This window comes from Corvus moneduloides, chromosome 1, assembly GCF_009650955.1.
Source record: "Corvus moneduloides isolate bCorMon1 chromosome 1, bCorMon1.pri, whole genome shotgun sequence".
In the NCBI taxonomy this organism is placed as follows: Eukaryota; Metazoa; Chordata; class Aves; order Passeriformes; family Corvidae; genus Corvus; species Corvus moneduloides.
In genome coordinates this window covers 54,323,844-54,384,791 of record NC_045476.1, presented here as the reverse complement: position 1 = coordinate 54,384,791, position 60,948 = coordinate 54,323,844, and the positions used below count along the sequence as shown (strand labels likewise).

The following is a 60,948-nucleotide window of genomic DNA, read 5'->3' as shown; positions in this document are numbered from 1 at the left end:
AGGCCACTTCATTTACATTTTAAAACCTGGGATTTAGAATAGATATGTAAATTGACCTTTCAATTCACAGGGTAACTCCTCATACTTCGTTTAAAATTTAAATCCTAACCATAAATTTAGGATTTAAGATATAGACTGTGTTCCTGTCCAATGTACACTGAAAGGATCACAAGAATTTGATTTGAGAAAACTGAAATAAACGTTCAATTAAAAAATTAATCAGCACTATTTTTTCTTTCTATGGAAGGTTCAGAAGCTTGTGTTAGTTCTGAATGTCCTTTTCAAATGAGGATTTATCTTTTTGAACTTACATTCATGATTCTCCAACAAAAAAAGAAAAAAGTTGAGAGCATGTCCTTGTGAGAAGGCCTGGTTTCTGCTGCAAGGTCCACAGACTGCCCTCTTCTCAAGAGTGAGATAATTCTGTTTCTGGAAGAAATATCAGCAAATTACTTTTGCTTATGAACACACTAAAAGGACTGTGAGTTCATCTTTTTAACACACAGGATTTTTAGATGAAGAGAAATGTGTATGAAAGCATTGTTCATTTCCTGGTATTTACAGAACCATTATCTTTCACCTCATGACCTCTTCCTCCACTCTTCTTAGTCTTACAAAACCAAAATATAATTCACAAATGATTCTAGTGGACAATACAATTTTGTTTATTTTGTTTAAAAATATATACTGTAAGCTAAAAAAATAATTTTATATATATATATATAGGCAAGAAATAGAAAATGGTACTTTTTGTACCAAGAATAATCACAGGTTATTTGAATGTCCCAGAGTGTCTGTAGATATTTATTGGCAGCAAAACTATCAAGAACAATGATTATCACTCACACTAGACTAATATTTTCTTTACATATCTACAATTGTTCTAGGGCCTTGCCAGAGAATTTAATGGTTGGTGTCCCACACTAATGTGAAGAGTATAATTTGCTACATTCTATTCCTGGGCATGGTGGGAAATACAACCCTTTTGCTCTCTATTTTATTCCTTTCTTTCCACAGGAAATCTTCATATCTATGACACAAACACAACAAAACAGCATAGCTTTATATTCCTATTTGGTACAGCTGTTCATAGCTGAACAAGCTATTAGATAATGACAAAGCAGGATCACTGGATTTAGCTGGGAATACAGCATTGCCATCTGCAGTTCTACACAATTGCCTTTGTTATTTAGTAGGTCACTGTCAGTTGGATCACTTAGTGAGCCCAGAGATACTTAAGGAGTAGAGGTCTTCAGAGACAGCTCAACATGACAAAATTGAGTTGCTCCTTTGGAGCTGCTTAGTGTTTGTTTTCCCCACACCTTAGATTTCCGGAAAGGATTTGTGAAAAACAGATTTTTCATGAAAAAATTACTTAATAAACACTTGACCCCTTTTCCACATTTTCTGTTCTCAGTAGGAAGAAAGATGGCTGATGTCTCCTCCCAAATTCTTCCCTAGACAATTCCACAAAGAACACCCCATAACATGTAGCTCGGTTTTGGCATCCACCCTGCTGCCTGGAGCCTGGCTTGGGGAGTAGCCCTTTACTTACATTTTAAAAGAAACTTCCTTTTCCTTCCCTAAACCTCTGCTTTCCAAAAAAAGCAAGTGAAACTTAAGAAACCAAACCCTTCCCCAACCAAACTGGAGGGCTGGAACTTCTTGGGGGAAATAATTTGCCTTTTCTCTCCAACCCTGACTGTTATTAATTCAGAAATATGTCACTGCACTGTGTCATTAAATGGCATGAAGCCTCTGCAGTGAAACATGAATGGCTTCCAACTTCACTGAAAAACCAGCATTTCTAGTACGAGTGACAGGCTTTCCTTGCCACTGCCCACCATGGAAGGTGTCTGCCCTACTCAGGTGCAGACTCAGCCAAGGGAGCCATTATTCCAGCTGTCATGGGTAGGTGGAATCATAAAGCAACAGACGCACTCACAACTTTTCCATTTGCTCATTTGCTTAAGAAACACCTATGCAGAAGACAGAAGGAAGGTGAGGGGGTTTTCTGCCTACAACTTCAAAGGGAAATGGAACTGGCTGACACAGCTCTTTTCTACACAAAGAAATTAGGAAACCTGGAAACAGAGGGTCATTTAAGGCAAGGACCAGCGGCTGGTATTTTTCCTAGTCTCCTCCCAAAGAGTTGTTAATCTCATCTCACTTTGAAGAAACCCAAGAAAGTATGTGTGCAGGCTCATGGGAAAGCTGTTCTCTCTTGACAGGGTGGGAGGAAAAGAGAAAAGGTCAAGAACAGAGTGTGTTTACCTAAGCCATGTGCTCCAAGCTGTGTGTTGCTGTTGAGTACAGCTGCTTCCACTCTGAGCTGGCATTTTGTGGTTTTGAATACTAGACCACTAAATAAAATATGGGGTTTTAATACCTGGTTTTTTTAAATATATCCAGTGTGGGCTGCTAAAGTAAACAGAATATTGCATGAGAGCACATTTCATTCATATGAGCAGAAGCTTAAAGCAGAAACAGGAGTGCAATTAGCAACCAAAACCAGCAGTCGAAGGCCCTGGAATACAGCAGAACTACAGGCAGATATAAATTTCCTTTTAAAGAAACATACTTGGAGGACCAGTTGCATAATTCTGCAAGCTAAGGAGAACACTGACTCACTGAGTCAATATTTGCTAAATTTACTGGGCCAAACTCAACTCTTGTTCAACACAGAAGAAACTTTCAAAGCAAAGAAAGGGCCTAGGCATGATAGTTAGAGGCAGCAGCCTCTGGTCCCTGGGCCCTTCTCTTCCTGAGACCACGATCGCCGACTACCTTCTCAGGGTGGACTTTCCTTCAGCTTCAAAGATTTTGGGCAGCCTGTCCTTTATACTTGGTATTTGGTAGACGTGTGCCATTAGGAATTGGTGCTTCTTGTAGCTTTTTCCACTCTTTTGAATAGTATTCATAACAGCAAAATACAGAATTGAGTAAAGGAATTACTTCATGTCTTGTTGAAAAAGAAAGTCAACTCATATTTACTAAAGATAAGAAATTAGCATGTGGGAAAAATGGATGGAAGCACAGGCTCGTCTTCAGAAACAGATGTAGGCTGAGTTGCTTCGCTGTTGCAGCCAGGTTAACAAAAGAGGGGAAAAAATGAAAAAAAAGAGTTTTAAAAATTGACTTAACAGGGTTTTAAGCAAGGGAGCATGGCCTGCTGGGATACATGAAAAGCAGATGGTGAGCGAACATAGTGAAGCTGAAAGATTTGCTTTTTGAACTCCTCTGGTATTTCAGCTCTGAGGAGGCAAAAATATATTTCCCTGAGGTTTTAAGTCGATCTGGTGTGTGGCCTCTTGCACCACTGAAAAATCCTGTTCAGGTTTCACAGTCTGCTACGAGCAGGGTCTAAGGTGAAAGTAGAAGCTGTCTGGGAAACCTAAAAAAAATTCTCAGGGAGTTTGCAGTGGGTTTTAATATTTTATATTTTAATATTTGAATGTGTCTTTTTACCTTTAAAGATGTCTATTAATATATTTAAAGGTATCAGTATGCACCTTTTCCTTACCTAGTAGCACAAAAGAGTAGGACAACCTGCTTTCTCACCTTCTGGGGGCTTCACTACCTGCACGAAGGAAGAACAAGCATCTCTGCACTGAAGTGCAGATCACAAGAGAATTTTATATTTTCTCTACAGCTCTTTTTTAAAACTATGTGGGGAAAGGTATAAAATAGGTGTTGGCACCTGAAACAACAGGGAGCTTTGATAAACTGACTCTTTTTTGTCCACCTTTCCTTGATCAGCAATAACAGATAGTGCTCTGTGGATCTAATTCCTCGTTGTCCTGCAAATCAAGGGCAAGTCCACTGAAGCCAGACAACTTGCATGCATGCTAATTCAGTCATGCCCTGATGCTTCTTCTGGTGAACGAATTTACCTATTACTGGGGCAACTACTCCTTCCTCAGCCTCCTTCCTGAGCTACGGGTGCTTTGGGAAAGCTTAATGAAAGTAGAAAAGAAAAGAGGTTAGAAGAAAGGAGAGGGGAAGAAAAATGTCTAAACGTACAGTTTTATTTTAGAATCACAAAACCTCCCTTTTTGGTAGAAATGCACTAAGACAACAGCGGAAGCGCAGTTTCTGGACTGAAGTGCTGTTTTGTGGTACTCCTGAAAGAATCTGGCTTTGTCTTGTCAACCACAAGTGATGGCAGAATGCCAATTTTCTTTTCAACTGGTTGTCATGAGTATTTGCTGATGTTTCTGAATTAATGTTGATCAAAGGAGCTCAAAATGGCTTTAACCTTTTAGATCTACCACTTAACTAAAAATATATTTAATATGTTAAAAAAATTACATTAAAAAATTTGGTCAGCCTGAAACTACTATTCAGCCTGTATTTTCTGTACTTATAATAAGCTACTCAGTAATTGAAAGACTTTTTACTGATATAATCTAAGCAGGGTTCTTTTTAGAACTTATGACTAGTTATAATTAATTGCTCCATAAATAAATTAATCTAAAAGCACCCCACTGTTAAGTTTTTTTGAGAAAATAATAGTCATGTCCCATATCCAGTGAGGTAGAAGAAAACAACCAACAAATGTGGATGTTAATTGTTTCCAGCCCTTGCACTTACAAAGTCTCTTTTCCCTATATACTCTTTTAAAAGCAACAGAGAAGGACTACACAAATTATCAGAGACAGTGTACATAAAGAAGGCTTCCAGAATTTTCTGGAATTTCCACTCAGCAGAATGTAGAAAAAAATTGCAGAAATATAAACAAAAATACAAAAAGAGAAAAAACCCTGTTGAGTTACATCAACAAATCAATCAAAACCAAACACTTTTGACATTTTATCTTCTGTCTCTCTTCCAGTCTTCAAAATAGACACCAGAAGCTGTTTTGGAAAAGTGCAACACACACCTATTTTTCCAGGAACTGTTGAACTCCTGTTTTGTGAGACAATTTAATTAGTTTTGTCCCAGATGAGGATGAAAGAATCTTAAATGATTTTTTGTAGGCTAACCTGAACCCATTAACTTAGATTTGAGGGGTTTGAGCACCAAATAGTATAATGTATTAAATATTTAGATTTTAATACTTTGCTGAAAACAATGTAAACTTAGGTCCCACATGCTGAACTCATCCATGAACAGTTCTGGTTTTAAATCTGGTCTCTGCCTAGAAGTCAGTGCAATCAGAAATAGCTCCTTTTAGAAAATACCCCATAGAATTCAAGTCACTTTTGTTGACCTCATTAGCTTAATCCCCCATTCTTTTCTTATTTACTCAGAAGCCGTCAGCAAGCTCTGGCAATCTGTAGTTGAGAACCACAGGGCTAGACTCAACATCAACTCAGTTAAAACAAACTTCATTCTGTCATGCTCTATAAGCATCACCGAAACACAAATATACACAAATAAACTGTACACAGCAGTATAGTTTCCTAAAAGATTTTCCAAAAACATATTTTGGCCATCTACTCTTCCTCCATTTTGGAGAAAGCACTTGCTCTTAACACCTCCATGCAATTCACAAGAATCAGAGCTCCAGTTAACTCTCGCCACTGTTTTGTTACTGGGTTTTTCATTTTATCCAAGGCTGATTGCAGATCTTGTAAGACATCCCTGTAACCGTCTCCATAATGGGCAGCCCATGTGTAGAGAAAGTCATATGCAGGTTTCCACATCATCTGAAAACAAAGGGAAAAAATGAGGTTTAGTGTCAGAAATTTAATTATTGAGAGGAGAAAAGAAAAAAGCTAAATAGTTGAAAAGTCATAGAAAAGAAAAGCGAAAATAAGTGTTTAATCACTAGGCATGCTGCAACGCTTTATCAAAAAAGGCATATTGATATAAAAACTGCAGTAATCTTATTTACATTATGTCTATGAAACTCTCAAATTCTCAGAGAGGTAAATAATAGATAAATTCTTCATTCAGATGATTATCACCAAGTCAAAATATATCCTTGTCTGAAAATATAAGTCAAAGAACAAGGGTGGAAAGAAAACACTTTTCCCCTTGATCATCTTTTGCAGTGCATACACCCAGAAACAGTTTCCCTATTTGGTTGTGCTTTTGATGGTTACTGCCCCATTAATCAACATCCTACTGCCCCTCTACTTAGCCTGGAAATTTTAAACATGCTTTTTACCTTTTAGAAATATTTTCTGACAACAGCAGCAGGAACTTAATCTGCCTACTCTCTTAAAAGACAATAAAAAGTGTTTCTAGAAAGGCATCAGTAACAACAGAAGGATTAGGGAGAATCTCCAACCTTTATTGGATACAGGGGGCAACATAGTGATGAAGGATGAGGGAAAAGTTGAGGCTCTTAACGTCTTCCTTGCCTCAGGCTTTAATACCCAGACCAGATATTCTCTGGGTATCCATTCTGCTGAGCTGGAATACAAGGATGGAGAGCAGAATGAAACCCCCTTGATTAATTTAGATTGGATATTAGGAAAAAATTCTCCACTGAAATGTAGGTCAGGCATTGGAACAAGCTGCCCAGGGAAGTTGGTTGAGTTGCCACCCCTGAAGGTATTTAAAAGACGTGTAGGTGTGGTACTTAGGGACATAGTGCAGTGGTGGACTCGGTAGTACTGGGTTCAAGGTTGATCTAGATAATCTGACTAGCTGATCTTAGAGGTCTTTTGCAACCTTAATGATTCTATGATTCTATAAAATCTGTTTAAGAAAAAAGCGGGGGGGGGGGGGGGAAGCACCCAAACACTCTAAAACCACCAAGTCAAAAACTTTTATAATAATTTTTTTTAATTAGGACATACAACTTAAAAATTTTCCTGCAAGAAACAAAGGAAATAAAAAGATAGGTTACCAGTGCTTTTTTGTTTTTCAAACTGCAATTTATTTGCCAAACAAGTAGAGCAGATCCTTAGCAGGTGTAATTCGTCATTGCTCTAATGACATTAATTAAGTTATAGCAGCATGATTCAGATACCAAGCTGGACTTACATCTTTCAATGTGCTGAGTAAATTTGCTCAGTTAACAAACAAAATAATTATTTTCCCAGCTGCTGCTTTTCCAAATGTTACTTGGGCAATCAAAATTCTAGTTTCTCTCTCCTCATTGGCAATAAAGATTTTGCAATCAGCAATTGAGTTAACAGTTGCAGGGATGATACACAAATCTGCAAAGAAACCCATGACTCTCCTAAAAGGTTTTGTCATTTACTGTTTTAACAGGAACATACTTATGCATAGTAATAAGTGTATATGGACTGATGACTGCACATGTTTATATAGATACACAAAAGTGATGAGGAAGTTGAGGTTTTTTAGCATCTTTTCCTCGTTTTTGAAAAAACAGTTTTTATGGTTCTGAAGGATAATTCTGAAGGAAATTGGTTATTTCCTCAATATAATTTTATTAACTTACAAACAGTACACAACATAAAGCTTTACTTCCTTGACTTAAGCTTTATTAACTTGCTTCCTGGAGGAACTGAGTAGGAGGAGAATTTCTTTACTCATAGTCCTGAGCTTTTGTCCATATTTTTGGGCTACGATCTTTCAGCTTACCCAAGACTGATTCTGTCATAGTTTCTATAAACATTTACCTCGACTTCTGCTGCCATGCCCAAATGGAAAAAAACATTAAACTTACACTAAACTTACTCAGCATGTCTCACAGTCTGATTAGTCTAGTTTCTACTTTGAGTTTAAGCCACAGAAAAGTGCCTATGCTTTCAGTGAAGTTTCTCATTTCAGGTCTACAGGAGGGAAAGGTATTGTCATTTACCCAAATGAATGGTGCCCACTTTGTCCTTTAAGCAAGTCTATCTTAAGTCATAACCATAACGTTACAGAAGGAGAAAAGTACAGTAGTGGTAGGTGGGAAGAAGAAGATTGACGAATTCTTTCGGGTGTTTTTAGAGATGATAAGCTGAATGTAATTTTTTAATTTACTGCTGTAAATATTAGATATTACAATATATTTTAATGAACTAAAGCAGGTCACCACTGTTGTATTTATGCTGAGACCAGAAAGTTTCTGTATTCCTATTTTTAGCTTGTTTGCCAAAGTAGCCAACAAGAAAAGCTGGTATTTCCTACAAGAGAAGCTGGTTTCCTGAAATTCTGTCACTGGTTATGCTTTTTCTGGGTCTCTTTCTTCCTTCTCTTGCATTCTTGTTAGACAAAGTTATTTAAAGGATTAGGGTATAGTCTGCTGTCTTCACTAGAATGTCAAAAGACAACGAATACGAAAAGATGCTATGCTTTGACTTATGTTGAAGGTCAGTCTGATATTGTAATAAGACAGTTGGCTGAAATATCCTTAAATACAAACCTTGGTTTCCACTAATCTATCACAACTGTTTGTTTTGGGGTTTTTTTTAATCTAAGAGAAAAGAAAAGAAAGAAGAAAAAGAAGAATGTGGGGATCAAAATCTTCACAAATTGGTCACCACTGGTGCATAATTAACTCAGCAATAATCTACACACTCGTCACATTAAACTAATACTGCAAACGCAGCAGTGGTTCTAAGGAAGATTCTTCTCCACATCCACATACTCTAATGCAATGGGTGAACTGAATTGCATTCAACATTCCTGAATTGTATCAAAGCAGAATTTCAGGAAAAATATTAAATCACTGCAGCATCCTGGTCAAGTTTCATCTCAGCTGTGTGAATGAGTTTTCCCTCTGTTCCCACTTTCTCTGCTGAGTACACAATAATGATACCTACATCCACTGCAAAATGATTTGGAATTTACTCATGAAAAATGCTTCATAATCTATACAACAACTGTATGTACCCTCAAGTTGCCCGTGATCATTTGCAAGATTTCTCCCACCAAGAAAACTATGAAGTTTAAAAGCAGAAACATTTTTCAACCAATCAATTCTCCTGATGGTGGAACAGTCCTTGGTGGGGAATGAACTAGTTAATATTTTCATATAATCCTCAATAACTAGTCAAAACTTTTTATCCTTCCCCAGCTTTGCTGGGTTTCGGATTTTAAGGCAAACAACTACTATCAGTAGGAAATTTTAAGTTTAAAAAGGTTGGAAGAAAGCATTGGTATTTACTAGAAAGTACTGAAATTTAAGGTTAGATTCACAGGACATTGAGGGTACTCAGTGATCACATGAGACACCAGTGCTAGAAACCTTGTACTTTGAACTCACATCCGTGTGGACAAGCACAATTAAAAAGCTCACCCCAAACCAATAAATCTTCCATGGATCCAATTTAATCCTTGAGAAATGACACAGAAATATAGAAAAATTCTGATCTTTGCTTGTTGAATGTTCTCTGAAAAAATAGGAGTTTGACTGCACTGTGTTTTGGCAGCAGACACTGTCACAAAAGGCAGAGAATTTTGTGGGTGGTTTGCCATAAAAATAATGCAAAAAACTCTTGAAAACAAATTAGTAGGGTGTATGACATGGAAGATAAGCTTCATGTAAAATCAAAACCCATTTAAAGCAAAGTAAATGTTTGTTTATAAATTTTCTGAATATAAAAAAATAAATAGGTATGATGCTGGAAAAACAGTTATAAAATTGTTTTATTTCTGCTGCCTATTAGCAAAGGGGAAACATTTCGAAATCACATGGAGACCAGCAGAGTTCTACATTGTTCAGGTCTATAATTCCTTCTGTAGAAAGCTGGACATTTATCAGCCAAACACAGAATCTTAGTAAATAGAACAAAAGTGTAGGAAATGACACAAGCCACTGCCTAAGAGTAAAAAAGAAAAAAAAAAAAAAGAGAGTAGACATGGGATTGGAAAGGCTGATAATTTTATGAGAAAAAATTGGAGGAAGGTGCATCCAGACTTAAGTACCCAAAAACAACTAAAAAAAAAAATACACGAAATAGCTCAAAGAGAAAAACTAGATCTGAGAAGGAGGCTGTGTTTGCAAACAATTATGGAGATAATTTTGTTGAAAAGTACAGAAGCACATGAGTAAACTTGGGGAATTTTGATCAAATATTGATTGGGGAGGGAAGGCAGAGCATTCAAAAGGAGTAAGAGGTAATGGTTCATGATTAGAGCAGAAATATCTTGATAGTTATCACCAAGCAGATAAAAACAAGATGACAGATTCACTGAATTCAGACAGTGGAAAGTAGAATATGTTTGGCAAGGAATAAGAGGAATCAGCTACAGGGAAACAAAAAAGAAAGAAAAAATTATCCAAGTAGTTGTGAACCTGTGAATGGGAAATAACAATTCCTTTGGCACGAAGAGGTCAGAGAGAGTGAATGCAGTCCGGATCATGTACATTACCTGCAATAATCAGGGGATGATGGTATAGGCAGAGGGAGAGCCAAGCCTGAATGTAAGCTCTCAAGTCAGAAAGATCATTCAGCAACGCTCATAAAAAAGGGAAGGAATGGACCTACTGCATGCTTTGATGTTAGAAGAGAGAAGGCCAGGAAGTAACGTGGTTGCCCAGGCAAAGGTATGCCAGGGGCAGAGGCTGACCCTAAGCTCAGCAGTGTGGACAAGAGTCTTGTGGCATACCTGACATTGCATGGGTGCCATGAGTACCTCTGGTCACCTCAAATGTCACTAGAGATTAGTGACGTAGGCACATAAATTGCTCCTTAGATGTGTATGCACTAAAACACCTCTGAGAGGATAAATTGACTTTTATACAGAACTCAAACTTCTGTATAAGAAAAATGCTGTACAAAGGAAAAAATTCATGATCTACCTGAAAAAATATAAACTTAAAGCACAGATTTGCCGCATTCATACAACAGAAGTAGAATTGGTGTCAGAGCTTCCAACCTCTTCTCATGCTACTTAAGCTAAATGACAACAGCTATTTCACCGGCATAGAAAAGTATTAATGACAGAAGTCAGCTTCCTTTTTGCGGAAAGAGCCAAAGCTGTATGGAGTGTGATCAGAAGTGGCTCCTGCAAGGACCACTGTGTCTGAAATGACAGCAGAGGTGTGAGTAAGGTTAACAAGTGGACAGGACAATAAAAAAATTTGAATGTGGCCCTGAAGCTCAAGACAGGGACCAAGACCTTCACTGGAAAGTGCAAAAGAAAAGAAGAATGAAAAACAAGGAAGAAGGAAGGTCCCTGGCTGTGTTCGTGCAGAGCAGCAAATAAATGTGCATGCACTGCTACACCAGGCCCTTACCTCCAGAGCTACTGCTCCATTTTTCCCTTGGTGAGGCACTTCATAAGCCTCTATTTGCTGCTTTGTGAGTCGGGCTAGCTTCTCTGCAAGCTCCCGCCAGCTTTTGCCAAGCTTGACAGCTGAAGTCAAGATGATGGTGTCCTGGGTAAGACGTGCCACTAATCCCTGGCAATCTATTTTCAAAAGTGCCTGCAACAATGATTTTCATTAGTGATCCTTCACCAGTAATTACAAACAGAACATTTTCATTTAATTTTATAACACTATTCTGCATTTCTATGCAAACAGGAAGATATTTTGTTACTTTTTTGTTCTTACAAATATGTACTTTTTTCCTACAAAATGGTGTTGCCAACAGTTTCAGAGGAAAGCTGCCCACAAGCTTAAGAAAAAAATGAAGCTGGCGTTCAGTTGGTTCAGCATTCCAGTGACAAATGGATCCTGCCAAGCTTACAGACCCTGAAAGAAAAACATACTTCTCCAACAAAAATATTTGAGACAAAAAAAAGTTTAACTTCTTAGAAGTATGACATGAAACTTGAAAATTAAGTTAGAGCACTATTATACTAAGGTGTGGTCCTTCATCTAGGGCTTTATTTGGAAAATCATTGATCACATTGGCCAGCACCTTTTGATTTACTCCTCCCACCAAACTCATAATTTGCTGACCACTAAGGAGAAATTCAAACATAAAACCTTTCCTCCTCCTCACCAAATAAGCATTTAATAACACTCAAAATGGTTGAAGGAGTAAAACCTTGACATGCAGATACATTGCATCCTCCTTTCTTTATTTGTTTGGATAAGAGCTAATGGGTAAAACAAATGTTGGGGTTTTTTCTTCTCCTCAAATTAACACCAAAATATTACACTGAAACTGTTGAGGTTTTCAGGGAAAGATCAAGATCAAAATACAGAATTTTTACTTGTTTTCTAAATACTGATTTTTTTGTGAAATATCAAGCATTTCTGCAGAAATCAGACATATGTGTAATTTAATTTTAAAGTATAAACCATAAAAAACCCTCATAGCAAACAGAACTTTGGTAGACACACTAGGGAGAAGCTGACTACAGCGCACTGTACAAAATTCCCCTAAACTGGAGAGACAGTAATTCAGTATGCAATTTGCTGTGATAAGCAAGAACCCTATAAAACACAAAAAATGGAGATTTCTTAAAAGAAGTAACTTAAAATTCTACCCCAAAATTACATGGATGACATCTAGATTTATGTCTAGCTCTACAAAGACGAGGACCTGTTTTGGCACTTCCTAGCAAAAATATATAAATCTCACAAAACAGGACATTGAGCAACTTGGTCTAGTGAAAGTTGTCCTGCCCATGACAGGATGGTTGGAATTAGATGATTTTTAAGGTCCCTTCCAACCCAAGCCATTCTATGCTTCTATAAGCTTAATCAAATTATGCTCCACATTTTGCCTGTTTTGTAATGAACTCTGTTTCACTGTATTCATTTGAAAGTTTAGATAATTTTCACCTTTAGGCCCCCCACTCCTTTTTGTACAGAGACATGACAGACTTTGCAATACCTCATACAGGCTCAGTTTATTCCACATAGTTTGATGTACTCTTAAGAATTGCAAGTGGCGACTGCTACCAAAATTTTCTGAATCCTGCTGAAGTTTCTGTCAGCACTTCAAAGGGGGTAGACTAGTGATGAGGAGTAAACTCAGCTGAGGTTTACAGTTCAGGGTAATAAAAAGGCTTTAGATGAATAGCTACAATGTGAGTTTTTAAACATCCATTTTTGTAATACTTTATTTTCATATCAGAAATTTAATTATCTTTTGTTCCTTAATAGATTGGTCAACTTTTCTGTCAGAGACAAGGAGAGTATTAAGGGACCATTAATTTCAAATTAATTTGCACACAAATCAGTAAGCGAATTAGGATTGTTAACAGTGCAACTTATTACCTGGAAGTAATTAAAATAAACTTTTGATTCACATTTGGCAGTATTTAGTCACATGGAAGTTGTCCAATGGCTTACAAATGAGGCCCATGAAAATGGATACTGAAATACTTGCAATATCCTCCTTAGGCCAATACAACATTGACTATGAAGTTGTAAGGTGTGGATAAAAAATCTTGCCTTCAACATTTGGATCAAGATGTGTCTTTTAAACATATGAAGCTAAGCTAGACATGAAACTTAGCATAGACAAATATCTATATCTATAGAGATATATAGATATATATAGATATATCTATGTATGTATAGTGGAGTTCCCACAGTATAGTAATGTTACTTAATACTTCACAACAGGAATGTGAATTTCCCAGGGAAGCAATTTACCAAGACAAAAGACAAAACTATTTCAATCATGGATATTTAAAAACAAAAAAAGTTATCTTAGTCAACCTACTAAATGAACACAGTTTCTGGAGCATTAACAGAAGACTATTCAGAATTAATTGATCAAAGTATTATTCTTCATGAGAGTTTGGATGTATTTTCCACCTATCGGTGTCTACAACTTTTAGTAATATGTTCAGGTTTGTAAAGATCCTGCAGGGATGCAGAATCAGATTTTCTTGTTCCTACATTACAACTGAGTAGTTTCTTGGCAATACATTCCCAATAAGCCGGTTAGTTCATTCAATACTTACAACAATGAGTTCATAAAGAAATAGTCTTTTTTTTTTGTTAGCATGGCAGTCTTGCTTCATCTTCTTCACAATATGTGCAACTCTTTCTGATTCTTTATCAGCATGTGCCTCATTAAAGTCATCCAAAGACATATGTGAGTATCCCAACACCTCAGCTAAAGCTCTCCAGTCATAAACACTCTCTGATACCGTAGACAGAACTACTGAGTAGATATAAGTCAATTTTTTGAATGGCAAGGCAATTTGTTCAACAAGATTCCTGGTAGTTAGCTCACTATCAGCAGTGTCCATAGCTTGTTCTTTGGAAATCACTTTTATGTTTTTGCAATGTACAAGACCAATCTTTCTTCTGAGAACTCCCACGTACCACTCTTTCATTTTGGTTTGTCCAATGGCTTTAACTTTATCTTCACCAAGAAGTGCTATTGTGTCCCCTTTAAAATATTCCAGCAAATAGTCAATCTTATTTTGACGTAACACGGTTTTCAAAGCCACTCCATAAGTATTGACACTCAAAGTTTTGTCTTGAAACTTTGGATATTTTATTGTTGGTATCAAAAGCCATGGTGCAGACTTGATTTCTTTGCGGTTTTGTAGGCGCTTTGGCCTATTAATAATTCCACTTAATTTTGGAGCTGGATCGGGAGTCGTAACATGGAACTGTGTTACTTGGCTACTTTTTAAGATTTTAATCTGAACAAGGAAAACAAAGAAATGCATCTCCCTACATCCAAGCATGGAAAACAGGAATTGCTGGCGGACCATTTCACCAGTTTTCAACTCCTCCTTTTTAATATTTTTGCTTTGATCTTCCATTTTTACTTCAAAATCTGGATCACAGGATATCAAAGAAATGTTTAGATCTTGGGGTTTTTCAAGCAGAAATGTGTGCTTTCCCCACAGCTGAAACACCACAGGAGGCATACCTTTCCCCCTTTTTTTTATATCACAAATAGTGAGTTTTGTTGGAATGTAGTTATGACCAAAGACTGTAAAAACTGCAGTAAAAGATGGATGAATATATTTGGGACCATAAATTCCAACTGAGACTGTTCTATGAACATAGTCCCACACATTAGTTGCTGGGGGCTGGATTTTGCTTGCTTGTATGGCAATCACTGCATACATCACATGACTTAGGTCAGTTAGCTTCACTTGTATGGTATCTTGATAAATATAGCAATTCTCCAACTTCTTAAAAGGTCCTTCTTTGTTGAGACTAAAAAAACACACAATATCACTCATAACTTGGCTGAGTGGATCATTCTTCACTTTAGCTGCAACTTTCACTTCTAGGAAAATGGCTTCACTTGTGTTGAGGTTGCTCAGTGTAAGTTCTATTAGAGGACTTACTGTGCTGGACAGATCATTGTTGCATGACATTGGAGGGTTAAGGATAGCCTTTAAACCAACTTCTTGGAATTCTCCTGGTAATACATGACCCACAGGGACATGAATGTTGATATCTGAGTCAGGCAGCTGCACTGAACCCCCTTCATGATTCAGTTTACAAACTACATGAATGTCTGTAGCTTGCGTTTGCGCCCATCCAGGACTGTGGCTCATGGCTTCTAAATCTAGGCAGGACCGGGTGAGCTGTCGGTGACTCAACCAAGCCACCTTGTAGGCTTCGCGGTCGTTCTGAAGCCATGTTATATCACAAGCTGTAGTTTTTTGAGGTGCTGTCTTGTGAGGATTAAATCTTTGGTTATCAACTATATCCAGGAAGTCAGAGATGCTTTTGGATCGTCCAGATCTTCTTGCTGAAGTCTTTCTTAGGAGACAGTCAATATCTAGCTCATCACCTGAGGAATCCAAAGAGTCCCTATTGCTAGAAAGTTTAGAGAACAAATAAGGTTTTTCCTTTAAGATAGAAAGACGTTTATTATTTTCATTTCTATTGGAAGCAGCTATGTCATGTACAAAAGGGTTGGATCCTGACAGTTCATTCCAGAAAGGATTTGTCTTGGAAACAGCTTGAGCATGTTTGAATACACCAGACCAGTCAATATCCAAATCCAGTTTACTTTCATTGACATCTGTTTAAAAGAAAAAAAGAAGTATTTCCTAAAGCACAGAGGCTTGAGACATTCCATTCATTTCCAACTGATAGTCTGTTAAATTAAGAGCTGACTAAATTTTCCTCCTGAAATGCACATAGATAATTTCTATATTTCTCCTTCACGTTTTTAAACAGTATCAATGTTGATTTAATTAAGAATATTTCTTAATAGAAAGAGTGCTAACAAATTAGTGCTGAATAACAAAATAATATTGAAGGATGTAAAGCATCTTTTTTGAGGTGTTGAACATTATCAACTCTTATGAGTATTAATTGGCATTGAGTATGATAAAGTTCCATAAGGTTCAAACCATCATATTCCAGTAATCTTTGGCCTCTTACAAAATGCCATGGATTTCTTTCCTTTGTGTCTGTCTCTTTGCAAAGACTAAACAACTACAGTTTCATTTTTCAAACACTGCAGACTGTACAGATAAGTGCATTATTCAATATTCCTTTTCATGCTAGTGCATGTGCATTTAATTGATAACAGCACTCCTACAATTTATCTCCATGTGTGTGGAATTTGTTATACTAGCTTTCCATTAAAAAAAAAAAATTGATATAATTTATGAGACCTTGTACAACTTGAAGTTTGGAGAGAAATGTTTGTGTGACTACTAATTTTTTGAGATTGCATTTAAATAGACAAATATGGGTGTATAAGTGATATTTACATATCTTTTCTAATACAAATACTCATTATTAGCAGTAATATCTATTTTTTTGGAAGAAGAGAATTCCTTACATTTTATATTAACAATTGTTCAGAGAAGCTGGTTTATAGTTGGTTGAGACTCACCCTTCTTGCAATGGAATATCCGCAACTTTTTATGCTAAGGGTTTCCATTACTTCATTTTGCCATTATTTTTTCTATATATAGAGGCTATACCATCCCTTCTTTATACATTCTTGCAGAGTTTAAATTTTAGAAGGAAAAGTCATAATTTCTAATTTTTTCACCATATCTATAGCTCACATTATTACACTTTCCACAGTACTCTCCATTTCCAAGGTTATTCTACATTGCTCAATTGCAAGCATTACAGTGCATACAGCCACAAAAAGAAAAAAAAAAACTTTTAAATGTTAGTACTTCTCTTTTTGTTTCCTTTTTCAATTTGTGATAAAAAGCCGAAACTATGAAGTCTTTCCACTGTTCCAGAAAATTCCCGGTTTGGAAGAATCAAGGTGGAATTTACCTGTTTGCCAGCTGCCTATCTACATTGCCTTGACAAGAGCTTTCCAGGTGGGCTGCCAGGGGAATTGAACCCAGGGGCAGCCTCCTTTTCTTCAAGCTCCTTGTCTTGACCAGGGTCACCAGAGGAGGCGAGGCTATTCCAGCCCCCAATAAAAAGTTCTTTTGTCTCTGCCCATAGGCCAAAAAACTTTCCTTGCACTGTGATGCTATTACAATCAGAGCATTATTGCATATTAAAATATAAACTAATTAAGCCCAAAATAAACATAAGGGGTTTGTTTGGGTTTTTCCCCCATACTAAAGGGCATGTTTCTACAGGAAAAATACGAGCAGAAAACTCTGTCAGAGCCTGAGTCACTAGGACAGATGCTTTCTCATGCCAAGGTAACAGCACAATTACTAGAGCGCAGCATGTCAGCAAAGAAATAATTCCTGCTCCACAACTTACACAGCGTCAGGCTTGCTGTTACATCTGTTACTGGACAAGAAGCTAAGAGAATGCCTACATTGTGGAGGGCAAAGTTTTCTCAGCATTGGGGTTAAAATAGCAAGGAGATTAAATAAACTTTGCCAAGACTCCAGTTTTTAAATTGGGCTAACTTCAAAATTACCCTGCCTTCATGCTTCTTAAAACCCTAAATTAATCTAGTTTGGCTAAGAAGTCCCTCTTCTCTTCCCCAGTCTTGACCCCCAGTAAACTTACTCTAAGTAGCATTTTTTGATGTAAAGTTAAAGATTTCAACTCTTCCTCCCAATCTGCCTGATCCAGAGTTTTGCAGAAATAAAGACTTTAGTTTGAGAGCCTTAGTACAGAAAATAGCAGAAGAGTCATACTGTAGCTGTCTGAAGGTGTCCGGTCATCCATGTCAATCAAAGTCCCCTCCGACCGGCTTCGTGGAATCTCTCCACTGCTTAGGGAATCTGTTCCACTACTGGAAGAATTTTCCTCCTAGAAGACAGTTAAGCATATAAAACATCAGCAAGTATGCAATTTGAAAAAGGGGAAACTGTTGAAGAGTTATTGAGCTTTGTTCCTGTATTGTGACGTGAAAAAATAAATATGAAGATATAGATTATGACTAAATTTATTAACTCTGCCCAAGAGCATCACAGTCCTGAGTGAGTCTTACTATCTAATGTCCATCAAACCCAGCAGATGCTACAGCCGCAGTATAATGTGGTACCCCAGCCCATAGTGAAGTCCAATAACTCACAAAATTAAGTGTCTTGTAATTGGAACTGAGCCAATTATACAATAACTTCCACTCAGATGTCTTGAATAAAATGTTTGTTTAAAAAATAGACACCATAATTCCTGTTTTCAGGTTAGTTTGAGTAGAATCATTAAAGGGGAAGATCTAGACCCGTTACTTTCCATGCCAATTAATATAAAGTATTTTCTTGCCATTCTGCCTTATTATTCTTACGTTCCTCCCTGAAAGATGATCAGGTCAGATTTCCTTTTAGTCTGTCCAAGAATGACTTAAAGTACCCTTCCTTAGTGAGCACACCAGCACAGCAACAGCCCAAGAGAGGATATTCAGATCTCTTTTTCCTTGTTCCGGCTACAAGAAATTGTTTCATTTTGGTGCAGTCCCTTAGAGGCAGGCAACAGAAGGATGAGCCTCTCAAGGTAACTTGACTAATGCTGAAGAAAGTGGGAGCTGTTGTGTCTCCTAAAGAAAGAGGAATTACAGAAGTTTCAAGCAAGCATTTGGTATCCTACATGCTGAGATTACTGTATCCCAGGAACAGAAGCTAGAGGAAATAAAATAAAAGAGATTTTTTGTGGAGGGAAGCTCTTCAAGTTAGTGCTATAAACCAAGACATCACCTAGTGACTTTCCCAGAATCCTCTCACAGATCCTATATGTAGTGAGATATAAATGCTGATGACCATTAAGATATCTGGGGAAAAAATGAGACAAATGAGACAAACAAACAAGGAAGGGAGAAGAAGAGAGAAGGAAAAAATCCAGAAGATTTTTGGATCCATACATGGGATACAAAAGTCAGCTTTGTTCAGAAGTCTGAAATACTGCAGCCTGCTACTTCTGCAGTGAACACTGCAGCCTAAGGAGGCCTCATTTTATCACTTTTAAAATAAAAAAAAAAAAAAGAGAGAGAGAAAAAGAAGAAGGATTTGGCCTGGTTTTGCTGCAGCTGTAAGAAAAATGAGTTTTCAGTTCCAGTTCTCTCCAGTTCCACTTGAGTTATGGGAAAGGACACATACCTTATATCCAAGCATTACTGCACAGAAAGCAGAAGCCAGCTGTCTGTTTTCACTGAACAATGCCATGGTTTAAGATACCTTTTTTTTCACTACACATGTAAATTGATAGTTTTTGCTCTTCCCACAAAAGGTACCTTCAGCTAATGGCAGTCTGTTCAGGCGCCGTTTTGTACACAAGCAGGGTGCAAGACTGAGGTCGGGCAAAGCTCAACAGTCACCCAGCACCTCAGAGGGCTGTATGGATTTTCAGATTCCTTTGTTACGAGAAATCTCTTTTATTTGGCCTTTGGAGTCCTGATTTTAGCTAGTAGGTAAAGCTAGCCTCCAACATCAATACATTCTGGCCTCTGCTACTAGCACCCCACCAGAACAAAACTGGAAACTAAAATGCCTCCTTAATCCCAACACCATTAATTCCAAGATATGACATTCCACATCTATATAAAGATATCACTGTTGCTGCTGCCTCTGATAAGCAATGGTATATTTGATAATGTATACAGACTCCTTCAAAAGAAATAAATTTTGGTTTGCTACTGCATCTCAAGATGTTGAAAAACTGAATGCATTTTATAAACATGCAAGATTTTAATCTCTGGCTTCTACATATACACTATGGAGGTTTAATCACACAAGCATAAGGTATCCATAGTCTAAAATCTCAATAAATGTACAAAAAGTAAGTCTTCTTTTTACAATACCAGTGTACTTGTTGCCAGCACTAATCTCTGTCTGACAATTTACTGATAATTCACAAATGAATTTAAGAACAGTTCTTTAAATAGTTAAAACACCTACAATTATTTCAGTAGCCACACAAAGTGGGAGGTAGTAAATAAGGATGAAGAAAGGGCACGAGAGTGCATATGTACAGGGGCTAAAATAGGAAACCCATGGAGAAGGGAGAAGAAGAGAGGAAGAAAGAAAAACAATCTCTTTACGCAGGGGGATTATATTGACAGAGACATGACAACAAAATTGCTTGTGGAAGTTTTTGAAACACTAAGGACTTCTGCAAATAGAATAAACCATTTCCTAAAAGTTCCCTCTGGGAATTCCTCAAAATGTTCATCACTAGCCTGGCATAGAGATAGAAAAGTCAGATACTGAAAAGGAAAACCACTTTCAAATACAATCCTCCGCCCCCATGAAAGCATTTCTTGGTATGACAGCATGATGAGGGATCCCTTGTGACTGGGGCACATCTTCAGGCCAGCTAAAAAGAGGATGAGAGAAGGGGAGATATATAAACATTCCTGAGCAAAAGATGACCACATTTGGCCAGCATGTCAAGGGATGTGGGAAATGCTGGGGACAAGCTGTACACACACCACTGCGTACTGGGCGATGCGCCTCTTGCACAGGGTTACATGAGCTGACACCACAGTTGGGTCCCACCTCTTCTCTGTTCCAGCCTGAGTGCTGGGAAGGCCTAAAGCCCCAGCTCCTTTCAATGAGCCTAAGAAAATAAGAAAAACAAATGCCTATCCTTTTCCATTGATACATTCTGTGATAAAATATCCCAAACTTAACTGTTGATAGGACAGACCTATTAACTTGGAACTTACCTGAACAAATTCTGAAGCACAATCATTCACAAGAGAAGTGAGATCGATGCATGTGGGATATACAGCCATACTGATCAACACTGAAAAGCAAAGGTATAAAAACCTTTTGCTGCAAAAAAAGGGAACTATGTGTAGGAAGAACCAGAGACCAAGCTTTTCATTTGCTGTAGTCACTGAATAAGAAAGATATAAACTGACAAGTGTTTAATGGTGAAAGGAATTATTTGACTGATGGCATGTCAGCTCACAGTGGGAAGTCAGGAGGGAATGAGGAAGTGAAGAGGTTGGAAAGAGATCAGCTGTGGAGGTGACCAGTGAGTGAACCTGAGTGAGTGCTGAGAGATGTGGCATTTTTTGTATGAGGGCAAGCAACAGTTAACCAGGTGCACTCTGCTGGGGATTGCTTGACCCATAAAAGCACGTAACCCAGGAACCGGAGCACTGCTAGCAGGCACATTGCAGCACTGTTACAGAGGAAGAAAAATGCACTAGATGCTCTAGAGGAAGAAGAAAGTCTTGGGTAGAAAGTTCAGTTTCACAGAAGTCAGGGGACAGATTTGCTGCAGACAGCATTTTTGCTGCATATAATGCCTCCAGAAATTTCTTCCAGGTCTTTCAAAATTCAAGTGCACCTTTTTTTTTTTTTTCCCAATCTCACTAACAAAAAAAACATATCCTGCTCTGTCTAAAACAGTGGTAATAAAGAAAATAAAAAAAGCCCAAAGGCAAATGCTTTGCCACTGCCTTTGCCTTCAAAAATAAGAGAGAACACATTCCTTTGTGGTTTTTAAGTATCAATATCCCAGAGCAAAACACTAGCAATTTATATTTCATTCTACCTTAATCCTTCTTCAAAAGCAGGTTTTGTTAAGAACAGAGCTCTCCTGCGGCCATGTCTCCCCATGGACTTCTACATGTTCCCCACACAGTGCTACCCTTATTCAAAAAGATTCATGGCCTTTGTAATCAGAGGATGAAGTTTATGCATTAGCAGTGAGAGAACAAGCAACAGAAACAGGTGAGTGTGATGTGGCTCATTCCTTGGGGTCATTTTTGGGTGACACAGGGGAAAATGACTTTCTAGTTATATAGGTTGAGTTGTTAGACTTTCAAGTTTCTTTCTGAAAAAGGAAAATTGTAAATGTAGCAGAATGTTAAATAATATGTTCCTCATCTAACCAAATACTGAGTCTACTGAATTCTTGAAATTCTATTATATAGAGAGAAGAAAAAGGATTCTAAAGAGACAGCAATACACAGAAGAGGGAATGTTTCAGAAGGACTGCACATCACCAACAAACCTAAAACACTGCCCATTCTCAGCAGACTAACATATTTTTAAGCATTAGCTACAGTAATAGATCATATTTTAACTGTCTCTTGGTTCTTGTGGCTTAGAACAGCTTTATGCAGCTCAGAGTTCAGTGAGAGGCACTTGGACCCAAGTTACTAATCTTTGATTACAGAGCTGAACTGTGGTGCTTTAGCCACTGGCAGCACAGCAAATGGAACATTCTGCTGAAGTGAGGAAGCCTTCAACATATTTTAGTCTGGTGCATGCAAGGCATTCAAGGAAATCCATCTGTATCTCACTTTGTACAGAGACAAGATCGACTTTTAAAGTTCAGCAGCAACATTGATGATTTAGTATGACTCAATACCTTGCCATTTTGACTATAATTATAAAAAGGAATTTTCAATAGATTTATCTACTGGTTTACTCTATTGTCAAATAGTTGCCAAGTTTGGTACCTACTTTTTCAATGTTGTGAAAATGTATCACCCTGTGGGAACTGCAGAGCCGTTCACACTGAACCCAGGGCTTAGACTTTCTGCAGACCCAACATAGGTCTGCATGGCTGCTTGGAACTGACACAATCACTGCTCGTAATACTTCACCCAAGCCAGTGCTTAAGGGTGGAGCTGGTACTCTCAGCACAACAAAAATGGGAATTGAATTGGGTCATCCTCTCAGTAGATTTCCACCATTTTGCAGGTGGGTTTTTATAGCCTCTGCTCAGCTCTGCACAACCCAGAACTTACTTTACAGCCTGTTTGGGGAACACTGTGCAAGCAAAAATAGCTATACCATAAACACTCCCTCCACAAGGCAAGTATCCTTCCCTCCATTACACACATCTATGCTTCTAAAACTGCTTGTTATAAGCATAAGTAGTAGAGCATTTATTTTCAATTATAAACTTTACATTTGGGAATATTGCTTTCCAGAAACCTCAAGGATGTGTAGTTAAGTTTTGATGTTGTCTTTTGGGTTTTAGCTACCACTCTGAAATACTCAGTGGTTTTCCTTTGGCCTCAGGAAAAAAGAAACATTGCCTTCTACTTACTTTACCAAGTAACTTCTTCGAGAACAGGAAATGGGAAATAAAGATATCACTAACAAATTAATTAATGGATCCAACTTTGCACTATGAAATTGCAATATTTCTTCTTTTTGATGAACAGAAAAAGCTTTGCAAGTTTATCAGCCTAATTCTTCTGTGGATTTATGTCCTTACACCAGTTAAAAACAATAGTTAAAAATCTCACTGGATTCTCACTTAGTGTGTATACTTGTACATACTTTGGAAGCACAGTTCGTTTCTTCACTTTTGGAGGTTCTGTGAAAGCACTTTTGGTTCCTTCACAGAGATTAGAATACTACAAGTATTGCAGTATTGTACTTCTGACTGAAGCCAACAGCTATTCCTTCAAAGAGGATATTGAAAGTACTCTGTAAGGAGCACCTTTAATTTAGAAGTTTCATTACAAAGTAAAATTTTCGTTTCTAGGTGCTGCAAGTGTTTCAGTGTCACCATAATTAATGCATGCAACACTTCAGAGCAAGGCAAAACTTGTAGATACCATGTTCTGCATGTGAACTGGAGCCCTGCTGTTTTTCCTTAGGTACTTTTAATGTTTTCTAGGATGATACAGAAACCTCAGCTATCAACATTTTTAATCAGCCTAGAGAAGTGGGAAGTACCAGGATGATCAAAATCTCTGTTAGCTATTTATATCCCCATGAACTATAGCTGTGATCACAGGTTTTTAAGTACATGACACCTCCAAAGTGGTCTATATATTATTTCATTACCCTGATTTCTTCTTTTTCCACTAAGTTAGACTTTTTCTCACATCCAGGCTGCATGAAGGAATTACATTGGGTCTTTAACTGAGCAGCTTGCCTGTCGATGGCAAGTGGAGCTAAAGGCTGAGACATCTGCCCACTAGCTTGGCTTAGAGAGCACTCCTGACTTTGCATAGCATTCATTATGTCCTTCCCTGGGAAAGGCTCATGTCTGAATATGTTAATGCCACAAGTCAGCTTTGAGCAGGATAGATATGAGCTGTGGTCTTTGACGGCAGGAAGCAGTGGTGGGGGACAGAAGTAGTGGTGGCATAAACAGAAATCCTTTGAATGCCTCAGAGTCACTGGGGCATGACCAAAAGGAGAAAAAAAAAAAAAAAAAAAAAGGCTTCCTCTGTCCCTAAGACTTGATTCTGGCAACATTCCTCTAGCTTTTCCAGTTATATATAGAAAATAGCACATCTACTATCCACCCAGAAAACAAGCAAAGGATCCATTTTCCAGACAATCAAACCCAGGTCAAGTAGTGAAGTAGTTCTTCAGTTCTTCCATAGAAACTGGCAAGCAGGCACTTCTGAGTTACATGTGTCATAGATATAATTTTAAATTTAAGGGCTGAGCACAGGCAGGGAAGAAATCCCTCTTGACTTTCAACATTCAAATGTCTCATCTGGCCCAGTGATGTGATAAAAAAATCCTGCAAGGGCTGCACTCTCTTCACAGAATCAGGGTAAAGCAGAATACATCAAGGAAACCACCCACAGAGAAAGACCAGTGTTTTAGCTGCTTACAGCTCTAAAAGCTCTTGAAATTATTATTATAATTAATATTAACAGCAGATTTTGAGAACCTGAATCACCTGGATTTGTTGCAAATATGTAGGATGATTTTTCTGTTATTTCAGGCCAAGAATGATATGACAAAGTGATGTGGCTGACACTATGTCGGGATCCAGTCTTGAACATCCAGCTATGGAACTAAATTGCCTGTCAGTGTGCTGCCTGGATAGCAACATTTTATTTTGGACAGGTGTAGATTAAAGATGCATGAGCAAAATACGCAATGAGAACCTTGAAGGAAATTGAACCTGATATCCAGGCATATGAAAGGTGCCTTTAGGCTTCCGGTGTTGTGCTTTCAGCAAATTGAGGTTAGTGCCCAGAGAAGGATACAGGGGGACACTACAATGTGCTGTGGCTTTGATGAGATAAGGTAAGGTCTATCTTTCCATAAGCATGACAGAATTCTGCCTCAACACAAAGGAAAAACGTGTCAGAAAACCTGTACTGTCAGGTGGACCTTTTGGTTTGGTGTTGGTTAACTTGGAGGGGGGACAAAAACTCCCAACAACATACCAACCAAAAAATGAATTAACACAGTTAACACACATGGGGAATATGCTTTGGAAGGTTTAAACTACCTCAGGCAAGCTTTCAAAATGTTTAAACTAGCAAAAAAGGTACCCCAGTTTCGTAGGACAAGAACGGCATGGTGAAGAGGGGGGAAACATGACAATCACTTGTTCCATTTCTCCTGGGAAGTATAAAGGGACATCAATACTGAGACGGCAGAAACAATGGAAAATGGATGACAAATGATCAGATCAACATGGAAAAAAATTAATAAAAGAGGCAACTACCTGTTTGGGAAAATAATTAGATTAAATATAGTAGAAGAAAGTAAAGCCATTTGGCAAGGATTCCTCCGGTTGTAATTAGAGGTTAGTTCAGAGAGTTAATAACTGCAAGCATAACCGTTCTTCAGTGCACCCACAAATTACATTTTGCTCTACTTGACTGACCACATAACAGACACAGGGAACATGTACCAGCACAAATAGTATGTTTGATAGATTGCAATAATATCCACAAGGAAAGACTGTTACCTATTTTTTGTGTATTGACCTGTTTTGACTGAAGGACTCGTTCAATAATCCTTGACACTTTAGGAACATGGTAAAAGGAGCATCAGAAAGGGAGTCTTAATCACAGAGACAACATCCAAAATATACTGCAGAAAGCGAACTTTTCCTTTGCTGCTTTTTATGGCAACTACAGTTCCCAAAGTTTGGTTGGATCTTTCCTCCAGAAGTGAGACATCATTGCCTTTAAAGCATTTGTGCCTGTGTTGTTAATAATAGCCTGAGCTGTCCTTTAAGCTACACCTGCCAATATTATAAAGTTATTTTTGACAATGTAATTTTGAAGGGAAGAAGGGAGGAGAGTTCATAAAAATGCATTTTGTTCTCTAAAAGCCAAAAACAGCACCTCTTATTATACTGCAAACTCTCCCTTTACATAACAATCACACATGCTCTTGACAAGGAAAGGCCCATTATTTCTATCAAATGGGATACATGTTTAAATGGACAGTTTCTCTACTAATGAAGGACATTTGAACCTCTGAACTGTACTCTTAACTACTACTTTTTAATAGTACTTTTAACTGAATTCTTTCACTGAAGTAATATGACTGGCAGATAGACTCTAAAATGGTAAAGATCCAGCAACAAAAATTAAGTCAGAGGAAGATAAACTGCCATTCAGTATCAGGTTCCATTTAATAGTCCAACTCCAATTACGGAAGACTGCACATTTCAGAGGAAAAAGGAAAAAGTTCTACCTATGAAAATGAAGACTGCTAATTTCAGTATTGTTGGTAGTCTTAGAACCAAAATGGCAGTGATTATACCTTAAAAAAAAAAAAATTAAATACTGTGTACATTATCACTGTGGATCTTCTTCTAAAGGAACAATCAAGTCTGAGAAGATTTGAGGCAACAAGTTCCCAATAAATTGCATGCCCTTATGTGTCTAAATTTAGTTTTTAAATCTAGCTGCTTTGCAGGCTCATTCATTGATCTGTCTATTCCTACGTGTTTAGAGGAGGGCATCTATAATTTTGGCTGTTAATGTTTGGTACAACAAGCAGAATAAGATGTTCAATCTCATCCACTTTTATACAGCAGTTACAATCATTCTTCAACAATTTTCTTTTTTCAGAATTGAAAGCAAGAAGTGTAAGAGATAACTTTTCCAGGTCTCTTCTTCCTCCAGTCCCTATATTCTTTAACCACCTTCATTCTCTCCACTGCACCACAGTATCCAACTGTCTTTTCAGCAGCAGTTGTCCTTCTGGTGATGTACACCATCAGCCTAGATGCAGCATTCAGTGGAAAGCCAGTTTTCCCATCCAGGAAAACCACACTATTATATTGTGATGGATAGTATTACCTACTGGAAGCATCTTAAGGCTGTGTATTCTCTTGTCCTGGCTCCCTGAACAACTCAGACATAGAAGCCATTCCTGAGGTTCTCACCAGACAGTTGGCTGATCTCCAAAATCGATCAGCGAAATGCTTGTACAACAAATTGGAGAAGCTCCCCAAGTGAGCCCAGGCATTCCTGTGCTGACTTTTATCTCACATTGTCTCTATTCCCCGCAAAAGCAACCGCAGAGCTCCAACTTGCTTTTCCTAACATCCCTGCCCGTCAGGCTGCTACCGACACCCTAGTTTCTCACTGGCTCCTGCTCTTCCTTCTGAGCCAACATCACTGAGGGCAAAATTTGATGAAGCAGCTGAGAGAGCTGTAATTGTTCAGAAATAGTATGACCTGGCACTATACACCAATGGGTGCCTAATGATGCAAGAAATCTATCTCACACAGCTCTATAACATCTTTCCATACCATTTGCCATGAAGAAATCTTAATGTTAATAATAACTTAATCCTATTTCTTTGCATTTAGTATGGCAGTGGTACAAAGAGAAAGAAGGCATAAAGCTGTTGCTTCCTTCTTTCTTATTTCCTTCCCTACCTCTATTACCATGCCCTAAGCCCTAGGGTATATCACCATGTCCTGCAGCCATAGGGAGGAGAAGATACAGCAGGTAGGAATTGTGCAGCAAGACTGATCTAATTAATTGTTTTACAAACTCTTTTATAGACTTTTTTCTTCATAGTCTAATTGGACAAGGATCAGCCACGCCTTGGGGGTGATTGGCTAATATCCTAAAACATCCATTGTCAAAATATTTTCCTACTATACTATAAGCAAGACTTCTCAAGGCAGCAGGTGTTTGGTTATTTACATAACTCTGCTACCTCTTCTGTGAGAGAGAAAAGTCTCTCACGGACTTAGAAAATAGCAAGAAAATCCTTGCTGGCAGCATTTTTGTATCCACATACCTCCACACAGGTTCACTGGCTATGACACTGTGCTAGAGATTTTGAGGAAATGAGCATAGGATAGAAAGTAAGGATGTCAGTGGCCCAAGCTCTGTAATAGAGAAGACTCTCCACTCCAGTCACACGTCAAAGGGAAAAAAAAAAACAAACTAACCCCTAAATTATCATAAATTTCATCTTTTTACATACCAGAATTAGTTAATTTAGTTGCAGAAAATTTATTTTTTGTCCCAAAAATTCTGGCTGACATCCTGAAATAAAAACAATGGCTTAAGAGATGCAGTCACAAATTGCTTAGAAAGTTGGACCGAAAGCAAACTTATCAAATTCCCAAAGATTGCCTCTAAGACACTCCTGCAGAAAATCTCCAGGAAAATGATTCAGAAATACTGTTGATTATACTCCATCAATTCAAAATATTTGCCCAGACTTTTATTTCAATGTTTCCTTTTCAGAAAGCTTTACTATTTTTCACCACAGTTGAAGTTATTGCCTTTCCAACAGAAGTGAAGGGCTGTAGATCAGTAACTTAGATAGAATCACAGCATTTCTGTATGTTATGTCCAGCTTCTCCCTTGGTCTCTCCCTGTCCCCTTCCCCCCCTTCCAAAAAAAAACCCAAAACCAAAATCCAAACCCTAAACCAAAACAAATCCACAACTCCAATCACTCTTGCACTCTTCCAAGAACTTTTAAAAGCAGAAAATTAATTTTCACCAATAAAACTGGTGAAAGAACTGGCAAATCTTAAGCTTTGTGACAATCCTAGTGTCAATACTTTGTTTTACCTCACTCCTCTCAGACACTGAGCATGTTCACCTTCTAATTTTATATAGACTAAGCAAGTTCAATATTTTATAATACTAAGTCTTTGAAAAAGCTGAAGTTACATGGTCTCGCTGGCTTCCTACACAAAAAAAAAAAAACCCTGGGTGTCATCAATCATCTAAACCCACCTCTGTAGGCACATGATGCTCCACTCACTAGAAAGAATAATCATCTGGTATACAAAGTGAAAATGCTCTTTAGACTATTGTCAGACTACAGAAATTACAGAAAAGTGATTTGAGACCACTCTGATGTTTAAACATCATGCAAAACCACATTAATTTCACAATTACTACTTGGAAATGAAATTTTCATGTGATGTATAGAGTTGAGGTTTTCTCTGACAGCCTGTCTTTCAGGAGGGGAAGGTAATCTCTCCCTGCTGGAGGAAACTACCAACAGTGTCCCATACAATGGCTACAGCAGATTGAAAGCAACAGACATCCATCTCAAATATCACTAAACAGCCCAGGGCAAAAGTCCCTACAGGTACCTGCACAGGCCATTTCTTTTGGGATCAATGCCTCTGGGAAGCTCGAGTTTTTCTAGCTGGCCTGTTTCAGTCTGATCAGTAAGAGCAGAGCAGTCTTTTCTTTAGACAGAAATGTATCAAATACAAGGTTACAAGTGAAATAAACTAAAACACAGACCTTACTTACAACAGCTTTCTAATGCTTTGATTTCCCTAATTAGGAACCTGGAGGCACCTGCCATGTGTTAGCTCAGAGAATTCAGCCTATTCAGCAACACCTTCCAAATGCCAGCCCTAAAGAAGAACTTTTCCTGGTCTCACCTTCATAAGTTTACTGTCCTTGCTCCATTTGTACCACAACGTGGGAGGAAGAATTCACAGCCATTCCAAAAGGTCACTGACTTTGATGATCAAAGCATTCCCTTACCCATCTCACCTCCTCGGCAGCAAGTCTTGAGTTTTACACCTTTAACTAGCTCCTACACTTCAAGATAATAAGGTTCAAAATACGTGTTTTGTTATGTGAAATCCTGCAGAACCATATATGCAAAATTCCACAGTTTAGTTTTTCCTAACCAAATCTGTTATTTTGGGTTGGATTTTTTTTTTTTTTTTACTATAGAGATCAACATATACAATACGTTTACAGTGCAGTTTAGGTCAATCAGCTCACTCTTACCATTGCACATATATCCTTGCCATCACTATCAGGGGTTCCTTGATTAAAGTGTACAAGTGTCATGATGTCCTAAATACCATAAACATCCTCTTAACATTTAGCTTACAAATAGCAAATCAAGCACACACCTTGATGTGCACCTTGATGCATGACACCAAGTAACTTTGCTTCAAGCATTTTTCCTTGGCTGTAATGAGACAGGAGACTCCTGTTATTTGTTTTATCTCTATCCTACAGACACATGTAATCCTGATTGTGCAATTTATTGAACGTGTTTTTCAGCATCCCTTTAATGGAAATTATTCATCTATATTTCAGTTCACTGCTGATGACAAGCAGATATTTGCAGAGCATAAGATTCTCCAACAAAGTGTTGTCTAGTACAAAAAGGGAAAGAAAAGCATGAAGTATGTGAATTGATACTCAAATATATTCTGCTTCCAAAACTTCATCTAAACTTTAATTTGGCAGGTGCTCTTGGAGGTGCATGATCCAAATATTGACCAGCACTAAGTTAGTTGAGGTCAGCTCCTGACAGACCACAGCCCAAGGTTATATTTGTATAGGTTCCTTCTTTGGTAAAAAATAGAAATATGTACAACTTTGCTCAAAACTTGCATTATTATGATCTAAATACCTTCTATGATGTGGTGTTTTTCTGTTAGCTGTTGTACAGCTATGTCACATCCACCAGAAGTGAAGAGTATCACACAGGTGGTCATCAACAAGAACATAAGAAAATATTTGTCTAACATGGTACAAGTTCTAGTCTTCAGAACCTCAGGAGATTTCACTCAACTTCACACCAAGAAGAAATGATGTTATGCCCCAGCAGTCTTGATAAATGGCACTAAGCAAATTTGCTCTGTTGTGAAAACTGGTTCAGATAATTTTATTTTACAGTACAAATTAATCTCAAATTGCTGATTTTAGCAATATATTACAATGGCAGGTCAATGTCTATCATCATCATTCAGTATGCTGAATCACTAGCATCCACACAAGTAATTTCATTTTAAAGTTCTTTAGAGATTAGCATTTAAAAAAACTTGAGGCTTAACCTCTAATCCACAAGTGAACTTTTTGCCTACAGGGAAACAGAGTGAGCTTTTGCTCCACTTTCTCCATATTAGGAGAGACTTGATTTGCCACCTAGGAAACTCTTAGGTTTTTCAGCCTCCCAGACCTATTTGTGCCAAGACACAGTTTTTGGCACCACAAGCATAAAAACCTGGAAAGTCCTACAGTTGATAGTTTCAGAATCGCTAAATTTGATTTATTCATAGATTTCAAAGCAAAAAACCCAAGAAAAGCAATCATCTTCCCTCTTCCTGTGAAGAATCAAGGCCATAGAACTTTACCTAGCTGTTATTGTGACAAGTTGTGTGATTGTAACACTTTTTATTGAATTGAAATGTTAAAAAAAAAATCCAATTCTATGCCTCAGAGCTTCTGTTTATATTCTGTTGTGGCCCAAATCAGGGTTTTCTTTTACTTTTTCATTGATATTCTGGTAGAACTAGAATAAATAGCATCCCTATGCAAAGCTTTGTGCAAATACATAAAAAGCAGATCCTCATAACAACAAACTGTTTAATGCACAAGATAAGGAAGGGTAGGGATGGGGGAAAATGGAGATAGACGAGTTTACATATCATAAAATCATATAATAGTTGGGTTGGAAGCTTACCTTTGAAGGTAACCTTTGACAGTTTACTAGTCCAAACCAAGATGGGAAGACTAGACCACAAAGAAAGTGATAACCATATTCCAGTGCCTTCCACCCCTACTGTAAGAATTGTGTAAACATGCGCTAACCTCTTAAAAATCCAGCTCCAAACAACTTGTCCCAGACTACTTAGAAAATCAGTGAATGGGAATAGGACTTGAAAGTGCCGTGGGAAGAGAACTGTCACCCAGACCAAAGGGATGAAAATAATCACATAAATATGACAAGAGCCCTTCTCTGTACCCGGGCGCTCACACCCTGAAAAGGCAATTAACTAGAGAGCAAGGCAGGTATTCTTAACACCTCCTGGCAGCCTTTCACTCTGCTATGTTTGTCTTCCCTTTCCAGCTATGACCAGAAACAGATAAAACTGAACTGTAGCTATGTATTACAGGTAGCAGAAAATTACTGATACACACACACACACACCCCTTTCTCTCTCCCATGTTTTCCTTTATCTGGTAAAACTATTTAATAGCAGCCAAACTTAGAATTCTGATACCATTTATTATTGAAAAAAAATTTGCTGTGATGGAAAATGCCACTTATATTAAGTTCAGACTTCCAAAATATTGTCCTTTTGTTTCTGCTACCATTTATTACATGAGATGAGGAAAGGTCTAGAGAACTTCTTACTTATCTGGGGAGCACGTGAGTAGTGCACACAATACCTTTTGCTGTGTGTTTTGTGACTACAGTACAATCATTGCTGGTTAAAATACACCAGAGAATTCCAAGGTGCAAAGGGCTCTCCTACATATTTTCCTGATTAGTTGCACTTTTCTGCTCTGCCATATTAATATCCACTGCTCAGTGCAAGCAAGAAAAGAAAAGAAAAGAAAAGAAAAGAAAAGAAAAGAAAAGAAAAGAAAAGAAAAGAAAAGAATCCCTGAGCAGAACAATCTGTCATTACTCATGTTTGAGACATTATAATTTCACACAGAGCAACAGGTAGCAATTAGTGCTACAGGAATTAGGGCAGTACTACGAATAAATTTATACTTCTTGTCTCTCTGCAGTGTTCCACCCCTCCCACCTTTACAGAGATCCTATTAAGGCTAGTGGATCAGGATGAATCCAAGAAGGTTATCATCACATGACAGCCTTTTCTTCAGGGCAAAGAGAAGGTATTACGTGAGATCATGTATGAATATAAACAAACCACTTCAAAGTCTTGTCAGCTGTCTCTCCCCCAAGTTATTTCAGGCAATGCCATTTCCTTTTAATTACGCAGCTTAGCGCATGTAGAAAAACAGTTTATTCTCTATGTAAATACATATCCAAACTTTAGTCCCATTTAGGATCATAGGACAGAAATTAGGCTGTAGGATTTGCCACTTATGGGTCACAAGCTTTGCATTGACTTGTGAAACTTTTGGGGTTTTTTACAGACACCGGCTCAGGTGAGAACTTGAACAATTCCTTGTCAAGTTGTTACATGAACGTTTTGTGATACAGCTTATTCAGCCAGGGGAAAGGAGCTGCTTCCTTTGACATGATCACAGAATGAATGGCACAATGGACAAGCAAGGCTGTTGGCAATTAGTAGGTAAAGATGAAACCTCAAATAATATCATTATATCTAACTAGAGGTCAGTGCAAATTAAAGTATAAACCAATATGCTTTAGAATCAATTTAAATACTTGTGAACCCCCATTTAATGCAGGGAAATGTTAAATGCCTCCATGGAGAAAGAGAGAAAGAGATTAAAGAATTAGCTCAGAGCAAGCCTGGAATAGAAGAAGGGTCAAATCTCCCAAGTCTTCAAAGTATTAGAAAAGAGATGAGATCATATGGCACTGTGCTTGAGGCTAAGCCTGGTCTTGGGGATGCCATCTGACTGGCTGGCTGGCTGGCTGCTCCAGAAAACAGCAGTCCTGCATCTCCTTTGCATCAACCCTGGTTCTTCTTTGGTCTCACCAGGAGCTGGTCCAGGCACAATGACTCAGTGTTCTCCTGCACTGGCCTGCAGGAAGCAATGGCTAGGTATGAACAAGGGGACTACCCCATTCTGCAGCAGCAATTACCGAGCTTGAATGGAGTGCAAGAAGTTACCCAAAGTAAAGTGGCAGCTCTCCCTCTCACAGGTGTGAAGCAAAGAACACAAAGATTTGTAAGTACTCTGAGTATCCAGTGAAGGCAGACTTTCTCTAATAATTCAAAAAGATCCTTTCCCCATAGAGAGAGCTGAAGAAACTGGCAAAATAGTCTACTCTTTACATTTTGGACTCAAATAATTGTCATCTAGTCTTTTGTAAATATATACCCCAAACATAACATCTCAATTATTCTCTTCTGGGCTGTGGGATTCCAGAGAATTTAAGCCTGCAGAGTCACCCACGGAGCAAGGGAAAGAGAGCATACAATATAGCTTTCAGCTAAATAATCAGCCATCTTCTCCTTGATCAGGCTGGCTTACAAGGTGAAGTTCAGCTGCACAAGAAAAGGACTCCTTCTCTTACAGTAATTAATCAGTATATGCCTCCTATAAAATTCCAGGTACATCCAAACCTAAATTCTTTTTCTCATCACCAAAATGACACCGAACCAGAGCCCAAAACATCCCTTGCAACAAGCTATAAAATTTTTTTGGTTTTCTGATGTTTTCAGTGGTTCAAAGCCCTGCTTCAGCTTCACCACTGCTCCTTGGTAGGGATGTACTGCAGTACCTCCACATATTGAAGTACACAATAGGCTCTTTGAGGAAATTCTGGAGGGTGGAAAGGGAAAGCCAGTGGAAAGTGATATGACTGTGTTTGCTCACAAACCAAAATTACTGAGATTATTAACACTAGAGCAAACTATGAAGAGCTATGGAAAAGCCTAATAAATGAGACAGTGTGAGATTAGGTTTGCTGTAGATAAGAAGAGGTGCTCTCAAAGGAACAATTTCAAATTACTCACACATTGATTTCTAAACTAGTTTAGAAATTTATTAGGAAAAGTTTGAGCATGACCTTCAGCAGTTTAAAAAGGATGTGCAGAAATGCAAATGGAATATTCGTCTGTACTGAGAAGCAGATGAAAATATGGTAAAATATTGCAGAGCTAATTGAAGTACATGCTTTCCATTAGTATAGGATGTCACATTTACACTGCAATTCAGTTTTTGAAAAAAACCACCTATTTTTTCCTGAAATTACAGAGTTGAAGGAGATGAACTGAAAACAATTCCAGAAAGAGGGCAAGAGATGAGAGGAAAAGGCTTTCATAGAAGTTAACATCTGGTGATAGCAGCAGTGTATGGGACATCAAGAAAGGGATGATGTTCAAGTAGCTTTATCTTTCCAAATCATGTTTCATTTCCCATTGTGGGATCTGTGAGGTAAATTACAATTCTATGCAGTAGGAGAAGTGATAGAAGAGCCTATAGTTCCAGACAGAACTATGCTTATTGTTTTAGAAATTTTGCTACAAGTATGGACCATGTTTGTGGTGTAGAAATATGATGAACTACAGCTGCCACTACTGCAGAGCTCAGCTCTTCAGACAAGAGGACATCCTTTAGAGATCATCAGATTAGACTGACTAATTGGCTGTTCTGTCCAAAAAAATCCAGTCTTTGACTTTTACAGCAATGTGATTTATTTTCCTGGACCGTATGGGTTTTTGGTGTTTGTTCCACATATTTTGTATTCATACTTTAAGGGTGGACTTCCCTACAGGGACTTGTGCCAAAGTTTGCAGTAGCATGAACACATGTAGTTTCTCAAGGAGTTTGAGTTTATCTATTTTGAAAAATAGAGAGGAATGGCATCCAACTTCAGAGACAGTGAGCATCAAAGGTTTTTTTTTTCCTTGGGTACCATTCATAGAAATCTCTCACAGATAGTCCACCAAACACAAATATTCCTGGTCCACAGGGGGAAATAGCTATGATAAAGACTTAAAATAAGTTGAATAACAAAGTGTACAATTGAACCCAATTAGCCATTCTCATAATAACAGGAGAAAGGGAAGAGAGCAGCAGAATGTAAACCAAATATTTAAATGCTAAATAAACCTTCTATTACAACTTATTGCTGTGTCAAGTCCGAGAAAAGGCAAAAAAGTTGATGAAGGGTGTACAACACAGGTATTATGGGGAGCAGCTGTGGGGTTGTTTAGGCTTGAGAAAAGGAGGCTCAAGGGGGACCTTATTTCTCTCTACAGCTACCTGAGAGGAGGTTGATGTGAGGTGGGGGCTTGTCTATTTTCCCAGATAACAAGCAATAAGACAAAAGGAAATGGCCTCAAGTTGTGCCAGGGGAGGTTTAGATTGGATATTATGAAAAAATTCTTCACGAAAAGAGTTGTCAAGCCTTGGAACAGGCTATCCAGAGAAGTGGTGGAGCCACCATCCCTGGAGGTATTTAAAAGATATGTAGGTGTGGCTCTCAGGAACACGGTTTAGTGGCAGACATGGCAGTGCTGGTTTAATGGTCAGACTTTATGTTCGCAGGGGTCTTTTCCAACCCAAGCAATTCTTTGATTCTATGGCTCTATGTAATTAGCCTGTTGAGCACACTCCCACAGGATATTGTTGTGTACTATGTCGTTTAGTGAATACAAATGTAAGTATTCCTTGTTTTTAATGTACCCAAGGCAAACACCATCCTCTGGCTTCTCACATGTCAATAACCAGCTTGAACTTGTGCTGTTAATCCCGTTGTGTATGTCCCACCCAACACAGACACTGTGCAACTGTTTTCAGTGTATAAGTTCAGTGTTGGAGCCTTTTATATTAACAACTGTCAAGTACATGATTTTGGGCCAGGGAAAGCGCTGCCAGTGTGGCAATTTGTGCCTCCCAAGACCTACCCAGTATGAATGATTCCCTCACTACTTCTCTCTCTAGATCAGTTACTCAGGAGGATACCTATTTCCCTTTCAATAAAGCCAGGCAAAAACTATTCCCAAGCTGTTAAAATTTTGATCATTCTTCTTAAAAAAATAAATCCATATGGAAAAAAGAGGTATTAGCTGAGTGGTAATAACAGGTGGGAAAAGAACAAGAACTGCTGCTTTTTTTGTCTTTCACTTAAATCTTTCTATTTTTAAACAGACCGGCTAGCTCTGCTTGTTATTTTTTAGCCATAAAGGGAGTTGGTTCAAGGTATGTTAGCATGATAGGTCTTGCCTCCATTTAGGCTGGAGGTATTACCTTTCAAGGATTCTTTTAATAGAGAATGAATATTTCAGTGTTCAGAAGTGTATGTGCTCTTTAAACTCTCTTTTTCTGACTCCTTATGGCCGCCTTGTTCGTAGGGAGGATTGTTAGGAGGTGTTCACCATTCTGAGCCCCAACTGACAAAGCCGGAGGCCAACTCAACAGCTACATGTGTGGAGTGTTTTAGTTCATACAGTGCTTCAATAAAACCAAACCAACCAATCAACCAGCAAAAAAAACCAAACCGCACAGAGGTGCGTGCGCGCACACGCACACACACAGAGATCTACAGCAGCTCATCTCGCAGAAGTAAGACAGAGAAGGAGAGCTTAAGACTGACTGATTAAAAATTTTAAGAGGTTCACCATTATTTATGCTCTCAGCAAAGGCAATCACCAGCACTTAGCAAGTGCCTTTCTCCACACATCCCAAATCACCCTAGGGTACGATATCATGCAATTCAAAATGTACATAAGTTCTGCACCTTCTCCAGTAGCACTTGGAACTAGCAATGGCCAAAGATAGTATTGGACTGATGCAATAGTACTAGGCAAAAAACTGCTCTGACATTTCAGATCCTCCAATGTATTTTAAACATAATCAGCAAAAGATACTTTAAGAAAAAGCAAACTCACCATTCTGGAAACTAGGAGGTTTTCCCTAGATCCAAACTATGGTTTTGTTCAAGACATCAGTATTGTTGAAGGAGAACTTATTCCTGCTCTGGCTTTGAAACACTCTGGCGTGCTCAGGGTTCAGGTAGGTGCTGGAGCACACCTGGCAAGCCTCCCTCTTCAGAGTGCTGAGCAATGCCTGCTGGAATGTGCAGTCTAGCAGGAACCTGGCACCGCTTGTTCAAACAGACAGGCGTGAGCCATGGGACTACATTACCCATAATTGCCTTCAGCTGGTTTATGATTACACCTGAAACCAGTAGAGGTGGTGTGGGAGTTTCATCTTAGGGGGAGAGAGATACGAAGAGGAGGAGGAAGAAGCATGTGCTCCTTGTGTGCCACTGGAACAGACTTAGGATTTTCTACTTACATACACCATGTTGCAGATATATTGAATTGTTGGGAGGGTTTCAAAATGTGGCCTTCTGGTTAAGGTCAAGTTAGAAATAATTAGATTTACTGGCAGTGAATACAGTGACTGAAATTGCTTGAACCAGTATGACCGGTTTAGGCATCTCTGTGTATGTGAGAGAATCAGACAGCTGGGTATAAGGAAGCAAGTGAAGGAGGGGTGGCCGTGGCCTTGGATATTTACAGTGGAGGGAATACAGGGACATTGGGGAGGGTGAGGAGGAAAATGTTCCTTTTTAACCTCATGTCCTTTAGGAAATAGCAAATTTTCCGATATGTTATATTGCAGGTGGGTTTTTCAGAGATTTAAGAATTTTGTAGAATAAAGTTTAGAAGGACAAAGGTTACAGGCACAGAGAGATAAGAAAAATGTGCCAGGAATGTCACAGGGACTTGGAGAAGGGATGATTTGCCTATCCTGTTTTTATTTGCTACCTGTGGGTTTATGACACTTAGAATTCACAGCTGAAACCCCCATTTCATGGAAAGAGGTTTCACAGGCTTTCTAAGCCAGCATCCAAAAAGCTGAAGTATAAATCAGACAGGATAAAAATATGGAGAAAGGCAGAATTCAGGATGTTTATTAATGACATAGTGTGGGCAATTTCCACCAAATAAACCATCTGCCAAAATAGGTGGTTCTGTTTGATCTGACAGCAAAGTTGGGTGAATCTCAGCAAGTAGTTTCATACTGAAAAAAATGAAGTTGAAATTACCAACTATTTCAACTAAATGGTCAATCCATTACAGCACCATTCAGAGAAATGAACACTTTCCCGCCCATCCAATCCAGAAAACAGCCTTTCCTACCTCACCATATGTGAAAAAGATGAAAAAAAGATGACCCATCTCCAAATGATTTGAACAACCAGAGAGATTGTTGAGAGAGCTTTATCCTGCTGTCAGAAGCAGGATGTTAGAGTAATACAGCATAGCTATTCACTCTGTGCTAAAACTACCAGTTACAGAAAAATTAGGTGATTTCTTCTACCACTGCTTCTCTAAAAACATAGTTTGGAAAATCAAGATCTGGAAATAGAAAATGTAGGACAGCTAAGCCCTGTCAGACACCAGGAAGAGAAGGGAAAAAATTCCAGCGACATTTAGTGGCTTACCCAGAGCTATTAAGAAAGCAAGTATTTCATTTATGTTATACTTCATTTTCTGGGTTTTTTGAGTTTTCTTGAGGTAGGTATTGTCTATCATGTGTGTCTAATACTAATGACAATGACAACCCAAACCAGTTGAAACTTACTGTCATACTTCTATAATCAAATAATAAATTAAGATCTTGGTATCCTAAACTCTAAATTTCAATCCCTTTTCTGTTATCTCAGACTACTCCTTAAAATTTCTGTTTAGGTAAGATACCTTTCCCAGGCTTCATTTCTCTGAATGGACCATTACCTCATAAAAGAAATGTTGGTTAAAAGTAGACGTACTTTCAGGGCCAGATGTTTTTAATAATCCATTCTTCTTAATAAAAGAATAATTAAAAAATGTTCGTGGTATTTTTACCTTAAGTTTAGGCTGATGATTTTTAACATCCCTTTTTATAGGGATGAATCAAAACTCAATTAAAATAATATCCCTCTTAGCTGTTTCTCAGGTAGAAAATGAGTTTAGAACCCATAAAGCTGCAGCTGGGACCCCGATGACTCACCTAAAGCCTCCACGGGATTTGAGTTGATCTCTGGGTCTCATAAAACACTAGAAACATAAAATGATTTGGGCTGACTTCTTGCACTAGATCAGGTTGCTCAAAGTCCCATCCAACCTTTCTTTGAACACTTCCAGGGATGAGGCATCCACAACTTCTCTGGGCAACTTGTTCCAGCGCCTCACCACTCTCTGAGAAAGGAATTTCTTCCTAATATCTAATCTAAACTTACTCTCTTTCAGTCTAAAGCCATTTTCTCTTATCCTATTCCTACATGCTCCTTTAAAAAGTCCCTCTCCAGCTTTCTTGTAGCTAGGTACTGGAAAGCTCCTCACTACAAAAGGGCCCAAGTATTAACATAGTCTATCTGGGTTTTCCCTACAAGGGTGACCAGTTATTAGATCCCACATATTTATTAAAGTCTGCCACTTCTGTCTTGTTGCATAATAAAGTTTACCTTGAAGGCAGCTAAACCAGATATTTAAAAGACAGCACTGCCTAATCTGTTACCACTCCAGAAACAGTTCTGACAAGTCAGCTTTCATTTCCAGTCTCCTCAGAAATCCGGACTCTTGCAACAGCTTTTTTTTTGAACATCATTTGATGAGACACTGCAGTTTTCTGCAGTTTGACTCATTTTCAGAGCAAAGTCTTCCAGAAAGAGATTTAGACTCTTAGGCCTTAGGAATGCTAAATAATATGTGGACAGTTAATAAGCACTTTCATGGGTTTAATTAACTGGACTGGTTGTACACGCATGCTGTGGACACAGACAAAATGAATAGCAAATGCTGACAGGCTCACTTGGCAATATATTTTTTACCTTTTTTTTTTTGTTTGTTTGGTTTTTTGGGGGGGTTTTTTGGTGGGTTTTTTTTTGTTTGTTTGTCTGCTGAGCTTTATCCACTTCCCAGATATACTTCTGTCATTGAAATCAGTGGAATTTAGGGAGAATCTTTTGGAAGAGGGACAATGAGCATAATTTCCAGATGGAAAATTTGGAAGCTGGGAGCACGTGTATATGGTAAGCCCTGGATGAAATCCAGACACGGTGGGTCAGTCCACCTGAGCCCAAAAAAATTTAGCAATAGCAGTAGAGCTGGTCTCCAGCAACTGCCAACTCCAGGGCACAAGCAACACCACAGGATAATTAACTTCGCTTTAGAAGTGGGTGAACGCCACCAAGCCACATCCTTTACCTTTTGCAACGTTATTGGTGGTGATGGCGGCAGGATCCTGGAAAGTTTGGGAGTGTAAACAATCACATGCTGGCTTGGAGTAACATAACAGGCATGGAAAGTGGCAGCCATGTCTTTGCTTCTTGTCTGATTACAGTATGTGCTTTCCCCTTCACTGATTTTGAACATTATTGCTTGTTTCCTTAAATAACTACATATTTTGATGGCTAAACCTAGCAACGACTGTGGGGTCAAAGGGCACACTATGGTTCTGTGTGTAAACACATTTTATTTTCTTGCAACAGATGGAGTAGTTGGGGCAGAAAGTTGCATATACTATTGGACCTGCATCCATTTGCTGCAGTTCTCATCAGAAGAAAGGAAAACACCAAGGCCTCACTGTACATCACATATTGTTATATATTGTTCTCATCCCATTTGTTATAGTTGCTCCTCAAGCTCATGAGCAAGCAAATACAAACCCCTTGCCCATCCAGCCATTAGAAGAGGGGCACCATTAACTGTAGGCTACGTGACAGTTACCTATATAATTATTTCCAACACAAATTAGCTGTGGTCACTACACTATGATTTAGGAATGCATCTGGGAGAGGAGACAAACGTTCAATGTCAGAACATTCTGGATAGAAAGAATCCATGCAGATGTGTCAAATATATTATTCTTCCCCTGCCCCTTCCCACCACTGGTAGAAAAACTTCCATGGCAGAAAATATTCAGGCCAAAAATATTTACACATGAGGTAGAGGCTTGGACATTCCTCCCAATAAAATAACAATTAATAACCAAGAGAAATGTGGGGTTGAAAATTGGTCTTCTGACAGGTCTATGCTAGAAAATGTTTAATAATATAGTAATGCTGGCAAAAGTGGTTCTGGTTGTTTTTATTGATTCCAGGCCTTTGAGTACGTTCTATACCAGCAAAAGCACTTCTGCCATTTCTGTATCACATTAGGGCTCTTGCCAGTATCAAACACTGCCAAAAATCACATTCTTAAGAGATATGACTTACACTAACACACGTATCTAAAACAAAGCAGGCTTTACAAACTCTAATGAATACTCCACCCAGGCCGGCAAACCCACTTTTCCTGATAAATAGTGAACCAAAGCAATCAGAAAGATTTTACCTGGCTTCTGAAGGGCAGGATACAGTCCTGGAAAATGTTACACATGAGAAAAACAGCTCTCAAAGTGTGTTGTATTCTCAGCAGGCTGTCTCCTAGACTTTAGTCGAGGTGAAGATTTGGTTTAAAAACAACTGTGACATCACACTTTAAGGAACACATAGAACTTGTGGCAAGAGTACCACAGTATGGGAAGCTGCAGCAGAAGCACAAGTTTGTACAGAAACTGCTGAAGGCAGAAGCAGATCAAAAGGAAACAACACTGTCCAGCAGTGACATTTGTAAGGAAGATGCTACAGTGAGCAGCAAAAGCTATCTGTACTGACTAGATGTGTGCACTCTGAAAACAAAAAATTGAATCATTCTCCATAGAAAACTGGAACAAGAACTGAAATGTGGTTTTGGTTTTTGTGGGGGGTTTAGGTTTTGTTTCTTTGATTGTTTGAGGGTTTTTTGGCAGGGGGTGGGGATGGGCATTGTTTGTTAGGTTTGGTTTGTTTTTTAAAAAAAGAGATCCCAGAAAGTCCTACAGAAAATAGAATTGTTTTGGTTTTAATATATCAACAACTCAAGGAAAATCATTGCTTTCCTCTAGTATTTATCTTAATGAAGGAATCAGTATACCATGTCTTAATGCTGATGGAACATGAAATTATATTAAAAAGAGAATTTTTTTTATAATGAAAACTTTAAAGAGGATCATTCAACCAAAACATTAATATGATAAATTAGCTGGCAAACTGGACTGAAGGATATCACAGCAGGAACATTCCTGAATGGTGAGCATATGGTTGCCAAAAGGGACTTGGAGGAAGAGCTCTGAAAGTGGTAGAGAAAGATCTCTTTCTCTCTTGGAATAGCAAGTGGGTTGGAACTTGTGCCCTAGGGAAAGATTCAAAAGATATCTTTTGTACCGTGAAAACGTTTGTTTCCTCTCTGTTAACTAAAGCTGTTTAGTTTGGTTAGTTGCTATATTACTTTATGCAAAGTGTGTTCATTAAACACACAATATATTTTTTTGTTTATGCCATTTTCATTCTGTCACTAGCAAACTTCTCTCTCCCCCAACCAAATCTGCTGCACTCTGCAAGGAAGGTTCACTTCATCCATTCCCACAGAGAAAAGGTACAAGAAGACCTCAAAAGAAGGAAAACAAGTTTGGCTTGAGCTTACAATCCTACCACTTCAGTCAGTAAGACATGGGCAAAGACCCCCATGGCCCAAGCAGAAACCAGTCCTTGAAGTGGTGCCTCCAGATACGAAGCAGAAGCAGCAGTAGAGAGCAGGGCCACATGGCACTTCCTCCTGTAGCGTTAGATTGGGCAAAAGAATAACATCTTTCAGGTTGGGAAAACCCTATTTTGATCCTAGTTCCTCATTAAATCCCACTTCACTTATAATATATGTCACCAAGGAAAATATTCCATGTGACAGTAAAAAAAAATCTGCAGGCAAAAGAATGGGGTTAGGGCCAAAAAGTTCATGTCGTAAACAGCAGTGAGGCAAGAAAAATACTGTTCCACCTCAGATGTCTTTGTATCATATTTCTAGAAATTATTAGCACACTGTACTCAGCCACACTCGAGTAGAATATAACTGATTACTAGAGAAGGAGAAAATAAGATTTCTCTTGTTACTTTTTAGCCTGCTGTCCTCAGGAAACAGGGTCTACATGATCATGCCATGTCTATATAAGACTCTAATTGATCCTCACCACTAGTTTGTGAATTCATGAGCCAGTTCAGCCTAATGCAGGCACAGAAATCTCAGAACACTAAGTTTCATGAAAAGGCTCATCCAAGTGAAAAAGAAAGCTGAGGATATCCATGTGGAGGATAGGTTACTATATTATTAGACCTCAGAGAACCACAGAAAATTACAAATGAAAGAGGGACTAATATCAAAGTACAAAATTCAGAGAAGGTTTCCTTTCATAACAGGAAAAAATCCAGTTCAAAAAAGAAATTCATAAGAAATTTGAATCCTAAAGCTGCCCTTGCTCATAGGAACACACAGACATCAAGAGTCAGAATCTGATCTCATTGTAGATCCCAAGCAGCTCTGCTGAATTAAGTAGTAGGTGGCTAGCTTTGACCCTATATGTTGTCAACATCGACCTGTTTTTCAGCAATGAGTATGTTAAGAACTTGAAAATCTGGCCATGGGTGCCTCACTCTGGGAGTCAGGAGATACCAGACACTCTTGAAAGACAAGCCTTTGTTTAGGTGCCTGTATGGAAAGCAGCTGCTTCTGAAAAACAGATATAAGACATCAGGTTAAGACCTGAAAAACGCATTGTAGCACCATTAAAAGCTTAAAACTGATTTTCTTCATGTTAGATAGGGATTGAAAACTGGCATAAATAATAAGAGTTTCATATTCTTTATGCCATTTAAAACTGAAAGTAAGTACTTGCTAGCTTGGGTTTCTCCTTTTTGTTTCAGCTTGATAAAAAGGCAGTTTCAGAAAGGCTCAAAGACATTAAATTTTTTGTCTTATACCTTCTAGCCAACTTGAATAATTATTTGCTAAATATCTATCAATTACATCATAATTATAACCTTTACCTGTAAACCAGGTATTTATCACTTTAAACAGATTTTACATCCACTAATATAGGATCTAATAAGCTCTGAAAACCTAAACCCAACAAATCCATTGTTTTCATCATTGTAAAGTGAGAGTTAATTTTTGGGTTTTATTTCTCCATTTGAGAACATTTTCTCAGTTTAATAGAAAACATTTCTCCTAAGTTTAATGATGCTTTAGCCTGTATTAATAACAAACCCAAATGTGACTGTTTTTATGAACTGTGGTCTAAAGAGCAGAGAAATAAGAAGTTAGGCGTGAAATTGTGAGTGGAGCTAAAAGCCAGTTTCCTGCGCCTTCTCACTATTACCTGGCCTCCTTAATTCAACAGCATGGTGCTGCTCCCTGTGACATGTCCTTGAAACGTGGGCTATCAGAATAAGCCAGATGACTGCACATATCTGCAAAAACTGAAACAATACTCCTAAGGTTACAACATTTTTGACCTATCATATCCGGTACTTTATGTCTAATACCGTAACCATTCATTAGTCATATTTACTCTGTGGTATGGTAGATAAAGAAGTTTAAAGGTTACATTTTCAATGTTGCATACAACTAGAAGTAGGAGTCAGGCTTCCAATAATGCCTGCAGTATAAATAACAATCTATCTTTACAACTATCATAGAATTGTATGAGATACCTGGATTGATCACGTTTTATTCATCAATTACTTACACACCATTTTTGAAGATTAAAAAAAGTACTGGTTTGGTTACATTTTCCTCAGATAATTTGACCATATTTTTTTTTATAGTGACCCTAATCAGTTAAGTTCTACTATGATTTTTTCACATATTTGCAATACAGGATTGTGCATCTGAGCTCTTTTTGTGTATTCATTTCCTGGGAAAAAGCACTCTGTTTCTCACCATCAGGTACATCAAGCAAAACAAAAATTTTATAACAATGCAAAGAAAAAAACCCCACCACTGACAAAGAAACTGTTCAGCTATGTATTCACTCGGGTGTTCAATCAGGTTTCTGAGCCAGCAAAACATCAGTTTTTCTTCTTGTTGCTGATGCATATTTAACTATGTATTTTGGTGGTTTGTTCTTTAGGAATAATATTATCATACTTACACTGCATATGTATATGTTTTTTTCTGAGCCAGAATCTGAACTCTGGAGTATATATCTCTCAGCTCCACAAGCAATCAGTGCTACACCATCCTGATAATTCTGTCTCATCTTTTACTAACTGAAACACAATTTTCCAAAATCTCTACAAACACCCACTTGACCTGAAAAGGCTATTTCTGTAACTGAAACTTTTCTTCTATAACAAGGAATTTCTCATGCACTATAAGTACATCACAATTACTCCTAACTCAGTGACCCCCATTCCTTTCAGAATTGTCATCCTTGCAACTTAAAAGCAGCACCTGGCTTTAATTCCCAAGTGACCTCACAAGGCTAATCTGAGAGTAAAGGCCCAGAGACGGTCTTTAATGTTGCCTCCCAAAAGGGAAGATCATTTCTGATTCCCTTAGGAGTAATAGGGCTGGAACCCAAGATCATTTCAGCTGAAAGTCACTCTGAGACCTGGCCAGATCTGGGCAGAGCTGCTGTTACCTCTGGGCCCATGGTACTTAAAAGCAAACCTCTTATTCAGTAATACATCCAGGTGCCTCTGATCAGCATAATGACTGTAATTAATGCCTACACCACCAGAGCAGTGTGTGCTGGTCCTGCAGCCCTCCACCCACGGCTGACACCCGCAGCCATTTCCTGCAGCACACGAGGTGGCAGCCACTGAGCACTCCCTGCCTGTACTGACACTTTTTGCACTGAGGTTGCTAATATGGGAGTAATAGTAACGCAAGAAGACAATATTCTGACTTCGTCTTCCAGTAGTATCATATTTCTCTTTGTTTCTCTTCTCAGGCTTTCAAAAGTTCTGACTAAAAATGATCTTCCATCTTAGAGAAAACCTGCAAGGTGCAATAAATAGTAGGATTTAAGTACAGTGTATGCTGAGAATGCAGTTATTAAAAAGGTGATAATACCAGATCTGCTAGTAATCAGGACAACTCTGCTGAAGTGAAGGGAATAATTCCAGTTTGCATCTTCTGAGGATCTGATCCCTATCAAAGTTAGTTAAACATGGAACATCACTCCAGTACACTAGGTGCCTGTTAACTGAAAGATGTGGAAATAGGAGCATATTTGGTTTAGAGGTCCTTATGGGACCTGTTCTGGAAGGCAGGTCCCTGCAAATCACTGAATATTTTCAGCACTGACTAGCTCAAGGGAGTGCTCACTCAAAAATCTTGCAAGGTTTGTTTCTCTTGCCTTCATTTTGAATGCAATGATTTATCTTTGTTGACACCTACAGGAGCAGATAAGATCAAATAATGAACTGCTTTAAACTTCTTTAAGTGACATGGGTGGTTTCAGTAAACATTTTCCATCAAAATAATATAACCAATGGTTAACCTAGCATCTTCCAGTGTCACACACAATTCTTTTTGGTTTTTAAATCCAGTGCAGTGAGGAAGCTGTGATTATTCAGAGGCAATGAAATTGCAGTTCTGCTGATTGTGGTGTTAATGGCGACAACTTTGAGGACCACTTTTGAGTTTCGATCAGCAGTGATGCTGCCTTGTGGCTGGAAGTTCAGGTACGGACGGGGAGTAAAAAGGACAGTTAACCTATCTGAAAATGGTAACAAAAAATAACAGTTGCATTTCAGTAAATGCAAGTACCAAAGTTAATCAGTCTAAGACGATTTGGGGTAAATGGATCACAGAGGATCCATGAGAATTCCCTTTGCATGCATTTCTTGCTGAAGGTGAACTTCAATGACATACATAAATTGGACAGTGATGCTGCCATACTTCAGCAAAACATCCAGGCTACAGTAATGCAGATGCAAAAACATAAAAGAAATGCTCATAAATACTTGCACATATAAAACCCTACATTTTTGCTTTTATATTGCTAGCTACTCTTTTCACTTGGTTAGTTTACTGGCATTTTGGACTTAATTTACTGGCATTTTAGACTTCATTTCTAAATATAAAAATATGTTTTTTGAATAGGGGATCATTTTCTCACTTTATTAACAGTGGACAAATTTAATCATAGCAAAATTGCCTTCAAATATTAATCTTTTAAATATGAGGGAAAAGAGCAACTAACAAATCTGAAAAGGTTCAGAAACTAGTCTTCCTGATGAGTGTCTTGAAATGGATTCTTCAACATCTGCAAGCTGTAAGTCATAATTTTTTTCCCCTCATAAACATGTAAAATCATATACAAGTTCAGTCATGATTGTTAAATTGTGGATCAAAGACACAGTTCATTATAATGAAGAGAGTATTTAAATACGCCCACAAAGAGCACTCATTACCAGTGCCACCAGGCCCGTTGTTACTGCCTTTGCTGCTTTTGAACACAGACACTGTTGCTGTTTGGTTGAACAAATATACACATTTCTGATCTGACATTAACAATCTTGTGAGTTTACACTGTCTTGCAACAGGTACGACCTGTCAAGCCTCACACAGTGAGAGGTCGAGGCTCGTGTGTGAATCCGGGCTCCTGTTCCTCGGTAGCCTGGGCCACATCTCCTGCACTGGCCACACACTAGCTTCGCTCTGGTTGCTTTACTGATGTTTATTTGCTGACCAGCTGGATGTACAGCATTTGGTTGTAGAATAGTGGAGCGTGCTGGACCGCCTCATGTGACATGACTTCTTCCAGGACTCATTTCTCTGGTCAAAACAGTGCTGCGTCATACCAGTCCCTTCAACCCAGGTCTCAGTCTCACTTCCCCCTTTCCATTATCCAGAATCTTCCACATGGACTGAAGCAGACAAATCGTGACAGGAAAAATACTAATAAAGTTATAAAATCTGCCAATCACAGCTGCATTTAAAGCCATTCATCCAAAGCACTTTCTGCATGCATGTTTCTATTAAGTTTATATGAATGACCAGATCTTCTATAATTGGTGCCTCTTCTGTTCAAAGTTTGACCGAATGTTGGACATTGGGAAATGTATTCATGAGCCAAGGAAAAATGCCATAAAGTACTTTGATGAATTCAAGTGTCTAGTTTTGTCAGCCACACTTTCCTTGGAACTTTCCTCTGCCTTGGAATCTCAGGCACTTTCAAAAATTCCTAACTGGACAACTTTTTGGTGGATTTGCCCTTGAGAAATCATTCCTGCCAAAATGTCTGTGGCAGTTCAGAAATTACACCCTTCACAGATTTTTATCCTTGTCTTCTTTGCCAAAGATTCTGTAGCTGGAGCTCTTCTAGCATACCATATCAAGTGAGTGTTCCTCATTGCATACATAATCTGAAATTGTACTTTGAAAAACCTCTTACTGCAGGCCTGTTCTGCCATTTGAATTACAAGGTGCTAAGCTTTGCTTGATATCTTACTTCTAGATTTCAGGAGTGGAAAGAAATAAGATTTGTCTTCTTTTTCTGCAACTTGCACTGGAAAGATCTACCCTCTTTGGAATTTTTCCATATAACTAAGTATGAAAGAAGGTGATTTTTAAAACTCACAACACTTTGCAATCAGTTCAAACAATTATTTTAAATTCTTTCTTTGCATGCGTCCAAGTTTTCTTATTGTGACTTGTTCTAGTCAGCTCAGAAATTAAAACCAGTTCTCCTCCACACATATGCTATCCTTTCAGTCAAATTCCAAATTCCTTTTAACTTTGTCATGACTGTTCTTTTTTTTTTATTTGGCCTGCAAAATAACATCTTGTTTGTGTAATTTGAATTAAATTTTATAGTTTGCTAAACCTCTACAGAGTTGTCACATACAATAGTAGTATTATTACAGTCTGAAACTATGCCAAATTCCAAGCACGGGCATTGCAATGAGCAAACAGAGCTCTTGCCATCTCCATTTTGCTACCTATGTTGCTAAGCTCTCGATAATATTGGAATCCTTACAGAAGTTTCCATGACGTGTGTTGAGTCTCAGTGCTGAATAAAATATTGGAACTTTATCACTACAACTTCTCTACACTGAGTAATCTCGAGGCCTCCATATGAACTTTTTGTCATTATCCATGTGTGCGCCGATAAAGTCACTTGTTTTTTCTTGGGGATGTTTGCGCTGTCATTCAGCATAACTGGATATCATTTACCAGAAACCATTGCAAGATCTTAATATCTGTGATTTCTGCTGTCTAATTTTGAGTAACTGGAACTGAACATTTGTTTTGACCCTTTTCCAGTTGTAAAGTACCAGGATCACATCTGCTTGCAAACAGCTGTTGAAACAAGTTGTACTCAGCTTCTGAGAGACAGGCATGTCTTCAGGTTATTCGCTACAGAGACCTTGTGATGAAAATCTTTCTCTTACAAGATTAATACAATTTAGAATTTTGCTATGATTTGCCTTTTTCATTCTTTCTCATCTGAATAACGAAAACTTATCAAGTCACTGGTATTCCTTGTGGTTGTTTGAAAAGTAAGAGCTGTGATGCCCCAAACTATTTTCTGATTAGGGAACCCTTGTTATGTAAATGTATTCAATCAGAATTTATTGTCAGTTAAAAGCTGCATGACCACAGAAATGGAGCACATGGTCACAGACTTTGAAATAAAACCCCTGAAAATATTGAAATTACAGCGAGCAGAGAAAAAATTTCATTTTCCTGAGCTGCATGGAAGGAAAGGTTTTTAGTGATCTCTGATGAAATGATCCAACTATTTTCCTGGGATCAAGTACTATTTTTATTTGTTTCAGGTACTGATAAGTACAGGCTATTACTATACCAAGAAAAGAAGGTTCACATTTTGTTAGAAATATAATTCTGTTTTTTAATTAAAGCATTTAAAATATATTAAAATTTTAATATATTTCATTTTATCTTCAGGAAAACATATTTTCTCATTATTTTGTTCAGTCTCTACTTAGTACATGTCTTAAAATATATAGGCCTGCTGACAAACAAAACTGTCTAGCTGTACTTGGATTTATTTGTTAACTCTTGTTTATAGAGTAATCTGAAATTCAGCAGAATGAAGAAGGGAGAGTCAGAAAGTAGGCTCGTACTTGAGGAAAAAAAAAACCAATTAAAAACATTTCCAATAAACCTTTTTTTTTCTTAAAAAAAAAAGTTATTTGAACTTCATAAAAATTCTTCCATTTAAAAACATTTCCAATAGAAGTAATTAAGCAGACATTTTGACTAAAAATGTTGACCTCTTCTCCTATTCAAGAATCATCCTAAAATCACAAGAGATTTTGGGAAAGTGAAGCAGATTTTTCAATCATAGTCTAACCTCACCACAAGCTCCACTCTTAGGAAGTTCCTCATACGAAGTTCCCAAGTGACATTGGCCAAACTTTCACTGAGTACCAGCCTGGCTGTAAATGCCACTTCTTGTTGGATTTTTGAAAACCAGGAAACCATGAAAAGAGGTATGTCTAGTAAAAAAACAAAAAAAAAGCCCCTTACTGTTTATTTACTTTTGGACACATCCTGCCGAGTGCTTCAGATTCGTTTTCATGACAAGGAGCAATATTACCATAAGTGAAATATGTCTTTATGGCTCTAAACAGTGAAACACTGATGAATCAGAGAGATAGAAGTGACATAAAAGTATGCTGCCAAACCATCATTTCAACAGATTTTTGTTTGTTTGTTTGTTTAATACTTTGTTAGAGATAAAACACGATTTCATGTATTAGAAGACTAAGATGAAGGTGTCCATAAAATAAACAGAAATGAACTACACTTTCTTCATTCCATCACCAAGAACCCAGTGGTTCTATAAAGTAAAAAAGCCAGGTTGAAATAGAAAATCTGGTTACATTCATGAAGTATGAAAGGTATATTTTTCTCCATGGCCCTTTCATTCTCCTTCTGATTTTTTTAGTGTCCTTTCTTCAGTCAATATCATGAAGACCAGCAGTAGTCCACTTATAAATAATAAAATCTTTACATTGTTCTATGAATTCTGAAGTTAGTAGAGGTTTACGTTTTGAGTATTTAGATGTTACTGTCACGTTTATTAATAAATAAAATTCTCACTTCAACATGAGTAACAACTTTATGTATACCTTAATAACATTCTTAATATTATTAATTTTTTCATTACTACTTTTTCTATGAAGACTTTATTCCAATTAGTCATTGGTCAGTAAATTCACAGTGGTACTGATAATCTTATTATTAATTTACCCTTTGAGGCATAAAGGTTTTTAGTTATATATTTACCTTGAAAATTCACATTTAATTGATGTGTGCATTTACATGCTTTTCTGATGTCAGATATTTAAGCAAAAAAAAAGTGTTTAAATTCAACTTCTACAGTAACACACTATTTTAAAACGTGGACTCTCTTCCATAACAGATATCACATGGAAAGTTGAACAAAAAACGTGATGAAGTGGGTTTTATCCACACCAACTTACGTTCAGATGATTTGAATCAAGAGATTATTGAATGTGATCTGTATATAAACTTTTGAAATCAGAGTGAACAGACAATTTGAAAACAATAATACTCTAACATCTTTCACAAACATTTCCACTGACAAAACACCCATGAGTCATATTTTTAAAGCTTTGCAATAAAAAAGCTGCTATAACAGGGCTCTATTCCACACGCACACACAGAAATGGTTGGAAACTCACATTAGTTTGATAGTGGAATAATTCTATTCCAGAACATGTTCTTTTGCCAAGTTCCCTTTTTTTAATTTTTTTTTTTTCCTTTGGAAACAGCAGAGCTTTACCCATGAAATACAAGGCTGGAAACACAGTGTACTCAATCATCAGAAAAGCATGTACATTTTCACAGAGCCTCCTTGTAACAGGATAATGCAATTAGAAATAAAAGTATATTTTGCTTTTATTTATATTTCAGTCAGTGAATTTATATTTTAAATCAAAATTTTATGCTTGTCATTGTATGTAGAATATATACTCTTGAAGAAGAAAACAGAAGTAAAAGAGAAGTTTATAAAGCATATTCTAACAAACTTAGAATTTCCAAAACCTTATGAAGTTTTGATTTTGTTTACATAAAATAAAAACATAATCAATCTATCTCTGGCTTACATATTCCAAGGTAATTGTAGACACAAGATTAAGCAAGCAAATGTAAATTAGGCATGTTTGTGCCTTCCAGAGTTTGTTCCTGGATCAGATCTTTTTAAGAGTGCAGCACAGAGATGCTGCATGCTACAATTGCTTGCAGGTGATGACCTTCAGAGCACCCGGCAATCCTGGCACCCTGCCACCTTTGATAAACCCTGTAATTTGCTACACAGGTCTGTACTACTGAGGTTCTATCAGAAACAGTGCCAACAGACAAGAAAGAGTCCAGAAAGTGAGGAAAGTATTCTACCAAAATATGTGCCTGGCGTTTCTGCAAGAAGCCTCCACAGAGCTGTAAGATAGGCCTGGGGCAGGTCCATCCAAGTGTAATCTCTTTCAGAGAAATTATGTGGAATGTTTTATCTGGGAGGGCAAAACAGATACCTCAACAGTTCATTCTAACTTTACGACCCATGAAAAATGAAGGATCCCATAAACTTCAGAAAAGAATTTGAGACAAAGATATGGCCAAGACTATGAAGAAAATTTATAGAGCCAAGACTGGTTTAATATACTACAGCAACAGAGAGCAGGCCAGGGATGGTTTGTAGCACTGTGCTAACACAGCTGAAGTGTTTGAGAGAAAGGACTGAAAGAATTTTTAATGGAATGAAAGATGTAAAAAGGCTTCTTAGGGCCATGTGAGAACTGAGTGACATGCATCAAGCAAAGACTTGTTACAGATTTCTCTTGATAACACAATTTTCATGCAATGATTAATAATAAGGCAGCCTTTATTTTTTTTTTTTCCTATTTTTTTTCTTTCCTATTTAAAAAGACCCGAGAACCCATTTTAAATCCTGTTGGGCTGCAGAGGACCATACACAACAAACACTTGAAGGCTGATTTTTTTGCTCCACTACTGTGTTGAACATAATTTATCACTCTCTCCCATACATATCATTCCTTACCAAACAGGGTGAAGACAGTAGGCACATGGAAAGGTTTTCGTGGAAGTGACAACATTGCCATGGGCAAAGAGGTGGGGTCCAGAGGCTTGTGGCTGAAGTAACCACACCAGTTTCGGGAGCCAAGGATGACAAGAGCTGAGGCCCCATTGCCACGGTACCCTCTTCCCATTAAATGGAAATTATCCATGGGTTTTGTTAATGCTGTTGCCCAAGTGAGGTGTTGCTAAATGTCTTTAAGTCAGCAGAGTTTATGCATCCTTTTGCTTCTCTTTCAGTCATTGTCTTTGATGTTCAGACTGCACATGTTGTCTTAAGGGAGAAAGAAAACCTTTCTTCTTGTTCCAGGACAGCTCTTCTGTGTTTTCTTTTCATAATACTGACTGAAGATAAAACTCACAGGTTCACACTTGATCACTGCCAGATACACTTCAAAAAGCTGCAAGTGTCTTTTGAGAAAGCCTACAAATACTTGGGGGCTACCTGTTTCAGTTCTGCATCTGCTGTCTTGTGTAATAATAATTATACTCCAGAAGAAACCCACAGAGAAGGGGAAGAGAGTGAGGACACTTTTGGGGTTTCCTGAAATGTTCCTCACTGGGGGACTTTTAACAGGACCTTAAGGGAATTTGAGACCCATTGAATCCCACGGGTCATCAAGATCTGGAAAGAAAGTGCCTCCTGGAACAGAGGTAAAAATTCTTTGAAATCATGTAACTGTGAAACAAAACCAACTTAGCCGCAGTATTTCCTAACTTCCCAGCCCTTGATTTTGGAAAACAAGTTTTCAATGGAGCAGAGAATGGCAGAGCAGTGAGCACACAAACCACCTCTCTGTGGTCTTAATTAGGTGGAGGCAACATAGATTTAATAAGGTATTTCCCAGGCCTCTCTGCCATGTGAATTGTAGCACCTTTTCCTTGTGCTAATGACCCTTGAAAGGAAATTATCTTTTCAGGCTACAAGTAAATGCTCAGGAAAATAGTTAAGGTGGCCTTAATGCATGTTTGATTCTTGGTTATTTTGTTTATCTCCACCACTCTGAGTTGAATAGACCTTTCTAGCGCAGTGCAGGACAAGTGATTGTTATCAATCTTCAAGTTTCTCATGGAAAATCAGCACTCTTAGCACAAAAATATGACTTGTGTATGTATTTCAGCAGTCAGTAGGGATGGCTATTGTCCATCAGTAGTCTACAGACACAGCTCTGAAATCCGTGTTTTGAAATAGTTGTGAAATTAAACAGAACTGCAAAGCTTTGCAGTGTCTCTCATCATTAATGGCAGTAAAAAAAAAAAAGGTGGTTTTTTTTTAAATTTAAAAATAAATGTTATATTGTGCTTTGTGGGGACAGTTTGTCACTTAGAAATTTAGATGGTAGCAAGTTAGTTGTACAATTAAAATGTTCTATTTTCAGTATGATTAACCCTTGGAAACTTTCCCACTTACAGGAAAATTATTCCATTTCTAGTGTTCTTTTGCAGTTTTTCATCCTGCTATCTCCTTTTTTTCCAGAGGTCTCAGTGCCAAAAAAAGTTATAGTTGCCAGCTGGAGTTGCTAAAGGTTTTGAAGGCAGATCTCTCATTGAAGTATAACATTACTGTTTTGCATGAGGATGACTCTGTGTTGCTCTCTTTACTGTTTAGAATCAGACAATGGATAAAAGTAAACTTACTATAAGCCCACTTTGACTAAGATTCTTACTTTCTTTTTCAAGACCTCATCAAAGGAAGTAATATACAAAAGCGGTTTTCAAAAAGAAATTAAATTCCAGGTTACTTTTGTCATTGGAGTGCAAAACAATGCAGAGTGGCTTCACCTTGGAGAGAAGCTTTTCCTTCTCAGGCTCCCCAGCATACAAAGGAAGAGCAGCCATTCCCAGTCACCTGTCTGGCTACTCAGCCTGTAACATGGGGTAAGAGGAAAAGTGCATTATAATCATGAGAATACATATTAGTAATAGTTTATAGTCGTGGTATCTGTCAATGCAATGTACAATTCACAGTCTGTCCCTCCAAAACACAGACAGGACACAAAATGAAAGTGAAAGAGGACCCAGTCATTTTTATACTGCAGTACACGTTGTCTCCTGTGTAATTTTTAACCCTAGAAATAATAAAAACCAAGACACTACAGATTCTCTGCATATTAAGCTTTGTGCTTTGACATATGATCAGGATATCGGCATCTCATACAAAAAGTGGACTGAACTTCTGAATAGTTCATAAGATTACTCTAAAAATTCTTATAGTTTTTTGTCTAAGCTTTTGCATTTGAAAAACATTGAATTCAGCATTGGTATTTACTGTTTCCCATGTTAAATTCGAATTTAAGAAAGGAAAAATGCAAAGTCAGTTTTTCTTTGTTGGTAACAGAGTTAAACCCAAACAATATGAAAAACAGTGTGTCTAAGACCTGAGGAAGCTTGGGGACGGGGATGTTTTGCAAAATTGAACTTTAATCAAGTGACATGTCCAGTAAAGGGTTAGAAAAAACCTGGGTAGAGATTTCTTAGTAAATTTGGAGAAAAATGTGCAATGCAAATACATGAGTGACAACCTGCAATAAAGAATGCTTGAACAGTGATTGTACCCTACAGCACGCATTTATTTGGCAGAATGAAAAGCACTCATACATTTCTAAGGACCAGCATGTAGGTGAACAGTCCTGCAACACACTACGTGCTTTCAATTCTCAACCAAAGTAGTGGGAAATGAATGCAGGTTCAAACCTTTATACATCTAACATCTTTTTTTTCTGAAGGATATGAATCCTTTCTTTTTCTCCTTTTCCCTAAAGGGATCTCAGTAATGTCTTCTAGCAGTATAACACCTAGCATTTTATACATTGTATGAAGGGCACTAGCCTGGAATCTGAGACCTTACTTTGCTCCAGATTTCCAATATGACCTTGAAGAAGTCAGATCCTTTTTTAATTTTTTTTTTTTTTTTTAGAAAATAAAACCTTTTGAATTCCAGACCTTATTCTCACTTCTGTACCTTCAGTACTGTTTTTTGGCACATAAAGTAAAAAGGCTTTTCCATCTTACAGATCATAACAAAAAAGTAAATTTAAAAAATTAATGCAGTCAGATACTGAAGGGCTTTTTTAATAAGGATGTTAATGAAGCATTATAGATGTAGTCTGCATATTTGTTCTTTCTGGGAAAAAATGGTGAAATCATACAAACTATAATTACAGACTTGTCAGTCTCTGTCTTTGAAAGCAAGACACTGCCAGTAAATGAAGATACTTAGAATTTAATATATGATAACCACTAAAAAACTAGGCTACTTTTAATTGTCATGACAAGCCTCTTTAATCAGAACATTTTGAGAGATCTAAAATACAATATAGGTCATTGTAAATGGAAGACTGAGAATATGCATGCAGACATAAAAGAGTTCATACAGCTCCCTGTTATCACGATCCCAACAGAACAAAGTATTTTCTGCCAGACAGGCTATGAAAAACAGACATTTCGCGTGTGTGCAACTGGAATTGATTTTCCTCTGGAATTAATACATATATGGAAAAGTAAAAGTTATTCACAGACTTTTACATACTTACATGTGAATATAGAAAAGTGCACATAGGTATGGGTATCCAATTTATACAGATTGAGAATAGCTGAGAAAAAATCCCAAAAAACAGTATTTAAAAATGACAGGAAAATTAAAAACATATAATTTCACAGTTCTGGGAAAATGAGCTATGGCTTATTATTTTGAGGGCTTGAGTTTGACACTAATCACTCTGTAATAGAAATAACATCTATTCTCTGTGCAGTTCTCTGTGTCTTGGAATATTGCCTAGGACAAAATAATTATGGAATCCACAGTTTGTGGCAGCCTTTTCTCATTTTTATGTAGCATAAATTTAGCATGCATTCAGAGCTTACATAGTGAAAGAACAGGACCATACACATGCACAAACATATGACATATGTATGTATGTAATATTAGGCAAGTGGAAGTTTTGCTGCAATTGATCCCCCATTTCATAGCTGTGATCCGTAATGCAGATTGCTTATTGCCCTAAAACTCCATGCTGAATGATAAAATAAGGAATCCCTGAAGGGTAAAATTAAGGCAACACAACATGCATTCTCTTACATATTAACACAGCACTTCAACACCTCACCAGCATCATAAGAGAAAATAAAATCCTGCTGTACCTCTCAGATTGTCAGCCCTTTAACTCTGGGCAGTGGTTTTAAGTCTCTGATACAGCAAACTCTGATGCATCTTTTTAACAGACAGGATTTATGTGTTTCATAAGTCTGGTTTCATAAACTGCAACATGTAATGGCAAGCACAAATTTATTGAACAGGCAGGGGTGAGAAATAAGAACATCTAGAAAAATCAACAGAATAAAACCAGTAGTATAATGATCTATTATGATATGAACATTCAGATCATATCAGCTCCATGATCAGTCACTAGAGTTTAAAATACATACTCATGAATGAAGAATAATATCCCTTTACTCTGAAGTATATCTCCAATTAGGAAAACAAAATGGTATCTTTATTTAGACTGTAAGGAATATTTCTTCCGGTGTAGAAAAGAGAACTTCCTCTAATGTGTTTGGATGTAGAAAATAAATATCTAAAAATCTTGCTTAAATTAGAACTCTTGTATGATTTTTCCAGGGGTGCTTTCATTTGTAAACTACTACGGAAGGATACAAAGTAGTAGGGCAGCAAAATGAATCAAGAAAAGACATCATGACAATTTCTTTGGGAACATGGGAATACTAAAGCTATAGGAGATGCAGAGAGAATAGAATCTATAGTGAGATGAAGAATGTAAAAGGTATTTCAGGTGTTTCTCAATGGGAAAAATGAGAGGTAGAAGGATGAAAGCTACCAAAATACAGAGAAACTTGGGCTAGGCAGAAGCCACCTCAGAGTCAACTTTTCTAGATATTTGACATCTTGTTTCATATTTGATGCTTTTGTCACTGTCTCATATTTTCCATTAATTATAATTTTAGTTTGTGTCAGACTGTGCCTTTTTCATCTGTTGACTCAAAGGAGATATCTGTTTATCTCTGATTTCAACCTTTCTAACCTTTCAGCCTCTCTAACCAGAAGAAATATGCTAATTATATGAAACTTGAAATATTGAAAAGGTCACAAAAACCTACAGAAGAGTGAGATGTAAATTATACATCTTGGGACAAATGCATATGCACGTCAATCTATCTGTATTCACTCCGGTGCCAAGCTTATTTTAGCCTTCTTCAGGCATGCACTTTACAGACTTCCGCATCATTCTTCAGCTCAGTTCTACAGCTCTTTTCTGGTCATTGCTACTTGCAGCTTCCTTTACACCAGCTGGACTTTTCAGCCTTTTTCTAGGCTATGCAATAGGGAAGGAACCACAGCATAAAGATGCTGGAGAGGATGTGAAACCTAGAAAGGTTCCCCTGCAAGTGGGTCAACAGAAAAGACGCGCCCATGCTGTGCTCTGTGGGAAAGTAGGGATGGAGATGAGGGTTCCATCCTGGTCTACCACCCAGGATGTGAGGCTTGGCAGGCCTGCCGTGTAAGTGCCGAGAGCTCCCTCTTCTTGGCTCCTGGATCAGTTTAAGTCAGATGGGGAGTGCCACCTGCTGGGTGACCTTCTGAAACGGAATCATGGGCTTAAGATCAAGATAATCGTAACAGGAATTTATATGAGCAAAACCTCAGCAAGGGCCTAAAATTAAAGAATTGACTAATCGGACTCAGTGAGAAGGAAAAATTGGTCTTAAGTAGCTTCCCTTCAGTTTCATGACCAGCTTGCTATCACTTTTAGCAATTGTTTTCTTGCATGCTGGTCAAAAATCCGTTGGGCTTGCCTACCTTTAAATGTAATAAAGCTTTTCAAAACGCAGCATAAAGACACTACCTGCCTGCCAAATCTCTCATAGATCTTAGGGTTTGGCTCTAAGGTGTGTCTTTTTAAATATAGGAAAAAGAACTGTCCATCAGCTCTTGACAAGGTCTTATACCTACACATATCAAAGTAAATAACAAAATATTCTGAGTGCTGCTAGAGATCCTGAAGAAATTTTCCACAGTACACTCAGTACAACTGTGAAAAATCAGTGGATGAGATGGATCAAAATTTCCTGAGCAGTGTGTTTTGGGTATACATACCACTCTGCTCATCCTGACTCCAGGATTCTTAAAGTGGGGAGACTTACAGCACAGAGCAAGAAAGGCAGAATTCTGTCTTGGCTGGGGACATCAGAAAAGACTAATTTTATAAATTGCTTTAAGTTTTTCTGTCTATTTGGTCTCTTAACTATGCCTCAGAAAGCTGGCCTAAGGAAGTTCAAGGAATGATTTGATGTCTAGAAAATGTTGCAAGTGGCATATAGAAGTTGCATTTCTGTTATTTTCCCTGTTATGGGAGGTGTTCTAAACTAAGGTAAAGGTATAAAAATGTGGCACTCTGTAACCAGATTTGGGCAGATGTGAGATATTGGGTACAGCACAACCTCTGCCTAAGAATAACTACGATTTCCAATCAAAAATATTATGCTTGATTAGTTGATGAAGTTCACATTACACATGAAACCTCAATCATTATCTGCAGATATTTGGGGATAAAAGTCAAAACAAAATGCCAAAAAATACTAATACTGAAAAGAAAAAGGGAAAACTGGGGATGGAGCTGAAATAAAAGTGTGGTAAAATCCAAGAAGTTCCATGCCTGATGATAGATTTTAACAGGCTGTCCGGCAAACCACAGCAAGGTCTGCAGTAAATGTCATGGCTTCAGAATCAGAAAGGAGGCTGCTCAGGGAAAGTCAGTCAGGGTCCAGGACCTGACTGTTGCCAAAATCCACATTGGAAATGGGGAGGTTATCACTTAATTAAATTAATAACAGTGCCACCATTTCACAATTTGACAAGAGAAAACGATCTAAAACATGGCAAAGTAGTCCTGGGAGAGCTGAATGGAGTTAATTAATCAACTTCTGTCCGAAGCACAGGACAGAGCAGCAAATGTGACTGCAGTAAAGGGTAAAGCAATAGAAAAATCACACATGCTGGCATTAGTTTAGGTTTGTAAGATGATGGTCAATGTTGAAACAACACAAAGATTCTGGTTCTGTGGCCAAACAAAAACAAGACTATCCTGCTGAGAGGATTTCAAAGGAACTACTACAAAATGATGGAGTGTAATTGAGAAGGTGGAGCCAGGCTGTTCATAATAATGTGGTGGTGGTGGGATGAGAGAAAATGGTCATAAACTGAAAAAGGAAAAGTCCAGACTAGATAGAAGGAAAAGCTTTCACCAGCTGAAACAGTTTGCCTGGTTATGAGGAGGGTGTGCTGTCTCCATCCTTTGTTTTCACAATAAAGC

The 60,948-nt window shown here is 37.9% G+C and overlaps 1 protein-coding gene across 1 annotated transcript; it reads right to left on the bottom strand.

The window, feature by feature from the left end:
- Positions 1-789: 789 nt before the first annotated feature.
- On the bottom strand, positions 790-37,732 carry MACC1 (MET transcriptional regulator MACC1). Its single transcript, XM_032110098.1, has 5 exons — positions 37,565-37,732; positions 17,827-17,941; positions 13,729-15,767; positions 11,096-11,284; positions 790-5,651 (listed from the first exon to the last, which is right to left on the bottom strand). Exons 1-5 carry the CDS (start codon positions 37,565-37,567, stop codon positions 5,439-5,441), a joined length of 2,559 nt encoding a protein of 852 aa, XP_031965989.1. The 5' UTR covers positions 37,568-37,732; the 3' UTR covers positions 790-5,438.
- Positions 37,733-60,948: the final 23,216 nt, after the last annotated feature.

Coding starts and splice junctions, on each gene's coding strand:
- MACC1 (XM_032110098.1), bottom strand. Junction 11,285..13,728: donor TTCTTTATGAACTCATTGTT/GTAAGTATTGAA, acceptor TCATTGTTGCAG/GCACTTTTGAAAATAGATTG. Junction 5,652..11,095: donor ATGGAGCAGTAGCTCTGGAG/GTAAGGGCCTGG, acceptor CTTTGTTTTCAG/ATGATGTGGAAACCTGCATA.